This window comes from Carcharhinus amblyrhynchos, unplaced genomic scaffold, assembly GCF_965287045.1.
Source record: "Carcharhinus amblyrhynchos unplaced genomic scaffold, sCarAmb.v2.hapA scaffold_39, whole genome shotgun sequence".
NCBI classification, from domain to species: Eukaryota; Metazoa; Chordata; class Chondrichthyes; order Carcharhiniformes; family Carcharhinidae; genus Carcharhinus; species Carcharhinus amblyrhynchos.
Window position 1 is genome coordinate 4,747,079 of NW_027649780.1, and position 63,691 is coordinate 4,810,769.

The following is a 63,691-nucleotide window of genomic DNA, read 5'->3' on the forward strand; positions in this document are numbered from 1 at the left end:
GCGTATCTATACTCCGAATAATTCTACCTTTTATCGTATAACTCCCCTCCACATTATTCCGGCCAAAGTGCATCACCTCGCATTTCTCCGGATTAAATTCCATTTGCCATCTATCTGCCCAATCTACCAGCCTGTCTATGTCCTGTTGCATTGCCAGGCACTGCTCCTCAGTACCCGCCAATCCAACCATCTTAGTGTCATCAGCAAATTTGCTGATCACACCACCTACCCCCTCTTCCAAGTCATTAATATATACCACAAACAGAAGAGGTCCAAGTACCGAGCCCTGCGGCACACCACTGGTGACAGACCTCCAATTGGAAAAGGAGCCTTCCACTACTACCCGCTGTCTCCTCCTCGCAAGCCAGTTCTCCACCCATCTACATACCTGGCCTTGTATCCCATGAGCCTTCACCTTTTCTATCAGCCTACCATGAGGGACCTTGTCAAACGCCTTACTGAAATCCATATAGACGACATGTCTTCCCCAGTATGAAGTGAAGAGAGACTGATTGATGGTTCACATATGAAGAGAGATTCAGTCTTTTAATATTCGCTTAACTTCAGAAAAATGGGGGAGGGGAGCTCAGTCTTGGTAACATCCTGCTGAATCTCCTCTGCATGTCTTCAAGTGAAATCATTTCACTCTTATCGTGTTGTGTTGTCAGACACTATTCTAGCTCTGGTCTATTGGGATGATCTTAATCATGAATTCTGAGCGGCACAGACAAGTTTGGCCTATTTCCACGCTGTAGATCTTGATGAATCTATAACTTACTGATGATATTCCCACATTCACACCTCGATCATCGCACAGTAAATGGTAACGAATCCAACACTGATCCCTGTGAACGCCAGCGGACAGAGGCTACCAGTCACAAAACCAGACTCTGACCATCAGCCAGTGCCTCCTGCCATGAAGGCAATTTACCAAATTGTCCATTGTTAGTATTGTCCAGAGGAACGGTGAAACCTGTACTGCTTAATACCAGCTGGATTGTACGGGTTGTCAGAAATCTGTCTGACAGATGATACCTTGACACCTACAGGACTCCACTCCTGGCTTTCTGTTAGCGTTTACTCACTCAGGCTTCTTATCTCCTAAGAGCCCATGAGGAAGTGGAGATATTTACCAGTAACTGAGGATCAACATTGAGAACTCCCAGGAATACCAACTGTATCCCATTGCGCCGTCACCCCTTCTGGGTCTGTCCTGACTGTGGTAAAGGATGTACCCAGCAATAGTGATGGTGTCCTCTGCGACATTGCCTGTAAGGTAAGATCCCGTGGGTATGACTATTTCAGGCTGTTGCTTGACAGGAGTGTGATGCAGCTCTCCCAATTTCAACACAAGCTTACCAATGCTGCTAAGGAGGTCTTGACAGGGTGGCACGGTAGCACAGTGGGTTAGCACTGCTGCTCCACAGCTCTAGGGTCCTGGGTTCGATTCCTGGCTCGGGTCACTGTCAGTGTGGAGTTTGCACATTCTCCTCGTGTCTGCGTGGGTTTCCTCCAGGTACTCCGGTTTCCTCCCACAGTCTAAAGATGTGCAGGTTAGGTTGATTGGCCATGCTAAGAAATTGCCCCTTAGTGTCCCGGGATGCGTAGGTTAGAGGGATTGAGTGGGTATAATATGTAGAGGTATGGGACTAGGGCCTGTGTAGGATTGTGTTCAATGCAGAGTCGATGAGCCGAAGGACCTCTTTCTGCACTGTAGGGTCCTATGATTCTATGAGGGTCGATGCGTCCGAATCCACATAATAGCTATCCTTGATTGAATCCAGAAACTCTGAATCTACAAAGAAGTTATCTCCTATTGGATCTAGACAGGCTGAATCTACACAGCAGCCATGCACTATTGACTCCAAACATGCTGGATCCACACAGCAACTATACCCCTTGAATCCAGACATGCTGAACGCACACAACAGCTATCCCATATTGGCACCAGGCACACTAAAAGCATAAGGCACTATCCCCTGTTGACTCCAGATACTCTGAATCCACATTGCAGCATTCCAGATCCACATAGCAGCTATCTCATATTGAATTCACACAACAGCTAAGAACAACGAAGAATTTTTATAAGTACAGCACAGGAAACGGCCCTTTGGCTCAACAACTTTGAGCTGACATAGAACATAAGATCATAAGAAATAGGAGCAGGAGTAGGCCATCTAGCCCTTCAAGCCTGCCCCTCCATTCAATAAGATCATGGCTGATCTGTCTTGGCTCAGTTCCACATTCCCGCCCTCTCCCCATAACCCTTAATCCCCTCTCTTATCAAAAACCCATCAACCCGCGTCTTAAAAATATTTAGCGAGGCAGCCTCCACCACTTCAACGGGCAGAGAATTCCAGAGATTCACCACCCTTTGAGTGAAGAAGTTCCTCCTCAACTCCATTCTAAACCGCCCCCCCTTTATCTTGAGGCTGTGCCCCCTAGTCCTACTATCCTTTCTGAGCGGGAAGAGTCTCTCCACCTCTATCCTATCCATCCCATTCATCATCTTATACGTCTCAATGAGATCTCCCCTCATTCTTCTAAACTCTAACGAGTACAAGCCCAATTTATTCAGCCTCTCCTCATAGCTCAACCCCCTCAACTCCGGTATCAGCCTAGTAAACCTCCTCTGCACTCCCTCCAGGGCCAAAATATCCTTGCGTAAGTACGGCGCCCAAAACTGCACACAGTACTCCAGCTGCGGCCTCACCAATGCCCTATACAGCCGCAGCAAGACCTCCCTACTTTTATATTCAATCCCCCTCGCTATGAAGGCCAGCATCCCATTCGCCTTCGATTTGGCTTGATTTGATATGATTTATTATTCTCGCACGTCTTAGCACAGAGTGAAAAGTATTGTTTCTTGCACGCTATGCAGACAAAGCATGCCGTTCACAGAGAAGGAAAGGACAAAGTGCAGAACGTAGTGTTACAGTCATAGCTTGGATGTAGAGAAAGATCAACTTAGTGTGAGGTAGGTCCAGTCAAGAGTCCGATAGCAGCAGGCTATTCGCTGTTCTTGAGTAGGTTGGTACGTGACCTCAGACTTTTGTATCTTTATCCTGATGGAAGAAGGCGGAAGCGAATATATCTAGGGTGCGTGGTTTCCTTAATTAGATTGCCTGCTTTTCTGAGGCAATGGGTAGTGTAGACAGAATCAATGGATGGGAGGCTGGTTTGCGTGATGGATTGGTCATCATTAATGACCCTTTGTCGTTTATTGTGTTCTTCCGCAGAGCAGGAGACATACCAAGCTCTGATACAACCATAAAAAATGCCTTCTGTGGTGCACTTGTAAAGGCTGGTGAGAATTGTAGCTGACATCCTAAATTTCCTTCTACTTCTGAGAAAGGAGAGGGGTTGGTGGGCGTACTTAAGTATAGTGACGGCATGGGGAGACCTGGACAGGTTGTTGGTGATCTGGATACCTAAAAACCTGAAGCTCTCGACCATTTCTACTTCGTCCCCATTGACGTAAACACGGGTATTTTCTCCACTACGATTCCTGAAGTCGATGATTATCTTCTTCGTTTTGTTGACATTGAGGGAGAGATTTTGTCATCGCACCAGTTCGCCAGATTCTCTATCTCCTTCCTGTATCTGTCTCAACATTGTTCGAGATCCAACACACTATGGTGGTGTCATCCCCAATCTTGAACATTGAGTTGGAGGGGAATTTGACCACACAGTCATCGGTGTAGAAGGTGTATATCAGAAATTTCAATCATAATTTTTAAATTGGTGAGTTAGATCTCCATTCCATGGAGCTATCATTGTCTTTTATCTGTGGAATAGCTTGAAAACCAGAAGAGCTTGTCTTTGATTTAATGGTGTTTGTTGGTCAGTGTGTGATGTGAAATTTTTCGAAAGCTTGGTTTTGTATTGAAAAGAAAAAGGCATCAACTAGTTCCTGATATTTAAAGATCCCAGCAACAACTGTGCTGTATCCTTTGTGTATTTTTTAAAAATTGTGATTACTCCACATTTCTATTAATCTCGGAATGCTCTCCAATGATTTTTTTTATCTGAACTGTTATGATTCTTTTTGAATAGTGTTGCTGCTTCAAACAATTTGTGAATCTGATCATCTGAATCCCTGAACTCCTTGAAATCATTCAGACACTATTTCTATAAAGTGGTTGGAAAGCATACCATTCTGATTAAAATTCAGAATCTGACTTTGATCTGTTGTGTAATTAATTTCCAATCTTTGCAAGTTCATAACTTATTGTTAATGTGTCATTGCATTTAGTTGTATTCTTCCACTATGGTCATTCTCATCCTCAGTTTGGATTTGTTTGCAATTTTTAAAAATTATCATTCTGCTTCCCGATTCCATATTGTTGATGTAAGTTGTGAAGAACAGCAATCTCAGCGCTGATCCTTGTAGGAAAACCTCTTCCCAATTTCCACCAACCAGAGTAAATCCCATTAACTCACACTACCTGTGTTCTGTCTTTGTAGCCAGCTTGTACTCCATTCTGCCTCTTGTCCTCTAACTCCACTTGTTCTGAGATTACTCATGATTCTGTTGAGTCTTAACTTACTGTTGATATTTAGAAACACAAGTGTCTGATTTCGATCATATTAATCTCATCTGCTATTCCTGATAATTACTAAATATTTCAATGAAATCTCTCAAGGATTATCTTAGTTATAATAGACTCTCTATTATAGTCTGTGTTCCTTGATTCTGTTTACTGTTATAGAGTTAGTTCATTTAATTTCATACTGTTCAGAATGTGACTGGATGATTGTTCTTTGGATTTTTTTTCTGTTTTAAAGAATAACATAAACCGTTCACTGTTTCCCAATCCTTTGGTTATCTTCTGATGATCAGATTGTTAAGAAGCAGATATAATAGTTGACTTTTTTAGCCAAGTTATTGAAGATTGGAGAAGGGAGGTTATGATGGAGCCATATCAAACGCTCACTTGGCCTCAGCTGGAGAACTCTGAGGAATTATATTGGCCTTGCTCGAAGGAGGATGTGATTGCCCTGGAAAGGACGCAAAGGAGATTCACCAGGATGTCGCCTGGGACAAAATCTTTCTGCAATGAAGGGAGGCTGATTAGACCAGAGTTGATTTCCTTAGAACAGCGAACACTGAGTGTGGCCATCATTGGGGTGTACAAAATTATGAGGGACATAGATGGGATAGTTGAGAAGAAACTTGTTCCCTTGAGCAGAGGGCTCAATATCCAGAGTGCACAGATTTAAGGTAGGGAACGGGAGATTTTGAGGGGTTTTGAGGGAAAAGAAATCCTGCATCATGTCAGAAATGTTGCTGGTAATCCAATACAGCAAAATCCGACACACACACACACACACACACACACACACACACACACACACACACACACACACACACACACACACACACACACACACACAGTGGTAGCAGCCAAATTTAAAACAAAAGCGTAGTTGCGAATAAATGTACAGGTAAAAAACACAGCATCACAGAATTCACACTCAGTAACACAATCCCTGTTTACAAAACTTTTGGGAGGATATGAGTGAGGGTCATTCCCCAGATGCAGCAAAGGTGGACCAATGGATTGATTAAGAAGAAAAATAGAGTATGAATATAAGCTGGGAGTGAAAGAAAACCTCTTTAACCTGAGCTTAACCCTCTCTCCACTCGCATTGTCTTCACCTGTAAAGAAGCGATTAACTGTCAATCCAACTAGTTTAATTCCAACCATTATCTTGTAATTGAGTCTGTGTCTATATATGCCCTGTTTGTGAACCCAACTCTCCACTCACCTGATGAAGGGGTAGCGCTCCAAAAGTTCGTGCTACCAAACAAACCTGTTGGACTTTAACCTGGTGTTCTGAGACTCCTTACAGAATGAGGGAGAGAGGGATTGGAATATTGAGTTAAACAGGGGATAGCGAAACATTGTGGAGTTAGGGTGGAAGGAAAATGAAGCAGGATTTGGGAGAATGGGTCTCCTGTGAGCGGTCACAGCTCATGTCTCATCTCACATCTTTTTAGAAAACATGATGTTAAAAATCTCCAATCCTGAGACATTCTGTTTCAACATGTCTCTTTAGGGAATGAACAGCTTCTTCACGGTTGATGTTTTAGTCACTTGTTTACTGGGTGGGCTAACAATAGTGCCCATGGGATTCTGCTGTGTATTAATGAGCAGAAGCTTTTCCAGAACTGCAAATGGTTACCTCACAACTTAAAAAGCAACCCAGTGCAGTTTCGTTAAAGCACATGGGAGGGAGGAGATCATATACAAATGAAACTCTGGCTTTGGTAAATGTTTGTTCGCAATCCCTGTGTTCTGATGCGGTTTTAGTCAACGTTATGCGATTTAGAACAGAGTTGAGGAGGAACTTCTTCTCTCAGAGGGTAGTGAATCTTTGGAATTCTCTGCCCATTGAAGCAGTGGAGGCTATCTCATTAAATGTGTTTAAGTCACAGGTAGGTAGATTTCTGATAGACAAGGGAATTAAGGGTTATGGGGAGCAGGCGGGTAAGTGGAACTGAGCCACGACAGATCAGCCATGATCTTATTGAATGGCGGGGCAGGCTCGAGGGGCTAGATGGCCTACTCCTGCTCCTATTTCTTATGTTCTTAGAACATTGGCTTACTGCAGCTGTCTTTCATCACACTGGAAGCCAGTGTGAAAATATGAACAAATTCAAACCATAACACCACGCACAAATCTGGAAGGAGAGTGTGATTGTGGATAAAAGGCACCAAGAAAATTCCTCAAATCAGTATCTGGGAGAATCAGGAAAATTAGAGCCTACTGGTCTCGGGGTCAGGATTCAACACTTTCATCAGACCAGCTTCGGTATACTAAGATTTAATGTTTCTGTTGATTCGTTAAACTAATGTGAATTATTTCCTGATCTGTGAGGATCAGTGGAGTGAGATTTGCAGTTTTGCTTCTGAATTGGAAGTGTCACATTTGCAACAGGCCAAGAACAGACAGATAGTGAAGGGCAGTGACAGGCTGCAGAACGCTGAAGATAGAGATGCTGATACCAGGTAAATCTGGGTGGTAATTGTTAGATTTTACTGTTTACACTAACAGAAATATCACACATACTGCATAAAAATCTCAAGGTAAATGACAAGAAAACTTCTTGCTGAATTAAACGCTAAACTCTTTGACATCCACTGATGGGAATCACTTTTCATTCAGAGGACAGTAACTGAGTTTTTTTTTAATTGATACATGTGACACGAGCCTCGCTGCCTGGCCAACATTTATCGCCGATCCCTCGATGCCCAAGGGCGGTTGAGAGTCTAACCACATTGCTGTGCCTCTGGAGTCACCAGGCAAGACTGTTCCCTTCCTGTTGGCGAACACTTCAGTGGTCACGGGCATTCAGCCTCTGACCTTCGGGTAAGCATTCTCCAAGGCGGCCTTCACGACACACGACAGTGCAGAGTCGCTGAACAGAGACTGATAGCCAAGTTCCGCACACATGAGGACGGTCTCAACAGGGATCTCGGGTTCATGTTGCACTATCTGTAACCCCCGTGACTTGCCTGGGTTTGCAAAACCTCACTTACTGTACTGTCTGGAGACAATACACATCTCTTTAACCTGTGATCAGTGCTCCTTCCACTCACATTATCAGCCACTTCAGGTCTTGAACAGCAGGTTAGGTGTAAGGATTCGCATTTTAATCAGTAATCTCTAAACTGTCTGTGCTTTATATGCTCTGTCTGAGGCCAGAACTCTCCATTCACCTGACGAAGAGGCAGTCCCCTTGAAAGCTTGTGAGGATATTATCAAATAAATAGGTTGGACTAAAACCTGGTGTTGTCAGACTATTTACTGTGTCACATGGAGGCCAGACCACATAAGGACAGCAGATTTCCCCTTCCCTGAAGGACGTTAGTGGACCAGATGGGATTTTCCAACATTCGGTAATGGTTTCATGGTCATCAGCAGATTTTTAATTCCGGATATTTTTTATTGAATTCAAATGCCACCAGTGGCGGGATTGGAGTCCAGGTCCCCAGATCGAGAAAGCGGGATGGGAAAAAACTCATTTTGAGCGATGCCGGAGAAATGGAGAGCTGGAGTTCACCCAGAAAAACGGCAAAGTTTAAAAAATAATGGCACCCAAAATGTGGCTTCAACCCATGTGTGCTAGATATTGAACCTCAAAGAAAACAAGATACATTAGACCATGTTTCCAATCTATCAGGAATATTGGGTTCACAGTAACTGATAGAAATTGATGCTGTGATTGCAGATGTAGAACCCACCGAGTGAATCCACTGTCTGTTTAAATGTTGATCAGTGAAAATTTCAATCAAGCTGTGTTCTAGAACATACACCCACTGAGTCAATAAGCAATATCCAGTCAAAAAAGCTTGAATGAGTCAACCTTTCCCACAACTTTCAAACATGTTATTATTTTCTGTACCATTTGCCATTAAGGTATATGAATAAGTGAACGCAGTTTGTGATGATAAAAGTCATAGAACCCTACAGTGCAGAAAGAGGCCCTTCGGCCTATCGAGTCTGCACCGAATCCCACCCAGCCCCGATCCCCATATATTATTCCCATTAATCCCTCTAACTTACACATCCCTGGACACCAAGGGGCAATTTCTTAGCACGGCCAATCAACCTAACCCGTACATCTTTGGACTGTGGGAGGAAACCCACGCAGACACGGGGAGAATGTGCAAACTCCACACAGACAGTGACCCGAGCTGGGAATCGAACCCAGGTCCCTGGAGCTGTGAAGCAACAGTGCTAACCCACTGTGCTACCGTGCCGCCCAACTGTGCTCACCCCCTCTGGGAACGGAATCTCATTGACACACACACAGTAACACATACAGACACCGAGAGTTGTTTAAGAGTAACTTAGACAGGCACATGAGTGGGTTGGAGATGGGAGGATATAGGAGATTGTTTTAAATAAGGTTCATTAGCATTGGGACATCCCTGGTAATGTAAAAGCATGTGGTATGATAATAATGTTTTTCTCTTTTAATTCACAGGTTTTAAGTCGGTCCGCCTTGTGTCCAACGAGGGGCATACACGCGATGGGTCGTACTTGGGCTGCTCTTGGTTGTTCGAGATCGGCCTAGTGCTTCATGTCGTTAGTGCGTGCTTAAACTGGACCAGACGCTGGGCAACACGACAGCTCAGTGACTATCACTGTTTGCTGTGCAGACACATGGATTTGGGCCGGTGTCTGTGGGAGTTTGCACATTCTCCCCGTGCTTGCGTGGGTTTTCTCCGGGTGCTCCGGTTTCCTCCCACACCCCAAAGATGTGCTGTTAGGCTGATTGGAAGTAATAAATTGTCCCTAAATTAGTTTCCCTCAATGTGGATTGCCATAAAACAATAGATAAGGGTCATGGGTGGAGAAGGGGACTGGTAATGTTAAAATGGCGGCGCGGGCTCGTTGGGCCGAAGGGCCTGTTTCCCGGGCTGTTTTTGTTCTTTTGTTTTTGAGTGGCAGAGGCCTGAGGGGACACAACACCCATAACTCAAGGATGTCACCAACTGGGTCCAGTTTTGTTCCATGTGTTGCCTGGACTGGGAGGCATGCCTTATGAAGTTAGGTTGAGGGAGCTGGGACTCTTTTCCCTGGAGAGACGAAGGTTGAGAGGCGACCTGATAGAGGTTTATAAGATGTTGAGAGGTATAGATAGGGTGGATTCTCAGAGGCTATTTCCCCGGGTTGAAATGGTCGCTACGAGAGGACACAGATTTAAGGTGCGGGGAGGAAAGTACAGAAGTGATGTTAGGGGTAAGTTTTTCACTCAGAGGGTGGTGAGTGAATGGAATCGGCTGCCGTCGGTGGTGGTGGAGGCGAACTCGCTGGGGTCTTTTAAAAGACTTCTGGATGAGTATATGGGGTTTAATGGGATTGGGGGTTATAGATAGGTCTATGGATTGGTAGGTGTTGATGTGATCGGCGCAACTCGTGGGCCGAAGGGCCTGTTTGTGCTGTAGTGTTCTATATTCTATGTTCTATGTCTGGTTGGAGTCTTGGTGAATTCTCGCTGATGAACAGAAATGAAGGAATGCGGAAGCAAAGCAGAAAAAACACAGACAGGAATATTTGGAAGGTTTTGATTCCATTGGATGAATAATTAATTCTGGTCCCATCTAAAGTGTTCATTGTTGAGTAACGCAGTGGGTGAGGTTCAAATCTTCATGAGAAAACAGCAATACATTTCAAATCCAGAGTCAATTCGCTGCTTGATGCAGACACTGTTATTGAACCCAACTTTTACCTAGATAACAGGATGTAGTCAAAAGGTATTGAAAAGATATGGAGTTTGCAGATGATGGGGTGAAGAAACATCAGGATCTCATCATCCAGTTCCCTAGATATAGATAACTCGGCATCTGTATGTGTGTGTCAATAAGATTCATGGGGGGTGAGCACATTTTTATCATCACAAACGGCATTCACTTATTCATATACCTTAATGGTAAATAGAACATAGAACACTACAGCACAAACAGGCCCTTCGGCCCACTGGTTGCACCGATCATATCTATACCTACCAATCCATAGACTTATCTAACTTCCAATGCCATTAGATGCCATATACTCATCCAGAAGTCTTTTAAAAAACCCTAGCGAGTTCGCCTCTACCACCACCGACGGCAGCCGATTCCACTCACTCACCACCCTCTGAGTGAAAAACTTACCCCTGACATCTCCTCTGTACTTGCTTCCCTGCACCTTAAACCTGTGTCCTCTCGTAGCGACCATTTCAGCCCTGGGAAATAGCCTCCGAGAATCCACCCTATCTATACCTCTCAACATTTTATAAACCTCTATAAACCTCGTCTCTCTAGGGAGAAGAGACCGAGCTCCCTCAACCTATCCTCATAAGGCATGCCTCCCAATCCAGGCAACATCCTTATATAGTACAGAAGATAACAACATGTTTGAAAGTTGCAGGAAAGATTGACTCATTCAGGCTGTTTTTTGACTGGATATTGCTTATTGACTCAGTGGGCATATGTCCTAGAACAGAGGATGATTGAAATTTTCACTGATCAACATTTAAACAGACAGTGGATTCACTCGGTGGGTTCCAGTTCTATATCCAGATACCTATTACGGGAATGTGCAAAGTGACAATTATCCACAGTCACACAGTACCTCCAGTCTTGTTCAGTTTGGTCTTTAAATTATTGCTGCAGTTGTTTGTGGATTTGCTGGGACAACATTTGGAATATTGGGTGCAGTTTGGCTCTCCATATTTAAGACAGGATATCGTAGCATTGGATACGGTACAGCGAAGGTTCACTGGATTCTTCTCTGGGAGAAGGGGATTGTCGTCTAATCAGAGGCTGGGAAAATTGGGGCGGAAATTCTCTGGTGTTCTGCAGAATGAGAGGCAATGTCATTTCAACCTTCACAACACTGAGTGGGTTCGATAGGATGGATGCCGAGGGATTGTTTCTCCTGGTTGGGATTGCACTTTGGAACCCTATTGCATCTGCTTCTGAAGTGCAATGATTAATGTATTCACCGAACGTGTGATAGATTCCCTGTTTCAAATGGGGGCGGTTTAGAACGGAGTTGAGGAAGAATTTCTTCACTCAAAGGGTGGTGAATCTCTGGAATTCTCTGCCCGTTGAAGTGGTGGAGGCTGCCTCGCTAAATATTCTTAAGACGCAGGTTGATGGGTTTTTGATAAGAGAGGGGATTAAGGGTTATGGGGAGAGGGCGGGAAAGTGGAACTGAGCCACGACAGATCAGCCATGATCTTATTGAATGGCGGGGCAGGCTCGAAGGGCTAGATGGCCTACTCCTGCTCCTATTTCTTATGTTCTTATGTTCAAACTCAGTCACCTCTCAGTGTGAGGACATTTTTCCTTGTTCCCGTTGGTTGGTAAATTTAAAAGGATTACATTATCTCACAGCCAAGTGACATCTACGCTCCTTAAGGTTTGAATGATATTCCGTAATGTGCAAAATTATGTCAGAGAGACAAAAATGGGACGAACATCATTTTATGTTATAGCAATTTCTCAGTTGCATAACTAAGTTTTTCAGCCGATCCGTACTTCCACCAAGCAGGTTCTGAGTTTGAATAGAGTGCATGGTTTGCTACTCCTGGCCTGCTGCTTTGATCATGAGCAAAGTTTTTGTAGTGAAGGGCTAATCACATTCAGTTTCTATTTGAGCAGATCCCGGTTCAAAGCAGGGTAGAAACATTATCAAAACTCACTGTTCTAAAGTTTGTTGTTGAGTAAAGACTGGAAATGGTATCGAACAAAATATTGAAAAGCAGTTCCTTAAAGTTACTCAATGTCCCAACAGTCACTGCACTCTGGGCTAGTGAATTCCTCAGATTTGACAAAAGTAGTTTCTCCTCATCTCTGTTTTAAATCTGCTGCCCCTTAATCCTAAAACTACGCAACTTTGCTCAGGACAAGAGGAAATATCATAAGAACATAAGAAATAGGAGCAGGAGTAGGCCATCTAACCCTTCGAGCCTGCCCCGCCATTCAATAAGATCATGGCTGATCTGTCGTGGCTCAGTTCCACTTTCCCGCCCTCTCCCCATAACCCTTAATCCCCTCGCCTATCAAAAACCCATCAACCCGCTTCTTAAAAATATTTAGCAAGGCAGCCTCCACCACTTCAACGGGCAGAGAATTCCAGAGATTCACCACCCTTTGAGTGAAGAAGTTCCTCCTCAACTCCGTTCTAAACCGCCTCCCCTTTATCTTGAGGCTGTGCCCCCTAGTCCTACTGTCTTTTTTGAGCGGGAAGAGTCTCTCCACCTCTATCCTATCCATCCCATTCATCATCTTATACGTCTCAATGAGATCTCCCCTCATTCTTCTAAACTCTAACGAGTACAAGCCTAGTTTATTCAGCCTCTCCTCATAGCTCAATCCCCTCAACTCTGGTATCAGCCTAGTAAACCTCCTCTGCACTCCCTCCAGGGCCAAAATATCCTTGCGCAGGTGCAAGGTTGTCCAGGGATGTCCCACTGTAATGAACTTTACTTAAAACAATCTCCTACATCCTCCCATCTCCAACCCACTCATGTGCCTGTCTAAGTTACTCTTAAACAACTCCAGCGTGCCTGCCTCCACCACCTTACTTGGCAGAGCATTCCATACCCCCACTACCCCCCCCCCCAAAAAAATGTGTGTGTTAGGTTGATTGGCCATGATTAAATTGTCCCTTAGTGTCAGAGAGATTAGGATGGTAAATACGGGGATAGGACCTGGGAGGGATTGTTGCTGTGCAGACTTGATGGGCCAAATGGCCTCCGTCTGCATTGTAGATTCCATATTCAATATTTTCTGAGCAAGACTGTTTCAGCCATCAGGAAAGACCGGATAGGCTGGGATTGTTTTCCTTGGAGCAGAGAAGGGAGGACCTGATTTAAGAGTACAAATTTATGAGTGGCATAATTAGTATGGAGAGGGAGAACTGTTCCTCTTAGCATTATCCAGCGGGCATAGATTGAAGTTAATCGACAGGAGTGTTAGACGAGATGTGAGGATTTCACGCATATGTTTACAGCAATGTTTAAGACGAGTAATCCAGAGACCCAGGGTAAGAAAGGTTGGAATCGTACCAATGGCAAATGGTGGTGGGAATCTGAAGCTGACTGCCTGAGAGGATGTAGAAGCGGGGATCCTTACAACATTAATTAAATGTTTAGATGTGCACTTGAAATGCCACGATGTGCAAGGCTACAAACCAAATGCTAGAAAATGGGATCAGAATAGATAGATGCTTGATGTCCAGCACGAGCACAATGGGCTGAAGGGCCTCTTTCCATGCTGTAAACCTCAATGAGATGAGAGCAGAGTTGCAGACCACCAGTCAGACACGGCTGAGTGCTCTGCTTACGACACGGTGAGAAAATCTCGATTGACGAAAAATACAGACATTTCCAAAGCGCTCTTTTCGACGGTGGCATCTTCAGCACAGATTTGACGGAGAAACTGGGAGAACGGGATGGATACTTTACAGGAAGGGAGATTTGAGGAGCTGTAGTCCAGTTAGCTATGGGAGTCAGCAGGTTTGTAATGAATATCGGTGGCCAGCCGATCACGGGAAATGAAGGCAGAGTGATGAAGGAATAATGTTGGACCTGTTGGATTTGAACAATCCTATTGTGCGGCACGGTACCAGGTAGCACAGTGGGTTAGCACTGCTGCTTCACAGCTCCAGGGACCTGGGTCCAATTCCTGGCTCGGGTCACTGCCTGTGTGGAGGTTGCACATTCTCCCCATGTCTGCGTGGGTTTCCTCCCACAGTCCAAAGATGTGCGGGTTAGGTTGATTGGCCGTGCTAAGAAATCACCCCTTAGTGTCCAGGGATGCGTAGGTTGCTGGGGATTAGTGGGTATAATATGTGGGGGTAGGGCCTGGGTGGGTTGTGTTCGGTGCAGACTCGATGGGCCGAAGGGCCTCTTTCTGCACTGTAGGGTTCTATGGGGAGATCTGATATACGGTCCCTCCAGACAAGACATAATTTCCTTTCACAAAGTTTCACAGTAAGATTAGCATATTCCCATTAGCATAATCCTCACCTTCTCATTTCTACACTGTAAAATTTCCCGATGAAAACGCAGTAATTAATTTCACATTGATAAAATTAATCCCAGGTGAGAATGCGCACTGTACAAAAGTCAAATCATTTTTCTCAACAGCAGTGCGAAGAGTTTAGGTTTGATCAACCAGCATTTGTCAGGGGAACTGTCACGAGCCTTGTGCAATAGCAGTGTTGTGCCTGATGAAGGTTAGCTTAAGCGCGATTATTGCTTCTTGGAAACTTTCCCCAATAGCACGCTACGGCGAATTGTGATAAAGTCAACACCAGGCAATTGTTGATAGCCTTTTCGGAGACTGTTTATATGTGACAAAGAGAAGATCCGGTGAATGTTCAGGAGGCAAGCTAACTGTTTGCCACAAACAAAACATTTAATGCTTAATGGAAGTGTTAATACAACACTGTTATTATGGGAACTACTAAATACTTTTTAAAAATCATTTTACTGGATGTGGGCATTGTTAGCTGGGCTAAAGTTATTGTCCATGTCTAACTGCCCTCTATTTCCAAGGGCATTTGAGAGCCAACCACATGGATGTTCCCACACCCCAAAAATGTGCTTTCAGGCTGATCGGTGTTAACAAATTGTCCCTAAATTAGACCTCCCTTAATCTGGCGCACATATAATTCTCTAAACGTGCACTCCTTTATTGTGGAGTCCAAGAGGCATAGACAAAGTTCATAGGCAGAAGAAGGATTGGAATGAGGCGCTGACTGAATGTTAAAATGGCGGCGCGGGCTTAGAACAAAGAACGAACAAAGAACAACCCAGCACGGGAAACAGGCCCTTCGGCCCAACGAGCCCGCGCCGCCATCTTAACAAAGCATTTTCCTACACCTACCTTGCCCCGTGTGTATGCGAATGGTACCCCTACTGTAACAATGGGTTTCAGGATGCCCTCGCCGTAGCCGGAGAGGTTCTCACACAGGGTCCCATTGCCCGATACGATGGGACAGCCGGGTGTGTTTACCTTGTGTATCAAGCTCTGACGTATCAAGCTCTATGTGGTAGGGGAGGAGATTAAGGGTTATGGGGAGAGGGCGGGAAAGTGGAACTGAGCCACTTCAGATCAGCCATGATCTTATTGAATGGCGGGGCAGGCTCGAAGGGCTAGATGGCCTACTCCTGCTCCTATTTCTTATGTTCTTATGTGCCACCGTGAAAAACCGCACCAACCTCCTCAGAAGACAAACACGGGACACGGTGGACAGAGTACCCTTCGTCGTCCAGTACTTCCCCAGAGTGGAGAAACTATGACATCTTCTCCAGAGTCTTCGACATATCATTGATGAAGACGAACATCTCGCCAGGGCCATCCCCACACCCCCACTTCTTGCCTTCAACCAACTGCACAACCTCAAACAGACCATTGTCCGCAGCAAACTACCCAGCCTTCAGGAGAACAGTGACCACAATACCACACAACCCTGCCACAGCAACCTCTGCAAGACATGCCAGATCATCGACATGGATACTATCATCTCACGAGAGACGACCATCCACCTGGTACACGGTGCATACTCTTGCAACTTGGCCAACATTGTCGCTGCAGGGAAGGATGTGCCAAGGCACAGAACACTGGGGAGATCATGCAGATGCTCGACAATGGATGAATGAACATTGAACATAAGAACACAAGAACATAAGAAATAGGAGCAGGAGTCGGCCATCCAGCCCTTCGAGCCTGCCCCGCCATTCAATAAGATCATGGCTGATCTGTCGTGTCTCAGTTCCACATTCCCACCCTCTCCCCATAACCCTTAATCCCCTCTCTTATCAAAAACCCATCAACCCGCGTCTTAAAAATATTTAGTGAGGCAGCCTCCACCACTTCAACGGGCAGAGAATTCCGGAGATTCACCACCCTTTGAGTGAAGAAATTCCTCCTCAACTCCGTTCTAAACCGCCCCCCTTTATCTTGAGGCTGTGCCCCCTAGTCCTACTGTCCTTTCTGAGCGGGAAGAGCCTCTCCACCTCTATCCTATCCATCCCATTCATCATCTTATACGTCTCAATGAGATCCCCCCTCATTCTTCTAAACTCTAACGAGTACAAGCCTAGTTTATTCAGCCTCTCCTCATAGCTCAACCCCCTCAACTCCGGTATCAGCCTAGTAAACCTCCTCTGCACTCCCTCCAAGGCCAAAATATCCTTGCATAAGTACGGCGCCCAAAACTGCACACAGTACTCCAACTTTCCTTCAAGACTCTGCGGTGTAATCCATCTGGACCGGTGATGTATCCACCGTCAGACTTTTCAGCTTCACTAGCTCGACAATCACCAGGCAAGACTGTTCTCTTCCTGTTGGGGAACACTTCAGTGGTCACGGGCATTCGGTCTCTGATCTTTGGGTAAGCATTCTCCAAGGCGGCCTTCACGACACACAACAGCACAGAGTCGCTGAGCAGAGACTGATAGCCAAGTTCCGCACACACGAGGACGGTCTCAACCGGGATCTTGGGTTCATGTCACGACTTGCGTGGTCTTGCAAAATTTCACTAACTATCCTGTCTGGAGACAATACACATCTCTTTAACCTGTGCTTAACTCTCTCTCCACTCACATTGTCTGTGCCTTTAAGACTTGATTACCTGTAAAGACTCGCATTCCAACCATTATTTTGTAAATTGAGTTTGTATCTTTATATGCCCTGTTTGTCACTCACCTGATGAAGAGGCAGCAAGCGCTCCGAAAGCTAGTGCTTTTTTGCTACCAAATAAACCTGTTGGACTTTAACCTGGTGTTGCGAGGCTTCTTACTGTTTTTACTCCTTCTGTACTGCAGGGATTCTCTGATTTCTATGAGTTTGGTAGGGTGGAGGCTGACAGAATATTTTCTCTGGTCCGGGAATCTAAAACTTAGCACAATCAGAGATACGGCACTGATGATTTAGGACTGAAATGAGGAGAAATTGCTTCACTCAAAAGAGTAGGGAATTTCTGGAATTCACTACACCAGAGGGTTGTAGGTGCTCCATCATTGAACACATTTCAGTCTGAATTAGACAGATTTCTGATCTATCCAGCAATGGATGGGAGCAGGAATATGGAACTGGAAAAAATGCTCAGTCACAAAATTAATGTTTTGATTCTAATTGTTAAGTTTAATGGTATAATGGAAACACATATATATTAGCATATATATATTTATATTATTATATGCAATATGTCTGAAATCAATTTTCATTGAATAATGTTGGTAACATCAGATAACAAACAGCTTGAGAGCTTTTTTTTTTGTTGACGCCCATGGGCTCATTGTCAACCTGCAACTGTTCACCTATGAATGACGATGTGGAGAGAACATTAAAAGCTCCATCCCTGGGTAGCTTCGAACCACCAACCTTTTGGTTAATAGCCAAACGCACTGACCAGTTGCAGCACACAGGCTGAGACGGTAGCTATTAAAGATATTCTAAACCAGGGTGTCAATGACCACAAATCTATTTCTACAAAACCTGTTCCAGAACGACAGCATGACCAATTCTTCAAGAGGCTTCGAAAGGCTAGTCTTCTTCAAAAGGCTAGTCATGGCACAAATCAATTCCAGCCTCCCAGGCTACCTGGGGATCCACTACAGTTTGCCTTTTGCGCAACAGGTCCACAACAGATGCCATCTCCCTGGCCCCTGCACTCAACCCTGGAACGCCTACAGAACAAGGACACTTGTCTCAGTCTCCTACTTAATGACTACAGCTCAGCCTTCAACACTCTTACTCCCATGAAACTCATCTCCAAACTCCATGGCCTGGGCTCCGGCACCTCCTTCTGTGATTGCATCCTGTTCTTCCTAACTCACAGACCACGATCAGTAAGGATAGGCAACAGCACCTCCTCCACGATCATCCTCAACACCGGTGCCCCACAAGGCTGTGTTCTCAGCCCCCTATACTCTTACGAGTTTGCTAGGGTGGACGCTGAGATAATATTTTCTCTGGTCCGGGAATCTAAAACTTAGCACAATCAGAGGATACGGCACTGATGATTTAGGACTGAAATGAGGAGAAATTGCTTCACTCAAAGAGTAGCGAATTTTTGGAATTCACTACACCAGAGGGTTGTAGATGTTCCATCATTGAACACATTTCAACACTTATACTCTTTATACATCTGTTGCTACACCTGCCACACAGTCTGTTTAACCCTTATACAAATTGCGAACAGACTTCTTGTTAGTACAATACTATTCATTTAACACATTAAATAATCACCCACCCAATCAACAATCAGTTATCTTATAGAATATCCAAGTTCAAGTCCAATACTAGACCTTGACTTAACTTTTGCATGACTGGCGAGTACCCAGGCAGATATTGGCACTGGGTGTGCTGGTCTCTGCGTAATCTGGTCCTTTGGTCTGGTCTGATACTCTGGCTCTGGTCTTCCTTCCTTCTTGGGTGGGGTGGCTCTCTTCACGCTGGTCGTTGCTGATGGTGGTCACCGTTGTTGCCACTCATTGGAGAACAGCAAGAGAGAGCTTCTTCCATTGTGCAGCACCCTTTATATCTCATCGGTTTCCGCACACTTTTGGCCATTGCCAACCCATCAATCAGGACTTGATCGACGGGGTCCAATCCTGATCCAACCCTGATCTCTGGGTGTGTGCCATGTCTGTAGGCGTTGGAGCCATGTAGGTCAAATATCTCCCACCCAAATAAGGGATTAAGGTGCCCTTACGTCTGGTAAACAACCCAGTTTGACCAGAAAATGTCCTTTGTCGCGGAGATGGACGATATCCAGTGAATTACAACTGCAGCCTGTTTCTCTCTGACCAATTTCTTTTGTGGCTGCAGCCATCTGTTTCAATGTTTGCCCAACTATCCCAGCATGCTCTTCCAAACCACCATCTTGGGTGGCCCATTTGGCCACGGTCCCTTCTGCTGATCCTGAACACGAAGCACGATGGATCCCAGATTCAGGACTAATATTGGTCAGGAATTCCCCAGTCACTGAAGAGTCAAGTCAGGGCCAGGCGTTGGCAATGCAAAGTGATAACACATCCCCGCAATATATTTGCATTCCACAAGCGACACACAGCAAACATCCTACAGATACAACCAACCACATATTCTAAAACACCATCGTTGCCAGAAGCCGATTACAAACGAAACACTCAACAAACATTACAATAAAGTATTCACGAATCCAGAGCACATTTCGATATTGGGGTTTCCAACTGTCCATTAGTGCAAAGGGACCATTAGTGCAGAGGGACCTCGGGGTCCTTGTGCATGAGTCGCAAAAACCCAGCTTGCAGGTGCAGCAGGTGGTCAGGAAGGCGAATGGGATGCTGGCCTTCATAGCGAGGGGGATTGAATATAAAAGTAGGGAGGTCTTGCTGCAGCTGTATAGGGCATTGGTGAGGCCGCAGCTGGAGTACTGTGTGCAGTTTTGGGCGCCGCACCTGCGCAAGGATATTTTGGCCCTGGAGGGAGTGCAGAGGAGGTTTACTAGGCTGATACCGGAGTTGAGGGGGTTGAGCTATGAGGAGAGGCTGAATAAACTAGGCTTGTACTCGTTAGAGTTTAGAAGAATGAGGGGAGATCTCATTGAGACGTATAAGATGATGAATGGGATGGATAGGATAGAGGTGGAGAGACTCTTCCCGCTCAAAAAAGACAGTAGGACTAGGGGGCACAGCCTCAAGATAAATGGGAGGCGGTTTAGAACGGAGTTGAGGAGGAACTTCTTCACTCAAAGGGTGGTGAATCTCTGGAATTCTCTGCCCGTTGAAGTGGTGGAGGCTGCCTCGCTAAATATTTTTAAGAAGCGGGTTGATGGGTTCTTGATAAGCGAGGGGATTAAGGGTTATGGGGAGAGGGCGGGAAAGTGGAACTGAGCCACAACAGATCAGCCATGATCTTATTGAATGGCGGGGCAGGCTCGAAGGGCTAGATGGCCTACTCCTGCTCCTATTTCTCATGTTCTTATGTTCAAATCGCCAACCAGCAGGTTTCCCGTTAACATTTGGGCCGGCACGGTAGCACAGTGGTTAGCGCTGCTGCTTCACAGCTCTAGAGACTTGAGTTCGATTCCCGGCCTCGGGTCACCTTCTGTGCGGAGTTCGCACATTCTCCTCGTGTCTGCCTGGGTTTCCTCCGGGTGCTCCGGTTTCCTCCCACAGTCCAAAGATGTGCGGGTTGGGTTGATTTGTTGCAGTGGAGAATTTCTTGTTTCCCGAGCTGTGGTAGTAAAACTTAACAAAGTTTGCTTTTTTTTAAAAATCAACCACAAGACTGCACGCTGTATGTGGCCAAACCTTGGAAACGGAGAGCAGTCCGCACTAACTGCTGATTCTATCCCACCTGGTGAAATGTGTCCCTTGGTCGGACTCTGTGCTGCGGGGAAGACCCCATCGTGTAAACAGCTGCTGGGCTAATATTTTTGCAATGGCCTTAGATATGTTGGATCTAGTGGGGAGAATGCCACCACCCATTTGTCTATCATTACCAGGACATACTTCTGCATGGTGGTAGTGGGCCGATACAATCAATTTGGAGGCTTGTCCGGGGCCTTCTACGGGGAGTGTGTGCCTTAGCTCTGCTTCCCTGGCATATTCTGGGAGTTGTTTTGGGCGCAAACTAAGCAATTAATAAGAACATAAGAAATAGGAGCAGGAGTAGGCCATCTAGCCCCTCGAGCCTACCCCGCCATTCAATAAGATCATGGCTGATCTGTCGCGGCTCAGTTCCACATTCCCGCCCTCTCCCCATAACCCTTAATCCCCTCTCTTATCAAAAACCCATCAACCCGCGTCTTAAAAATATTTAGCGAGGCAGCCTCCACCACTTCAACGGGCAGAGAATTCCAGAGATTCACCACCCTTTGAGTGAAGAAGTTCCTCCTCAACTCCGTTCTAAACCGCCTCCCCTTTATCTTGAGGCTGTGCCCCCTAGTCCTACTGTCCTTTCTGAGCGGGAAGAGTCTCTCCACCTCTATCCTATCCATCCCATTCATCATCTTATACGTCTCAATGAGATCTCCCCTCATTCTTCTAAACTCTAACGAGTACAAGCCTAGTTTATTCAGCCTCTCCTCATAGCTCAACCCCCTCAACTCCGGCATCAGCCTAGTAAACCTCCTCTGCACTCCCTCCAAGGCCAATAGTGCTACTGCCCACTTGGCTTCACCTTTGGGCGAGCCAGTGCGTGCCGGGTGTCTTGTTAAACCCTCTCATACTGGGTTTGAAAATTGCCCAGATGTAATAAATTTGCCTGCTTTGTTCTTTTCAATTCGCCTGCCTCTCTGTCCATTTTGGCTTTTATTTGTTCTATCCTCTCCGGCTGCTGTTTCCTTAGTTTCTTAATCTCTTCCTCCTTTTTCCTCTCCCAATTTCCTAATCTGTCCCTCCTTCTCCTCCTGTTTCGATTCCTCCAATTCCCTTACGAACTGTGTTTAATTCCTTGTCCGTTCCCAGCAGCTCACCGCGGCAGTCGCTTTCTCACTTTTGACTGTCCGTTTTCCGTGAACTATCTTCAGATCGTCCCTATATTTGTGTCCTGGGGATCCCAGTCCCGTCTCAGCATTGGCACAGAATTTTGCCCAGAGGGGCCACCCTTTCTTCTTAATATATTCCCTGATTTTTATTTCCTATATAAGAACATAAGAAATAGGAGCAGGAGTCGGCCATCCGGCCCTTCGAGCCTGCCCCGCCATTCAATAAGATCATGGCTGATCTGTCGTGGCTCAGTTCCACATTCCCGCCCTCTCCCCATAACCCTTAATCCCCTCTCCTATCAAAAACCCATCAACCCGCGTCTTAAAAATATTTAGCGAGGCAGCCTCCACCACTTCAACGGGCAGAGAATTCCAGAGATTCACCACCCTTTGAGTGAAGAAGTTCCTCCTCAACTCCGTTCTAAACCGCCCCCCTTTTATCTTGAGGCTGTGCCCCCTAGTCCTACTTTTTTGAGCGGGAAGAGTCTCTCCACCTCTATCCTATCCATCCCATTCATCATCTTATACGTCTCAATGAGATCTCCCCTCATTCTTCTAAGCTCTAACGAGTACAAGCCTAGTTTATTCAGCCTCTCCTCATAACTCAACCCCCTCAACTCCGGCATCAGCCTAGTAAACCTCCTCTGCACTCCCTCCAAGGCCAAAATATCCTTGCGTAAGTACGGCGACCAAAATATGGGACACTCCTCCGTCTCTGTAATGTTTTCTGCCATTCTACATTCAACGACAAGGGCTAGGGAGTTGATCAGACTGCAGGTACACCTTTTGGCTCTGTTCCAGTCCTAATCCCTCCAGACTCTAACAAAAACTTACAGAGTTTACCCTATCCTCCTTGTCAGTAACAACACATGAACAGTAAACAATTTCCCGAAAGCAGTAATTTGTCCAATAAGGAGTTTACCCCTGTTGGCTTTGAGCTTGAAATAATCGTTCAATATAGACCTTTCACTCCTTTCGATTTACTTGAAATCCTGGCCATCACGTAGGGCATTTGTCGCCTTAATTCAGGCTCAGGCTAAATCTCCAGGAATATTAGGTCCTGCGGGATTCGATATTGGAGCAACAAAGTTAGTCCTCGTCCCACCAGGGTTGCCAATTATGTTGCTGCGCCGGCCACACAGTCTGTTTTAACCCTTATACGGTGGACAAAGAATTGCGAATAGACTTCTTGTACAATAATATTTATTTACACACAATTAATTATTACCCACCCGATCGACAATCGGTTATCTTATACAATATCAAAGTTCAAGTCCAATATTAGAGCTTGACTTAGCTTTTGCGTGATTGGCGAGTACCCAGGCAGATATCTGGTCTTTATCTGTGCGTCGGTCTCCATTGTCCTCTGCGTAGTCGGGTCCTTTAGTCTAGTCTGATACTCTGGCTCTGGTCTTCCTTCCTTCTTGGGTGGGTGGCTCTCCTCATGCTGGTCGTTGCTGGTGGTGGTCACCGTTCTTATCGTTTGTTCAGGAAGAGAGAGAGAGAGACAGATTCTTCCATTGCGTAGCACCCTTCATACCTCATTGGTTTTCACGTCCTTTTGGCTATTGCCAATCAATCGATCAGGACTTGACCACCCTGAGTCCACTCAGGTGCTGCCACCCCAATCTCTTGGTGTGTCCTCAACGGCCATGCCTGTAGGTGCTGGAGGCACGTAAGTCACATGTTTCCCTCTCAAATAAGGGATTAAAGCGCCCTTACGTCTGGTAAACAGCCCAATTTGAGCAGAAAGTGTCCTTTGTCCTGGAGATCGCCATATCCTGTGTATTTTAGGTCCAGCCTATTTCTCTCTGGCCAATTTCTTTTGAGGTGGCAACATGTCTCTTTCAGCGCTTGTCCAAATATCCCAGCATGCTCTTGCAAACCACCATCTTAGGTGGCCCATTTGACCCCAGAAAGCAGCCAGATTAGTTAAATAGACAGCCTTAATCGTGAGACAATTAAGGAGTAAATGATTCATAGGTTAGAAAGGCTGGACAAGTAAATTTGAACAAAAATGTTTATAACTTTTAGAATTATAATCACATTAAAAATGGTTAAAATGCTATGCTAATTATAAGATGTTCTCTTCTAAGGCCAACGGAATAGAAGAAAAAGATAACGAGACTTGTTAGGGCGGCATGTTAGTGGTTAGCACTGCTGCCTCACAGCACCAGGTACCTAGTTTTGATTCCTGGCTTGGGTCACTGTCTGCACGTTCTCCCCACAACTACGCAGGTTTCCCCGGGGTGTTCCAGTTTCCCCCCACACTCTGAAAGGCGTGCTGGTTAAGTGCCTTGGCTGTGCTAAATCCTCCCTCAGTGTGCCCAAACAGAGCTGGACTGTGGCCACTAGGGGATTTTCCAAGTAACTTCACTGCAGTGTTAATGTAAGCCTACTTGTGACACTAATAAATAAACTTTAAAAGGTTGTCCACCTTGAGTGGAGGGAATGAATTGGCTCCTGTTCAAGATGTCGCAACATTGAATGACTGATGTGAACTCATTATTGGTCAACGCTCAGGCTACCCCAAGCTAAGAGATATCATTGAGAGAAAGAATTGTCTTAAAATGAAGACAACGTACAAAATTAGCTAAAAATCAAGCCAATTTCTTTATCGACAAGCTATAGAATAGGGCTAATTTCCAATAATTGGCTGAGGTGGGCTTTCTACATTTTTAAAGTATTGAGAAGGGGATTCAAGAAACCAATTTGGTAGAAGTTGTTACAAGATCAAGTTTTTTTTTAAAACTCATTTATCTGTGTCACACACAGGCTTACATTAACACTGCATTGAAGTTACTGTGAAAATCCCTAAGTCGCCACATTCCAGCGCCTGTTCGGGTGAACTGAGGGAAAATTTAGCAAGGCTAGTCTTCCAGACTGTGGAAGAAAACCCACACAGACATGGGGCGAATGTGCAGACTCTGCACAGACAGTGACCCAAGCCAGAACTTGAACAGGGGTCCCTGGCGCTGTGATGCAGCAGTGCTGTCCACTGTGCTGTCGTGCTGTCCCATTTTATAAATACCATGAAGCAGTTGGGAGGAGGTTTACTACGTTGATTCCCAATGCAGTAGCGTGAAATGTTAATTCTGTTTCTCTCTCCACAGATGCTGCCAGACCTTGCTGTGTTTTTCCCAGTACTTTCTGCATTTATTTCAGATCCACTTGTAGTGGTAGGAAAAACATTATTGACTTTCCAGGGTAAAATAAATGTCCTTCATCAGCTTTTGTGGGTCATTTCAGTGGAAATGTGCTCTCCCAGGGCTCAAAGAGCATCAGTCCACTGGAAGCAAAGTTGTGAGACCAGCCAGTCCAGCAGAGAGAAACCCTCTGACCCTCCCATTTCACCCACTGTCAGAATGAACATGGTTCAGTCCCGGATGTGATTAACAGCAGCAGAATCCAACACCAGTTATCACTTGTGAACTCGCTGGTGTCTCCACAGGCTGGATGACTGCGTGAATCTCTTCCTACACACATAACAGGTGAACGGTCTCTCCCCAGTGTGAACTCGCTGGTGTTCCCGCAGGTTGGACGATGTTCTAAACCTCTTGGTGCAGAGAGAGCAGCTGAATGGTCTCTCCTCGGTGTGAGTGCGCTGGTGGATAATCAGATCCCGGGAACTTTTGAAGCCACTCCCACAGTCGGAGCATTTAAAGGGTCTCTCCTGGGTGTGAGTGAGGTTGTGACTCCGCAGGCTGGATGACTCAGTGAATCCTTTCCCACACACAGAGCAGGTGAACGGTCTCTCCCCGGTGTGAATTCGCTGGTGCTCCCGCAGGTGGGATGATGTTCTAAATGTCTTTGCGCAGTGAGAGCAGCTGAACGGTCTCTCCCCGGTGTGAATGCGCTGATGAATCATCAGTTCCCGAGAGCTTTTGAAACCACTCCCACAGTCGGAGCATTTAAAGGGTCTCTCATTGGTGTGAGTGATTTGGTGCTTCAACAGGTTGGATAACTGCGTAAATCCCTTCCCACACACCGAACAGATGAATGGTCTCTCTCCAGTGTGAACGCGCTGGTGTCTCTGCAGCTCAGGTAAGTGGACGAATCCCTTCCCACACTCAAAGCAGATGAACGCTCTTTCTCCAGTGTGAACCAGCTGATGTCGCTGCAGGTGATGTAACCGAGCAAATCCCTGGCCACACACACAGCATACGTACGGCTTCTCTCCTGTGTGAATACGTCGATGAGTTTGCAGCTCAGAAGGGGTTTTGCACCCCTTCCCACAGTCCTCACATTTCCATGGTTTCTCCATGGTGCAGGTGTTCTTGTGTTGCTCCAGGTTTGACGATCAGTAAAAGTCTCAGATGGAACAAAATTATGGTGTCCCTGCTGTTTTTTGGCAGTGGAACTCGGAAGCTCTCTCTCAGCTAATTTTGTGTGTGTGTGTGTGTGTGTGTGTGTGTGTGTCAGTCCCGTTCCAATCACACTGATGTTCAAAATCTCCTGAAGCAGACACAACAGAGAAACATTTCTCCTTCTGGATTCAAAGGCCGACAGCATTCAGGTCCCAATGAATTGAGTGACTCTGTCAGATGCTGACATGATGTTTGATTTGAGATTTCTGTCTGTGAATCCTCTCTTTCTAATATCCTGTAAAAGGAGTTTTCAAAATTCATCAGTGTCCGTGCCGGATAGAAATTCAGAACAGATCATTCTAGTCTCGATGGAACATTTTTTTTCCTCTCTCCCCAAAAGCTGTGAATCTCCATCCCACACACTCTCCCTCCATTCTCACTCTGCTGTATCTAATATTCACCCTCCCAATTCTCCTGAAGGTGCTGATTGATAGATCCATGCTCACTGCTTCCTGTCCTGGACACAGAGAGTTGGAAATTTTCAAGCTGACAGCCACGTTAAAGTTTTACATTTGGATATAAATGGGCAGCCTGATGATGTGTGTAATACACTATTACCTGATGTGTGTAATACACTATTACCTGATGTGTGTAATGCACTATTATCTGATGTGTGTAATACACTATTACCTGATGTGTGTAATACACTATTACCTGATGTGTGTAATACACTATTACCTGATGTGTGTAATACACTATTATCTGATGTGTGTAATACACTATTATCTGATGTGTGTAATACACTATTACCTGATGTGTGTAATACACTATTACCTGATGTGTGTAATACACTATTACCTGATGTGTGTAATACACTATTATCTGATGTGTGTAATACACTATTATCTGATGTGTGTAATACACTATTACCTGATGTGTGTAATACACTATTATCTGATGTGTGTAATACACTATTACCTGATGTGTGTAATACACTATTACCTGATGTGTGTAATACACTATTATCTGATGTGTGTAATACACTATTATCTGATGTGTGTAATACACTATTATCTGATGTGTGTAATACACTATTATCTGATGTGTGTAATACACTATTATCTGATGTGTGTAATACACTATTACCTGATGTGTGTAATACACTATTACCTGATGTGTGTAATACACTATTATCTGATGTGTGTAATACACTATTACCTGATGTGTGTAATACACTATTACCTGATGTGTGTAATACACTATTACCTGATGTGTGTAATACACTATTACCTGATGTGTGTAATACACTATTATCTGATGTGTGTAATACACTATTACCTGATGTGTGTAATACACTATTACCTGATGTGTGTAATACACTATTACCTGATGTGTGTAATACACTATTACCTGATGTGTGTAATACACTATTACCTGATGTGTGTAATACACTATTATCTGATGTGTGTAATACACTATTACCTGATGTGTGTAATACACTATTACCTGATGTGTGTAATACACTATTATCTGATGTGTGTAATACACTATTACCTGATGTGTGTAATACACTATTACCTGATGTGTGTAATACACTATTACCTGATGTGTGTAATACACTATTACCTGATGTGTGTAATACACTATTATCTGATGTGTGTAATACACTATTACCTGATGTGTGTAATACACTATTACCTGATGTGTGTAATACACTATTACCTGATGTGTGTAATACACTATTACCTGATGTGTGTAATACACTGTATTATCTGGTTACCGCTACATGAAGAATGTGAGGAGGATCTTTATTTAGGCAATGAGTGGTGACCTGGAAATTAAAAATCCAACTCCAGAATGAGAAAAGAAATGGAAAGGAGAGAAAAGAAAGTGTTTTACTCACAGATGTTTGAGACAAGTGGAAGTTTCAGTCTATCTGAAGCTCAATCTTCATTCACACAAAGCCCGCGCTCTGATTGGCTGGAGGACCAGGGTCCTTCCGGTCCTCCAACCCTTCCCATTGGTCAGATCGATGAGAGGCTGAGTCGACTGTGCGCATGTGCTACTCTAGAGGTAATGCGCATGTGCGGGTCGGGGCCCGGGACAAAGCCGGCGCCACTGACCATTGTTTGTCCAGGCCTTTCCCATTGGACAGCAGCTCAGCGCGGCTGGAGGGCAAAGTCCCGCCCACCAGGTGTGGGTCCGCCCCTCATTGTCTGTCTGCGGGAGAATTGACCAATGGGAACTCTGGAGGACCGGAAGGAGAGTGGTCCTCCAGCCAGTCAGAGCTCTCCGCTGTCTGAATGCGGAAGTGGACAATCAGCTTGTTGACCTGCTCATTCCTGCCCAGCAAAGCTGCTGCTGCTGCTCTCTCTCTGAATGAAGATTGAGCTTCAGACAGACTCAAACTTCCTCCTGTCTCCATCATCTGTGAGTAAAACACTTTCTTTTCTTCCCCCTTTTCATTTCTTTCCTCATTCGGGTCTTCAATTTTTAACTTCCAGGTCGTCACTCGCAGCCTAAGTCAGGATCCTCCTCACATTTTATCTCTGACCAGCTAATACAATGTATTACACACATCATTGCGGTGGCACAGTGATTAGCACTGCTGCCTCACTGATCCAGGGACCCTGGTTCCAATCCCCGGGCTCGGGTCACTGACTGTGTGGAGTCTGCAAATTCTCCCTCTGTTTTCATAGAATTCCTCTGGGCGCTTCAGTTTTCTCCCGTTGTCCAAAGATGCGCAAGTTCGACTGGCCGTACTAAATTGCTCATTGCCCAAAAATGTGTAGGTTAGAGGGAATGGTGGGTTTAATGGGTAGGATTACATGCATGGGGTTTGGGTGGGATGCTCTGTCAGAGAGTCATTACAGACTCAATGGGCCAAATAGCTTCCTTCTATGATTCTGTGATTAGTCTGCTCATTTACAGCCAAATGTGGAACTTTAACTTGGCTGTCAGTTTGGAGATTTTCAGCTCTCTGTCTAGGACAGGAAACATGGACAGATCCATGCTCAATCAGCCTTCAGGAGAATTGGCTGAATATTAGATACAGCAGAGTGAGAATGAAGGGAGAGTGTGTGGCATGGAGATTTAACAGCTTTTGGGGAACGAGAGAGGAAAGAATGTTCCATAGAAATTTGTTCTGAATTTTTATCCTATAGTGAGACTAACTTTTGTAAATTCCTTTTACAGGATAACAGAAGGTAACAATTTACAGACAGAAATCTAAAACAAACATCATATCCAGATCCAGCCATTTGATTCATCAGGATCTTAATATCATCGACTTTTGAATCGAGCAGAAAAAATGTTTCGCTGTCCCTGTCTGCTTCAGGAGGCTTTAAACTTAAACGGGACTGGGAAAGCACTGAGACATACACACACCCGAGTGAGAGTGTTCCAGTGCACTGTCTGTGGAAAGACCTTGAACTAGTTACACAGCCTGAAAAGAGGAACAGCATTCAGTACAGGGAGAGACTGTACCCGTTTTGTGTGTGGATAAGGCTGCAACTGAGTCAAACCTGGAGATTTACATGGAGAAACCGTGGAAATGTGAGGACTGTGGGAAGGGATTCAGGCACCCCTGCCGACTGGAAATTCACCAACGCATTCACACCGGGGAAAGGCCATTCCCCTGCTCGGTGTGTGGGAAGGGATTCACTCAGTTATCCAACTTGTTGAAACACAAAGTCACTCACACCAGTGAGAGACCCTTTAAATGCTCTGACTGTGGGAGTGGCTTCAAAAGCTCTTGGGAACTGGTGTCCCACCGGCGCATGCACACTGAGGAGAGACCGTTCAGCTGCTCTCACTGCACAAAGACATTTAGAAGGTTATCCAACCTGCGGGTACACCAGCAAGTTCACACTGGGGAGAGACCGTTCATCTGTTCCGTGTGTGGAAAGGGATTCACTCAATTATCTGGCCTGCAGAAACACAAAGTCATTCACACCAACGAGAGACCCTTTAAATGCTCTGACTGTGGGAGAGGCTTCAAAAGTACCGCAGATCTGATGTCCCACCAGAGCGTTCACACCGAGGAGAGACCGTTCAGCTGCTCTCACTGCACAAAGAGGTTTAGAAGGTCATCCAACCTGCGGGTACACCAGCGCATTCACACCGGGGAGAGACCGTTCACCTGCTCCGTGTGTGGAAAAGGATTCACTCGGTCATCCCACCTGGTAACGCACCAGCGAGTTCACAAGCGATGACAGGGGTTGGATTCTGCTGTTATTGCTGCTGTTGCTCAAGTCCAGGACTGAACCCTGTTCAGTCTGACAGTTGGTGAAGTGGGAGGGTCGGAGGGTTTCACTCTGCTGGACTGGCCGGTCTCTCAACTTTGCTTCCAGTGGGCTGATGCTCGTTGAGCCTGGGAGAGCACATTTCCACTGAAATGATCCACAGAAGCTGATGAAGGACATTTATTTTATCCTGGATAGTAAATAGCGTTTTTCCCACCACTACAGGTGGATCTAAAATAAATCCACAAAGAACTGAAAAAAATACAGCAAGTTTGGCAGCATCTGTGGAGAGAGAAACAGAATTAATGTTTCACAATGTAACTCTACTTCAGAACTCGAGAGGGAGAAATGGTTTGATACTGGGGAATATCAGGTGGAACAAAAGCTGGTTATGGACGCAGCAATAGAAGTTTAGGATTGGGGGCGAGCCGATTTTAGTAAAAAAAAGAGGCAGGATCTGGCTAAAGTAGACAGAAGCAGCTGTTTGTGTGGAAATCAACAGAAGAGCAGTGAGGAATGGGTGGGGGTTCAAAAAGCAGATGGGGAGGGTACAGACCCAACATACTCCTTCCTATTACCCTAGAGAGAATAACAAGCCCAGACAACCATGGTTGACCAGAGAGACAGTAAAAAGTCTGACAACACCAGGTTTTAGTCCAACCGATTTATTTGATAATAGACTCACAAGCTTTCGGGGTTAGCCCCTTCGTCAGGTGAATGGAGAGTTCTGGCCTCAGACAGAGCATATAAAGCACAGACAGTTTAGAGATTACTGATTAGAATGCGAATCCTTACACCTAACCTGCTGTTCAAGACCTGAAGTGGCTGACAATGTGAGTGGAATGAGCACTGATCACAGGTTAAAGAGATGTGTATTGTCTCCAGACAGTACAGTAAGTGATGTTTTGCAAACCCAGGCAAGTCACGGGGGTTACAGATAGTGCGACATGAACCCAAGATCCCTGCTGAGACCGTCCTCATGTGTGCGGAACTTGGCTATCAGTCTCTGTTCAGCGACTCTGCACTGTCGTGTGTCGTGAAGGCCGCCTTGGAGAATGCTTACCCGAAGGTCAGAGGCTGAATGCCCGTGACCACTGAAGTGTTCGCCAACAGGAAGGGAACAGTCTTGCCTGGTGATTGTCGAGCGATGTTCATTCATCCGTTGTCGTAGCGTCTGCATGGTCTCCCCAATGTACCATGCAGGTAGACAATCTACCTGATACGTTGCAAGAAAGGATATCCCGAAGCATGGTACATTGTCGCACTATCTGTAAGGATTCGCATTCTAATCAGTAATCTCTAAACTGTCTGTGCTTTATATGCTCTGTCTGAGGCCAGAACTCTCCATTCACCTGACGAAGGGGCTAACCCCAAAAGCTTGTGAGTATATTATCAAATAAATAGGTTGGACTAAAACCTGGTGTTGTCAGACTTTTTACTGTGTTTACGCCAGTCCAACGCCAGCACATCCACATCATGACCAGAGAGATTCAGGATATGTTGAGAAGGAAAAGAGAGGTTATTAGCAGTTACAGGGGGAGAAAATCAGCGGAGGCATTAGTGAAGTACAGAAGGTGCAGGATGGAGCTTAATAAAGCATTTAGGAGAGCAAAGGGGGGGGATATGAGAAAGCTTTGGCTGGTAAAAGTAGCGAAAATCCCAAGATATTGTGCAAGTATATTAACAGGAAGAGGACAACTAGGGAAAGAATACAGTGCATTGGGGACCAATGGATGCAATCTATAGGTGGAGCCAGAGGACATTGATAGAGTGTTGAACAAATACTTCACATCGGTCTTCACCCAAGAGGTGGTCCACTTTGGTAGGAAGAATGGTAGGAAGGACTATTACTTACGGGGCGAAAAACTGCAGCAGGTGACGGTGCAGAGGGACCTCGGGGTCCTTGTGCATGAGTCGCAAAAACCCAGCTTGCAGGTGCAGCAGGTGGTCAGGAAGGCGAATGGGATGCTGGCCTTCATAGCGAGGGGGATTGAATATAAAAGTAGGGAGGTCTTGCTGCAGCTGTATAGGGCATTGGTGAGGCCGCAGCTGGAGTACTGTGTGCAGTTTTGGGCGCCGCACCTGCGCAAAGATATTTTGGCCCTGGAGGGAGTGCAGAGGAGGTTTACTAGGCTGATGCTGGAGTTGAGGGGATTGAGCTATGAGGAGAGGCTGAATAAACTAGGCTTGTACTCATTAGAGTTTAGAAGAATGAGGGGAGATCTCATTGAGACGTATAAGATGATGAATGGGATGGATAGGATGGAGGTGGAGAGACTCTTCCCGCTCAAAAAAGACAGTAGGACTAGGGGGCACAGTCTCAAGATAAAGGGGAGGCGGTTTAGAACAGAGTTGAGGAGGAACTTCTTCACTCAAAGGGTGGTGAATCTCTGGAATTCTCTGCCTGTTGAAGTGGTGGAGGCTGCCTCACTAAATATTTTTAAGAAGCGGGTTGATGGGTTTTTGATAAGAGAGGGGATTAAGGGTTATGGGGAGAGGGCGGGAAAGTGGAACTGAGCCACGACAGATCAGCCATGATCTTGTTGAATGGCGGGGCAGGCTCGAAGGGCTAGATGGCCTACTCCTGCTCCTATTTCTTATGTTCTTATGTTCTTAAAATGCGGATGAAGGTATGGAATTCAGGGAATGAGACTGTGAGGTTTATCATTGACATAGCAAGTGACAAGGTGTTGCAAGTGTTGACAGACTTAAAAATGGACCAGATCCAGGTTATTTGTATCCCAGGCTGCTATGATTTTTTTTATTATTTGATTTATTATTGTCACGTATTAATATACAGTGAAAAGTATTGTTTCTTGTGTGCGCTACAGACAAAACATACCATTCATAGAGCAGGGAATGAGGGTGCGGAATGTAGTGTTACAATCACAGCTAGGATGCAGAGAAAGATCAACTTAATGCGAGGTAAATCCATTCAAAAGTCTGATGGCAGCAGGGAAGAAGCTGTTCTTGAGTCGGTTGGTGCGTGACCTCAGACTCTTGTATCTTTTTCCCGAAGGAAGAAGGTGGAAGAGAGAACGTGTGGGGTCCTTAATTATGCTGGCTGCTTTGTCGAGGCAGCGGGAAGTTTAGAGAGAGTCAATAGATGGGATGCTGATTTGCATGATGGATTGGGCTACTTTCACGACCTTTTGTAGTTCCTTGTGGTCTTGGGCAGAGCAGGAGCCATATCAAGCTGTGATACAACCAGAAAGAATGATTTCTTTGGTGCATCTATAGAAGTTGGTGAGAGTCATAGCTGACATGCCAAATTTCCTTAGTCTTCTGAGAAAGTAGAGGTGTTGGTGGGCATAGGGGGGAAAACCAGGTTGTTGGTGATCTGGACACCTAAAAACTTGAAGCTCTCGACCCTTTCGCCTTCATCCCCGTTGATGTAGACAGGGACATGTTCTCCTTTATGCTTCCTGAAGTTGATGACAATCTCCTTCGTTTTGTTGACATTGAGGGAGAGATTATTGTTGCTGTACCAGTTCACCAGACTCTATGTCTTGTTATTCTTTAAGATCTGACCCACTATGGTGGTGTCATCAGCAAACTTGAAAATCGAATTGGAGGGGAATTTGGCCGCACAGTTGTAGGAGTATAGTAGGGGGCTGAGAACACAGCCTTGTGGGGCACCAGTGTTGAGGGTGATCGTAGAGGAGGTGTTGTTGCCTCTCCTTACTGATTGTTGGCTGTGAGTTCGGAAGTTTAGGATCCAGTCGCAGAGGGAGAGAGGTGCGAGGCCAGGCATCGGAGTTTGGAGATGAGTTTTGTGGGACTAATAGTGTTGAAGGCTGAGCTGTAGTCAATGCATAGGAGTCTGACATAGGTCTCCTTGTTATCTAGCTGTTCCAGGGTTGAGTGCAGGGCCAGGGAAATGGTGATTGCTGTGGACCTGTTGCGGTGGTAGGCAAACTGTAGTGGATCCAGGTAGTCCAGGAGGCTGGAATTGATTCGTATCATGACTAACCTTTTAGAAGCACTTATTGGATGCAAGGGAGGAAATTGCAGGGGACGTTTTTAATTCCTCTGGACATGGGGGAGGTGGCAGAGGACTGGAGAACAGTTAATGTGGTTCCACTATTTAAGAAGGCTTGTGGAGATAAGCGAGAGAGAACAATAGATCTGTGAGTCTCATGTCAGTGGGAGGAAACAATTGGAGAAGATTCTGAAGGAGAGCATCTATCTCCACTTGGAGAGGCAAGACCTGATCACGGAAAGTCAACGTGGCTTCGTCAGAGGCCTAACAAATTTGGTAGCACTTTTTGAAGCGGTGACCAGGAGGGTAGATGAGAGTATTGTTGTTGATGTAGTTTATATTGGATTTCAGCCAAGCCTTTGACAAGATCCCGTATGGGAGACTTGAAGGGAAATGCACGTGGGATACAGACTAATTTGATGAGGTGGATTCAAAATAGGCTCAGTTGTCGGAGACATGACAGAAGGCTGCTTCAGTGACTGGAAGCCAGTGTCTAATCACGTACCACAGGGATCTGTGCTGGTTCTCCTGTTGTTTGTCATTTATATATTGTAAATAGATGACTATATGGATTAGTAAGTTTGTGGATGACACGAAGATTGGCCAGGTGGTTAACAGTGAGACTGAGTGTCTTGGGCTACAGGACGATATAGACAGGATGGTTCAATGGGCAGATTAAATTTAATCCTGAGAAATGTAGTTTGAGAAGGATGTATTCAATGAATGGCATGACACTCGGAAGCTCTGAGCAGCAAAGTGACCTTGGCGTGTTTGTCCGCAGGTCTCTGCAGACAGAAGGTGGGGTGCTGAAAAGGGTATTGTGGCACGCTTGCCCAAAGAGCTTTGGTGAGGCCATAGCTGGAGTGCTGTGTGCAGTTCTGTGGGCGGCACGGTAGCACAGTGGTCAGCACTGCTGCTTCACAGCTCCAGGGACCTGGGTTCGATTCCCGGCCTCGGGTCGCTGTCTGTGTGGAGTTTGCACATTCTCCTCGTGTCTGCGTGGGTTTGCTCCGGTTTCCTCCCACAGTCTAAAGATGTACGGGTTAGGTTGATTGGCCGTGCTAAGAAATTGCCCCTTGGTGTCCAGGGATGCGTAGGTTAGAGGGATTAGTGGGTAAAGTATGTAGGGATATGGGGGTAGGGCCTGGGTGGGATTGTGTTCGGTGCAGACTCAATGGGCCTCTTTCTGCACCGTAGGGTTCTATGATTCTGGTCATCACGTTACAGGAAAGATGTGAAGGCAGTGGAGGGGCTGCAGAGGAGATCCACCAGGATGCTGCCTGGGATGGAACACTTCAGTTATGAAGAGAGGTTGGATAGGCTTGGGTTGCTTTCGCTGGAGCAGAGAAGACTGTGGGGTGACCTGATCGAGGTGTACGAGATTGAGGGACGTGGACAGAGTGGATAGAGAGCAATGGTTCCCCTCAGTTGAAGGGTCAGTCACGAGGGGACATAGGTTCAAGGTGAGGGGGTATATGAGGAAAGACTTTTTCTTACACAGAGGGTGGTGATGGTCTGGAATGCGCTGCCTGAGAGAGGGGTGGAGGCAAATTGCCTCACATGCTTTAAAAAGTATCCAGAGGAGCACTTGGCACATCATAACATTCAAGGCTTAAGTGCTGGTAAGTGGGATGAGGTCGGTGAGGTAGGGTTTCACTTGGGTCAGTGCCTACTCGATGGGCCGAAGAGCCTCATCTGCCCTGTGTGATTCTGAGCCTTTTAATCAATGAGTAAAAGCTCACGCTAAATTGCAGAGCGACAAAATCTTTAGTTTGTTTATGACTATCATAAAGTTTGACTGTCATGGGGCACTGCTGCCTCATGACGCCGTGGACCCAGGTTCAATTCCCAGCTCGGGTCACTGTCTGTACAGAGACTGCACATTCTCCCCGTGTCTGCATGGGTTACCCCTGGGTGTCCCAGTTTCTTCCCACGGTCCAAAGTTGTTCGGGTTAGGTCCATGCTAAATTGCCCCTTAGTGTCAGAGAGATTAGCAGGGTAAATATATGGGGTTATGGGGATAGGAGCTGGGTAGGATTGTTGTCGGTGCAGGCTTGATGGGCTGAATGGCCTCTTTCTGCACTGTGGGGATTCTATGATAATTTTTAAAAATTCAACATTAAAACCTCCACACACAAACAATGTCATCTTTTCCTCAATCTTGGTTAACATTCTTTCCAGACTATCTTTAAATGTCTTGATGTTGGTTCCTGGTCTCCTGGATACACAACTATCGGCAACATCATTACCTTTTTCCAATAATAATTTCCACAGTTATGTTTCCCATCACAACATCGATATTAACTGTCCGAGTGACTTCTAATTAAAAATTCTATCCACGCACAAAGCCAAAACCCCTTTTTTAATTTGTCCGATTAATGTAGCTCACAGGTTTTAAGTCGGTCCGCCTTGTTGTCCAACGAGGGGCATACACGCGATGGGTCGTACTAGGGCTGCTCTTGGATGTTTGCGAATAGCCTAGTGCTTCACGTCGTAACTGGACCAGATGCTGGGCAACGCAACAGCTCAGTGACTATCACTGTTTGCTGTGCAGACACATGGATTTGGGCCGGTGTCTGTGGGAGTTTGCGCATTCTCCCCGTGCTTGCGTGGGTCTTCTCCGGGTGCTCCGGTTCCCTCCCACACCCCAAAGATGTGCTATTAGGCTGATTGGAGATAATAAATTGTCCCTAAATTGGTTTCCCTCAATGTGGATGGCCATAAGCATAGATAAGGGTCATGGGTGGAGGGGGGGATGGGTAATGTTAAAATGGTGGCGTGGGCTCGTTGGGCTGAAGGGCCTGTTTCCCGGGCTGTTTTTGTCCTTTGTTCTTCTTATCTCACAGCCTTCAAATTCAAACTCATCACCCCTTCCCAGATCAAGCCAAGTCTCTGACACAATGACCAAATTCAACTGGGTTTTAAACTGATTCAAGTACTCTGATCTTCTGAAAGTTTGTGTTTCAACTTGTATCGTTAAGATGAATAAATGATACAACACCTTCCAAACTCTGACTCACATTACATTGTTCATCAGTTGAACAGTTATACGTAAGCACGTTAGGCCCATTCCAGAACCAGGAGTCATATTCCGAGGATAAGGGGTAAACCTTTTAGGACTGAGGTGCGGATGAAGTTCTTCACCCAGAGAGTGGTGAATGTGTGGAATTCACTACCACAGAAAGGTAGTTGAGGCTAAAAACATAGTGTGATTTCAAGAAGAAATTAGAAATAGCTGTTGGGGCTAAAGGCATATGTGGGGGGGGGAAGGTGGGACATTGATATTGAATTTGATGATTAGCCATGATCATAATGAATGGCAGAGTAGGCTTGAAGGGCCAAATGGCCTATTCCTGCTTTTTATGTTTCAAAGTTTACAGGACTCAACACCGGGTTTAACAACTTCAGACTGTGATCTTTCTCCTCTGTCTTAAAGCTCTAAAAAAAATCCCATATGTGTTGCTTCAATGCAATCCCACATTCCCCTCCCACACCAGGCCATCTTGTTCTCAAGGTTGCTACGTTTCTAATGTTTGTACAGAGAACAAAAAAAAAGCAGGTGAATGGCCTCTCCCTGGCGTGTATTCACTGGTGTCTACAAAGGTTGGGTGAATGAGTGAATCCCTTCCCGCACACAGAGCAGGTGAACGGTCTCTCCCCAGTGTGAACTCACTGGCGTCTCTCGAGGCTGGAGATATCCACAAACTCTTCCCCCACACAGTGTAGGTGAACAGCCTCTCCCCAGATTGAACACGTTAGTGTGTCAGCAGATTGGTTAAGCGAGTAAAGCCCTTCCTGCACGTGGAGCAGGAGAGTGGCCTCTCTTCTCTGTGTTTAACTTGCTTGTGCTTCTGCATGCTGGATGAATCAGTGAATCCCTTTCCAAAGACAGAGCAGATGAATGGCCTCCCCCCGGTGTGAACTTGCTAGTGCTTCTCCAGGGCTGATGAACCACTGAATCCCTTCCCATTCCCAGAGCAGTTGAATAGCTTCTCCCTAGCATGTGTTCACTGGTGTGTCTACAGATTGGATGAAAGACTGAATCCCTTTCCACACACACAGCAGCGGAACAACTTTTTCCCAGTGTAAAATCACTCCTATCTCGCAAAGCTGGGATGCATCCCCAAAACACTTACATAAGAACATAAGAAATAGGAGCAGGAGTAGGCCATCTAGCCCTTCGAGCCTGCCCCGCCATTCAATAAGATCATGGCTGATCTGTCGTGGCTCAGTTCCACATTCCCGCCCTCTCCCCATAACCCTTAATCCCCTCTCTTATCAAGAACCCATCAACCCGCGTCTTAAAAATACTTAGCGAGGCAGCCTCCACCACTCCCAAGATCAGTACAGTTGAACAGCCTCTTCCTGTCGTGAACTCGCTGCTGAAGACAGGACGACCTTGTAAATCCCTTCCCACACACAGAGCAGAGGAACGGCCTCTCTACAGGATGAGCCGTGCACGGTGTCACTGCAGGGTTGGGACCTGAGTGAATCCCTTCCCGCAAATGGAGACGAACAATCTCTCCCCAGCATGGACTTGTGGACCAGCAGGTTGGATGACAGAGTGAATCCCTCCCCACACACAGGGCAGCTGAACAGTCTCTCCCAGTGTGTGTGTGTGTGTGTCGATGACTTTCCAGCTCTGAGGGGACCCTGAATCCCTTCCCACACATAAGAACATAAGAAATAGGAGCAGGAGTAGGCCATCTAGCCCTTCGAGCCTGCCCCGCCATTCAATAAGATCATGGCTGATCTGTTGTGGCTCAGTTCCACTTTCCCGCCCTCTCCCCATAGCCCTTAATCCCCTCTCTTATCAAGAACCCATCAACCCGCGTCTTAAAAATATTTAGCGAGGCAGCCTCCACCACTTCAACGGGCAGAGAATTCCAGAGATTCACCACCCTTTGAGTGAAGAAGTTCCTCCTCAACTCCGTTCTAAACCGCCTCCCCTTTATCTTGAGGCTGTGCCCCCTAGTCCTACTGTCTTTTTTGAGCGGGAAGAGTCTTTCCACCTCTATCCTATCCATCCCATTCATCATCTTATACGTCTCAATGAGATCTCCCCTCATTCTTCTAAACTCTAACGAGTACAAGCCCAGTTTATTCAGCCTCTCCTCATAGCTCAACCCCCTCAACTCCGGTATCAGCCTAGTAAACCTCCTCTGCACTCCCTCCAGGGCCAATTTCCACAGCCCACATTTCCACGGTTTCTCCATGGTGTGGGTGTCCCTGTGACTCTGCAGGTTAAACAATCAGTTAAATCTCACACAGAACACGGGTACAGCAGTCTCTCCCCGCTGTGAATGCTGCCATGTATTTCCAGGCTGTGTAACTGGTTCAAGCTCTTCCCACACTCAGTGCACTGGAACACTCACTCAGCCGCGCGCTTCCGCACAAAGCCCGCGCTCTGATTGGCTGGAGGACCGGACTCCTTCCGGTCCTCCAACTCTTCCCATTGGTCAACACCGCCGCGCGGACCCGGGAGCCCCGCCCCCACCCCATTGTTCCCCCTCCTCGAGCCGAGGTTTCCAGACCAACGGTTGGCGGCTCCGGCCAGAGCGAGAAGCCGCTCGGTGGCCTCCGCCCCCGGGCCCCGGGACTGCGCATGTGCAGAGGAGAGTCCATCACCTGACCTTCAAGCTGAGGTGTTGGCCAATGGGAAGAGCTGGAGGACCGGAAGGACGCTGGTCCTCCAGCCAGTCAGGGCGCAGGCTTTGTGCGAACACAGATTGAGCTTCAGACACGTTAGAACTTCTTCCTGTCGACGAAGAGGCCAACATCTGTGAGTAAAACACTTTCTTTTCTGCCCCTTTCCATTTCATTCCTCATTCTGGGGGAAATTGGGGACTTGCAGCAACTGAAGGGAAAGGAAGTGAATCCAGGGAGGCTGCAGACTCTGCAAAGGTTGGCCCAGGTCTCTCTCTCTCTCTCTCTCTTAAAGGCATTGGCATCCTTTGCTCCCTCAGCTTAACACATTTATTTGTCTGGCTAAATGTTCACAGTTAAAGGGCTGCTTTCCCAAGAGATGGCTGACATTTAAGGGGACAGTAAATTCATACAGGACAGAAACATGTGTAATGTTATATGATCCAGATTAGAGATATTATTTATGGTTCTGTAATAAAGTACGTTTATTATTATTTCTAGTCTTGTAATGTAATGCTGTAGCCATGTTATACATTTCCAGCCCTAGAGTCGTTACAGCACAGAAGGAATCCATTTGTAATTCGCGTCCATGCCAACTCTCTGTAGAACAATCCTGTACCCTTCTGTATCCATGATGTGGGTATGCCGGCATTGGACTGGCGTAAACACAGTAAAATGTCTGACAACACCAGGTTTTAGTCCAACCTATTTATTTGATAATATACTCACAAGCTTTCGAGGGACACCCTCTTCGTCAGGTGAATGGAGAGTTCTGGCCTCAGACAGAGCATATAAAGCTCTGTCTGTGTATATGAGCATATAAAGCTCATATAATGTCTGTGCTTTATATGCTCTGTCTGAGGCCAGAACTCTCCATTCACCTGACGAAGAGGGTGTCCCTCGAAAGCTTGTGAGTATATTATCAAATAAATAGGTTGGACTAAAACCTGGTGTTGTCAGACTTTTTACTGTCCTTCTGTATCCCCATTCCCCTGAAAGTTTAGTTACTACCATCCAGTTTCATTTTGAAATGGAATCCATGGACTTGTAATATGGTACTGTAGCTACGTTACAACCCTCAGAGGGTTGTTAATCTTTTTGATTTCTCTTCCCCGGGGACCAGTGGAGGCTGACAATCATTGAATATATTTAAGGATGAGTTAGCCAGATTTCTGACTGACGAAAGTGTCAAGGGTTTTGGAGAACAGACAGGAAGACGGAGAGAAAGCTAAGATGAGAAGGGATTTCCTCACTTAAGGATGTGGTGAAGCCCTGGAATTCTGAACTCCTGAGGATTGTGGAGCCTCAGTGATCAAGTATTTTCAGAGGAGAGATTGATTGGTTTCCAGGTGTTGAAGATATCAAGGGATATGGGTTTTGTGTGGGGAGAATGATGCAGAGGTAGATGAACCAATGATCTCATTGAATGGTTTAAAACACTCGATGGGCCAAATCGCTGTAGCTACAATTTGCTTTGGTCTCTGTGTTAAGTTTTTAAGCTTTAAAGTTTGTTGATTAGTGTCACATGTGTGCTTACATTAACCCTGCAATGAAATTACTATGAAAATCCCCCAAAGGCCACGCTCCGGTGCTCATTCAGGTACACTGAGGAACAATTTATCATGGCCAGTGCACCTAACTAGCGTATCTTTTCGGACTGTGGGAGGAAACCAGCGCACCCGGAGGAATCCCATACTGGGATTGAGGGGGGGAGGTGGAGAATGTACAAACTCCACACAGAAAGTGACCCGAGCAGGGAATCAAACCTGGGTTACATAAGAACATAAGAAATAGGAGCAGGAGTAGGCCATCTAGCCCTTCGAGCCTGCCCCGCCATTCAATAAGATCATGGCTGATCTGTCGCGGCTCAGTTCCACTTTCCCGCCCTCTCCCCATAACCCTTAATCCCCTCTCTTATCAAAAACCCATCAACCCGCGTCTTAAAAATACTTAGCGAGGCAGCCTCCACCACTTCAACGGGCAGAGAATTCCAGAGATTCACCACCCTTTGAGTGAAGAAGTTCCTCCTCAACTCTGTTCTAAACCGCCCCCCCTTTATCTTGAGGCTGTGCCCCCTAGTCCTACTGTCTTTTTTGAGCGGGAAGACTCTCTCCACCTCTATCCTATCCATCCCATTCATCATCTTATACGTCTCAATGAGATCTCCCCTCATTCTTCTAAACTCTAACGAGTACAAGCCTAATTTATTCAGCCTCTCCTCATAGCTCAACCCCTTCAACTCCGGTATCAGCCTAGTAAACCTCCTCTGCACTCCCTCCGAGGCCAAAATATCTTTGCGCAGGTGCGGCGCCCAAAACTGCACACAGTACTCCAGCTGCGGCCTCACCAATGCCCTATACAGCTGCAGCAAGACCTCCCTACTTTTATATTCAATCCCCCTCGCTATGAAGGCCAGCATCCCATTCGCCTTCCTGACCACCTGCTGCACCTGCAAGCTGGGTTTTTGCGACTCATGCACAAGGACCCCGAGGTCCCTCTGCACCGTCGCCTGCTGCAGTTTTTCGCCCCGTAAGTAATAGTCCTTCCTACCATTATTCCTACCAAAGTGGACCACCTCACACTTGCCAACATTAAATTCCATTTGCCATTTCCTGGCCCATTCGCCCAGCCTATCTAGATCCTTCTGTAGACTCTCCACACCCTCCGCACAATTTGCCGTTCCCCCAATCTTGGTGTCATCAGCAAATTTCGACACCCTACACTCGGTTCCCTCCTCCAGATCATCTATATAAATGGTAAAAAGCTGAGGCCCCAGCACCGACCCCTGGGGCACTCCACTAGTCACCATCCGCCAATCCGAATAGCACCCGTTGACCCCCACTCTCTGCCTCCTATTCGACAACCAATCCTCTATCCACGCTAACACCCTACCCCCAACTCCATGTCCCTCGACCTTCTGCAATAACCTCTTGTGAGGTACTTTGTCAAACGCCTTCTGAAAATCTAGAAAGACCACATCCACCGGCTCTCCTCTATCCACTGCCCTAGACACATCCTCATAGAACTCCAGTAAATTTGTCAGACACGACTTCCCTTTAATGAAACCGTGCTGCGTCTGCTCTATCAAGCAGTTCCCTTCAAGATGCCTTGCAATTTCCTCCTTAATGACAGATTCTAACATTTTACCTACCACAGACGTTAAACTAACCGGCCTATAATTCCCCACCTTTTGCCTGGCACCCTTCTTAAACAACGGCGTAACATTAGCCGTTTTCCAATCATCCAGCACTTCCCCGGAATCCAGCGACGTCTGGAAAATAACCGCCAAGGCATCCACTATCACCTCCGCCATTTCTTTCAGAACCCTCGGATGCATTCCATCCGGTCCTGGGGACTTGTCCACAATCAGCCCCCTCCAGTCTGTCGAGCAGACTGTTGTTGCTATGAGGGAGTAGGGCTAACCAGAATCATAGAACCCTACAGTGCTGAAAGAGGCCCTTCGGCCCATCGAGTCTGCACCGACCACAATCCCACCCAGGCCCTACCCCCACATCCCTACATATTTTACCTGCTAATCCCTCAAACCTAAGCATCCTAGTACACTAAGGGGCAATTTTTAGCATAGCCAATCAACCTAACCCGCACATCTTTGGACTGTGGGAGGAAACCAGAGCACTCGGAGGAAACCCACGCAGACATGAGGAGAATGTGCAAACTCCATACAGACAGTGACCCGAGCATCGGATCCAGGTCCCTGGAGCTGTGAAGCAGCAGTGCTAACCACTGTGCCACCCTAAACAGTGAGCATGGATCTGTCGATCAGTCCGAATCAGCACCTTCAGGAGAATTGGGAGGGTGAAAATTAGATACAGCAGAGTGAGAATGGAGGGAGAGTGTGTGGGATGGAGCTTTATTATTTTTTTGGGAAATGAAAGAGGAAGGAATGTTCCATAGAAACTAGAATTGTCTGTTCTGAATTTCTATCCTGTACTGACAGTGATGACTTTTGCAAACTTGTTTTATAGGGTAGTGAACGAGGAACTACAGGCTGAAATCTCAAATGCCACATCTCGATCTGACAGAGTCACATTCCTTGGGACCTGAATATCATTGGCTTTAAATCTAGAAGGAGAAATGATTGTCCGATCTGTCGATTTTAAAATATTTGAAACTTCAGTGTGAACAGAAAAGCACCAACACACTGCCACGCACGAGTGAATGTTCCAGTACGCTGACTGGGGAAAAAGTTCAACCAGCCTGAAAAATATTGCAGCATTAACAGCGGGACGATTCATGTTCTGCATGTGGTCGAGGCCTCAACTGATTGTCTGACCTGCAGAGATACAAGGACGCCTGCACCATGGAGAAAGCATGGGTGTGTGGGGACTGTGGGAAGAGGCACAGAGCCCCATCTCTGCTGGAAGCTCATCGGCGCAGCCACACCGGGGAGAGGCCGTTCGTCTGCTCTCAGTGTGGGAAGGGATTCACTCAGTTATCAGGCTTGCAGGCACACCAGCGAGTTCACACTGGGGAGCGGCCGTTCACCTGCTCTCAGTGTGGGAAGGGATTCAGTCAGCTATCAGGCCTGCAGACCCACCAGCGAGTTCACACTGGAGAGAGACCGTTCACCTGCTCTGACTGTAGGGTGGGATTCACGACACTATCCAATTTGCGGAGACACCAGCGAGTTCACACTGGGGAGAAACCATTCACCTGCCCTCAGTGTGGGATGGGGTTCAATGATTCATCCAGCTTGCAGTCACACGAGCGGGTTCACACTGGGGAGAGGCCGTTCGTCTGCTCTCTGTGTGGGAGGGGATTCACTCATTTATCTAATCTGCGGAGGCACCAGCAAGTTCACACCGGGGAGACACTGTTCACCTGCCCAGTGTGTGGGAAGGGATTCAATCAGTCTTCCACCCTGAGGGCACACCAGCAAGTTCACACCGGGGAGAGACTGTTCACCTGCTCTCAGTGCGGGAAAGCATTTTGTGTTTCATCCAACTTGCTGAGACACCAGCGAGTTCACGAGTGATTCCAGGATTCTGCTGTTGTTGTTTCTGCTCTCTGTTATATCCAGGACTGCATTTTGTTCATTCTCACAGTTGGGCAATGGGGAGAGTCGGAGGGTTTCTTTCTGCTGGACTGACCAGTTTCACAACTTTGCCTCCAGTGGGCTGATGCTCTTTGAGTCTTGTTGCAAATACCTGGTTTCAAATTTCACAAGGATCACAGAGTGACAGGGTGTTAGGAAGGTCAGAGATATTTAGTCAGCATTTCTGTTTGAAACCCCCCCAGATGCCCATCTAATTTTCTTTGTAATTGTTTATTGTCTCCACTTCCTCCACCCTCATAGTCAGCGAGTTCCAGATCATTACCATTCGCTGCAGCAAAATATTCTTCCTCACATCCTTCTCTACATCTCTGTCCCAAAACTTTAAATCTGCATCTCCCTCGTCCTTGTCCCATCAGTGAATGGGAACAGCTTTTCTTTGTCCACCTTATCTAAATCTGTCAGAATCTTATCCACCTCTATCAAATCTCCCCTCAACCTCCTTTGCTCCAAGGGGAACAACCCCAGCCTGACACTGACAATAAAGAACAAACTAACAAACTATGTTACTGCCTGAAATCGAATGGGAATGTTTAACTTCTGTTTTAAAGGTATTGTGAATATATTATCCTGGAAATTAAAGAATTGGCACAACTCAACTTGGGTGTGGTTGAATGGATTATATCAATGTGGAATCCACTTTCATTCTAGTGAAAGTCTGGAATGTGTGGATGGGATGAACAAGTTGACCTTTTTCTCTTGGAGATATTTACATTCTTGTCCATTGTTGGAAGGGGGTTCAGGATAACCTGGACTAAAACTATCCTAATAGATCAGGATAGCTTAATTTAGAGTGAATATAGGTATAGAATAATCACAAAGTACCTGGAGTTACAAAAGTACTGTTTGCATAGAATTACATATAACCACGTTTAGAGAATTTAAACATCTATTTTTGAAAACATTATATTCTGTATTAAAAGCTTAGCCTTGGCTAATGACACTATAAGGCATGATAGTACATAGCTATGTAAGAAGAACCACATTCTTTGAAAACAATACATCCACTGGTCATCGGTGTGGATTCCAGGCAGTACAAGCTTCCCAGACAATTGAATGAAAGAGAACATGCAGTTTCCTGTTCAAGAGTTGCTAGGACAGTTTTTCAATAAGGAGTGGCTAACGAATAATGATAGGCTCAGATCTGACTGGGTGAGCAAAGTGGACAGGCAAATGGTTTTTGAAAGTTGTATAATTATAATATCAGAAGCAATGCAATTTAGAATAGTTTGGGCTGCCCCAAGTTATCCTCCTAAGCCCCTGGACCAGGCCTAGGCATTAAAGTATTTTTCCAACCAGAATTACTGTCTCCATGAGTTCTGTATCAGCTGAGTTGTAAATCAGTGAAAGCCAGCATCATACTTGGTCTCTGAAACACTCCTACATCAATGAGCTTTGTTTTAAAGAATCCACATTTGAAAGCCACTACATGAAATATCAGCAGCAAAACAAGAGGAGATAAGAAAGACAGACACTCACTTTGATCTTTTCGTCAGCACGTCTGAGAGTTAAGAATGTGAGACATGATTTTGGGATAACAGAGTGAGTGTGCAGATGTGATTTGTTACAAGTGAAAAATAGCCAGCCTAAATTCACAGTGAGATGGAGTGAAGAGCGGGTCTCAAACACACACAGCTACTTGAGACACAGCAGGAGATGAAATGGTTAATGACGCTACGACAACGGATGAATGAACATCGCTCGACAATCACCAGGCAAGACTGTTCCCTTCCTGTTGGCGAACACTTCAGTGGTCACGGGCATTCGGCCTCTGACCTTCGGGTAAGCGTTCTCCAAGGCGGCCTTCACGACACACGACAGCGCAGAGTCGCTGAGCAGAGACTGATAGCCAAGTTCCGCACACATGAGGACGGTCTCAACAGGGATCTTGGGTTCATGTCGCACTATCTGTAACCCCCACGACTTGCCTGGGTTTGCAAAACCTCACTTACTGTACTGTCTGGAGACAATACACATCTCTGTAACCTGTGATCAGTGCTCCTTCCACACACGTTGTCAGCCACTTTAAGACTTGAACAGCAGGTTAGGTGTAAAGATTCACATTCTAATCAGTAATCTGTAAACTGTCTGTGCTTTATATGCTCTGTCTGAGGCCAGAACTCTCCATTCACCTGACGAAAGGGCTAACCCGAAAGCTAGTGAATTTACTATCAAATAAATCGGTTGGACTGAAACCTGGTGTTGTCAGACTTTTTACCATGGTTAATGTGGCCAGGGGATTGAGACAACATTGTAACACCGTCAAGGCATTGACACACACTCCAGAGAGAAACTGAATCCAAAACAATCAGGATCCAATTAAACACACAGCAAATGGACACAAAGTGATGAAAATTAAAGCAAAATGGATAATAGTATAGATTGGGACAATTAAGAGCTTGGGAAAAATAACACTGAGGAAGAACTGTCCACAAGTTGGGTAGGGGTAAAGACAGCTTCGTTTTCATCCATGCTTAATCTGTTACTTGACACATCTGCTGTTTCGCATCAGTTATACCAGTAACCTAGAACTCACAGTGCTGCTTCAGGAGAAGAAAAGATCGAGTACAAAGAACAAAGAACAACACAGCACGGGAAACAGGCCCTTCGGCCCAACGAGCCTGCGCCGCCGTCCCATTGTCTCAGTGACCTATTCATGATTTTAGTCTACGCCTAATGTGCGAGGATCAGGGAGGTCCAATATAGGGACAATTTGTTACCCAATCAATCAGCCTAAAAGCGCATCTTTGGGATGTGGGAGGAAACCGGAGCACCCGGAGGAAACCCACGCAACCACGGGGAGAACGTGCAAACTCCCACAGACACAGGCCCAAATCCATGTGTCCGCACAGCAACAGAGATAGTCTCTGAGCTGTCATGTTGCCCTCGAGATGGTCCAGTTTAAGAGTAGAGGTTACGCCAGGAAGAGAACTGGAAAATAACAGAGTGGAATTGAAATTGCCTATCTGATGGACTAACATAAGAACATAACATAAGAACATAAGAAATAGGAGCAGGAGTAGGCCATCTAGCCCTTCGAGCCTGCCCCACCATTCAATAAGATCATGGCTGATCTGTCGTGGCTCAGTTCCACTTTCCCGCCCTCTCCCCATAACCCTTAATCCCCTCGCTTATCAAAAACCCATCAACCCACGTCGTAAAAATATTTAACGAGGCAGCCTCCACCACTTCAACGGGCAGAGAATTCCAGAGATTCACCACCCTTTGAGTGAAGAAGTTCCTCCTCAACTCCGTTCTAAACCGCCCCCCCTTTATCTTGAGGCTGTGCCCCCTAGTCCTACTGTCCTTTCTGAGTGGGAAGAGTCTCTCCACCTCCATCCTATCCATCCCATTCATCATCTTATACGTCTCAATGAGATCTCCCCTCATTCTTCTAAACTCCAACGAGTACAAGCCTAGTTTATTCAGCCTCTCCTCATAGCTCAACCCCCTCAACTCCGGTATCAGCCTAGTAAACCTCCTCTGTACTCCCTCCAAGGCCAAAATATCCTTGCATAAGTGCGGCGCCCAAAACTGCACACAGTACTCCAGCTGCGGCCTCACCAATGCCCTATACAGCTGCAGCAAGACCTCCCTACTTTTATATTCAATCCCCCTCGCTATGGAGTGGAATGTACAGACTGGGGGAGCAATGGGTGGGGGCGGGGCTCCCGCAACCGCGCGCCTGAACCCGGAGAGGTCACCGCGGAGCAGAGTGATTGCTATTGGCTGATGCAGCCCGGGCTCCATTGTGCCGTCACAATGACTCAAAAGGGGCGTTCCCAGCACACAGTGTCCCATTGGCAGCAATAGCACTGGTTACAGAAGCAAGACACTGCAGATTGGACACAGTAAGGAGTCTCACAGCACCAGGTTAAAGTCCAACAGGTTTATTTGGTAGCAAATGCCACTAGCTTTCGGCGCTCTGCCCCTTTATCAAGTGAGTGGGGAGTTCTGATCACAAACAGGGCATGTAACGGCACACACTCAGTTTACAGAATACTGATTAGAATGTGAGTCTTTGCAGCTAATCAAGTCTTCAAGGTGCAGACAATGTGAGTGGAGATACCATTAAGCATAGGTGAAAGAGATGTGTATTGTCTCCAGACAGGATAGTAAGTGAGGTTTTGCAAGCCCAGGCAAGTCATGGGGGATACAAATCGGGTGACATGAACCCAAGATCCCGGTTGAGGCCGTCCTCATGTGTGCGGAACTTGTCTATCAGTCTCTGCTCAGCGACTCTGCGCTGTCGTGTGTGGTGAAGGCCGCCTTGGAGAACGTTTACCCCAAAATGAGAGGCCAAATGCCCAGGAGAGCTGAAGTGCTGACAGATGAGTGTTGAAATTGGGATTGTTCTCATACAATCCCTAGAGTGCAGAAGGAGGCCATTCAGCCCATCGAGCCTGCACCAACCCCACCCAGCACTATCCCTGTAATGCCACTTTTTTTTATTCATTTGTGGGACATGAGGGTCGCTGGCTGGCCAGCATTTATTGCCCATCCCTACTTGCCCTTGAGAAGGTGGTGGTGAGCTGCATTCTTGAATCACTGCAGGCAATGTGCTTCCACAACGCCGTTACGGAGGGAATTCCAGGATTTTGACCCAGCGTCCACAAAGGAATGCCAACATATTGCCAAATCACAGTGGTGAGTGGCTTGGAAGGGATTGTTCAGGTGGTGGGTGTTCCCCATGTATCTGCTGCCCTTGTCCTTTTAGATGGAGGTGGTCGTGGGTTTGGAAGGTGCTGTCTAAGGATCTTTGGTGAATTTACCCTGCTAATCCCCCTGACAGTGAGGGGCAATTTAACGTGGCTAATCAACATAACCGGCACATGTTTGGTGTGTGGGTAGAAAGTGGAGCACCCGGAGGAAACCCAGGCAAACGCGAGGAGAATGTGAAAACTCCACACAGGCAGTCGCCCAAGGCGATAACTGAACCCAAGACAGCAGTGCTGATCACTATGCCTCCAATTATCAAATAGTTAACATGTATTACTCCAAATTCTAAAAGGTTTGCTGTAATACATTGTGTTACGGGCGGCACGGTAGCACCGTGGTTAGCACTGCTGCTTCACAGCTCCAGGGACCTGGGTTTGATTCCCGGTTTGGGGTCTCTGTCCATGTGGAGTTTGTACATTCACCTCGTGCCTGCGTGGGTTTCCTCCAGTTTCCTCCCACCGTCCAAAAATGTGCATGTTAGGCTAATTGGCCATGCTAAAATTTTCCCTTAGTGTCCTGAGATGCGTAGGTTAGAGGGATTAGCGGGTAAAATATGTAGGGATATGGGGGGGTAGGACCTGGTTGGGATTGTGGTCGGTGCAGACTCGATGGGCCAAATGGCCTCTTTCTGCACTGTAGGCTTTTTATGATTCCAGAACACTGCTTCAAACAGCAGAAAATTCAACAATGCAGGTATGCCAGTTTAGAGAAGGAAACAGGTAAATATTGTATTCACTCATCGCAATGCCGTTCGTTCAGATCTGCAAACACACATGATAGTGGGTGGCAAACCACTTTCTGAGCAGGTATTTCTGTCTCTGATCGAGGATTTCCCAGACTGCAGTTACGGTTATTGTGGAACAAGCTCATTCCTCATTATTCATGTCTGAATCAATAATTCCTTCCCGGTTTAAATCCACTCATCCCAATTCTCCTGCAAGCTAGATGTTCCAAAGGAGGACATTGCTGATGATGAAACAATGAATCTCACTAACGTTTCTGTTAGAGTGGAGTGAATAGGAAGAGTGGAATGGTTAGTTGAAATACCCTTTGAAGAGGAGAGCAATATCATAAGAACATAAGAAATAGGAGCAGGAGTAGGCCATCTAGCCCTTCGAGCCTGCCCCGCCATTCAATAAGATCATGGCTGATCTGTCGTGGCTCAGTTCCACCTTCCCGCCCTCTCCCCATAACCCTTAATCCCCTCTCTTATCAAGAACCCATCAACCCGCTTCTTAAAAATATTTAGCGAGGCAGCCTCCACCACTTCAACGGGCAGAGAATTCCAGAGATTCACCACCCTTTGAGTGAAGAAGTTCCTCCTCAACTCCGTTCTAAACCGTCCCCCCTTTATCTTGAGGCTGTGCCCCCTAGTCCTACTGTCTTTTTTGAGCGGGAAGAGTCTCTCCACCTCTATCCTATCCATCCCATTCATCATCTTATACGTCTCAATGAGATCTCCCCTCATTCTTCTAAACTCTAACGAGTACAAGCCTAGTTTATTCAGCCTCTCCTCATAGCTCAATCCCCTCAACTCCGGTATCAGCCTAGTAAACCTCCTCTGCACTCCCTCCAGGGCCAAAATATCCTTGCGCAGGTGCGGCGCCCAAAACTGCACACAGTACCTCAAACTGAAGCTTCAACTCAAATTGTTCTCATTGTTACGTGTTCCATTAGGGCCAATTTACCATTTATATAGGTGATCTGGAGGAGGGAACCGAGTGTAGGGTGTCGAAATTTGCTGATGACACCAAAATTGGTGGAAAGGCAAATTGTGCGGAGGGTGGGGAGAGTCTGTAGAAGGATCTAGATAGGCTGGGCGAATGGGCCAGGAAATGGCAAATGGAATTTAATGTTGGCAAGTGTGAGGTGGTCCACTTTGGTAGGAATAATGGTAGGAAGGATTATCACTTACGTGGAGAAAAACTGCAGCAGGCGACGGTGCAGAGGGACCTCGGGGTCCTTGTGCATGAGTTGCAAAAACCCAGCTTGCAGGTGCAGCAGGTGGTCAGGAAGGCGAATGGGATGCTGGCCTTCATAGCGAGGGGGATTGAATATAAAAGTAGGGAGGTCTTGCTGCGGCTGTATAGGGCATTGGTGAGGCCGCAGCTGGAGTACTGTGTGCAGTTTTGGGCGCCGTACTTACGCAAGGATATTTTAGCCTTGGAGGGAGAGCAGAGGAGGTTTACTAGGCTGATGCCGGAGTTGAGGGGGTTGAGCTATGAGGAGAGGCTGAATAAACTGGGCTTGTACTCGTTAGAGTTTAGAAGAATGAGGGGAGATCTCATTGAGACATATAAGATGATGAATGGGATGGATAGGATAGAGGTGGAGAGACTCTTCCCGCTCAAAAAGGACAGTAGGACTAGGGGGCATAGCCTCAAGATAAAAGGGGGGCGGTTTAGAACAGAGTTGAGGAGGAACTTCTTCACTCAAAGGGTGGTGAATCTCTGGAATTCTCTGCCCGTTGAAGTGGTGGAGGCTGCCTCGCTAAATATTTTTAAGACGCGGGTTGATGGGTTTTTGATAAGAGAGGGGATTAAGGGTTATGGGGAGAGGGCGGGAATGTGGAACTGAGCCACAACAGATCAGCCATGATCTTATTGAATGGCGGGGCAGGCTCGAAGGGCTGGATGGCCTACTCCTGCTCCTATTTCTTATGTTCTTATGTTCAATGCCCTTGACACCCACCACGCTGCATAGAAACATAGATATAAACACATAGGAAACAGAAGCATGGGTAGTCCATTTGGCCCTTTGAGCCTGCTCTGCCATTCATTTTGATCATGGCCGATCATCAAATTTAATATCCTGATCCCACCTCCCCACCCCACCCCCCTCCATATCCCTTTAGCCCCCAATTTCTTCTTGAAATCACACGTTTTGGCCTCAACTACTTTCCGCAGTAACGGATTCCACACATTCACCATCTCTGGCTGAAGAAATTTCTCCTCACCTGAGTCATAGAGGTTCACAACATGGAAACAGGCCCTTCGGCCCAACTTGTCCAACTGACCTTTTTTTTAACCTGTAAGCTACTCCCAATTGCTCACATTTGGCCCATATCCCTCTATACCCATTTTATCCATGTAACTGTCTAAATGCTTTTTAAAAGACAAAATTGTACCCGCCTCTACTACTACCTCAGGCAGCTTGTTCCAGACACTCACCACCCTCTGTTTGAAAACATTGTCCCTCTGGACACTTTTGTATCTCTCCCCTCTCACCTTAAACCTGTGCCCTCTAGTTTTAGACTCCCCTACATTTGGAAAAATATATTGACTTTCTAGCAGATCTATGCCCCCTCATTATTTTATAGACCTCTATAAGATACCTCTCAGCCTCCTACGCTCCATAGAAAAATGTCCCAGTCTATCCAACCTCTCCTTATAACTCAAACCATCAAATCCCAGTAGCATCCTAGTAGATCTCTTCTGCATTCTTTCTAGTTTAATAATAACCTTTCTATAATACAGTGACCAGAACTGTACACATATTCTAAATGTGGCCTTACCAATGTCTTGTACAACTTCAACAAGACGTCCCAACTCCTGTATTCAATGTTCTGACCGATGAAACCAAGCATGCCGAATGCCTTCTTCACCGCTCTGTCCACCTGTGACACCACTTTCAAGGAGCTATGAACCTGTACCCCTAGATGTCTTCGTTCTGTAACTCTCCCCAGTGCCCTACTATTAACTGAGTAAGTCCTGCCCTGGTTCAATCTACCAAAATGCATCACCCCGCATTTGTCTAAATTAAACTCCATCTGCCATTCGTCAGCCACTGGCCCAATTGTCCAAGATCTCATTGCAATTGGAGATAACCTTCTTCACTACCCACCAATCTTAGTGTCATCTGCAAACTCACCATGCCTCCTATATTTTCATCCAAATCATTAATATAAATGACAAATAACAGTAGAGTTAGCATCGATCCCTGAGGCACACCGCAGTCCTAAAATGTTTAAACCTTATCTTCAAACTGTGACCCCCTAGTTCTGGACTCCCCCACCATCAGGAACGTTCTTTCTGAATCTACCCTGTCGCAGCCTGTTAGAATTTTATAAGGACCAGAAAAATTTCAGTCTGTTCTTACATTTTTTAAAAATATTTATACAGATCAGTCTCTTTGGAGAGAAGAAGGCTCAAGGGAGATTTGAAAGCGATGTTCTAACTCATGAGGTGGCTGGACAGAATAACTAGGGAGAAACTGATCCCCCTCATAAAAGGATGAAAACCGGGAGAGGAACAGAATTAAAGTGATTTGTGAAAGAAGCAAATGTGATGTGAGAAATAACTTTTTCTCACAGCGAGTAGTTCGGGCCTGGGATACACAGCTTGGAAATGTGCTGGAGGCAGATCCAATTGAGGTATTCAAGAGGACATTAGATTATTACTTATCACAGCCTCAAAATAAGGGGGGGTGGCAGTTTAGATCGGAGTTGAGGAGGAACTTCTTCACTTAGAGGGTGGTGAGTCTCTGGAATTCTCTGCCCATTGAAGTGGGTAGATAGGTTTCTGATAGACAAGGGAATTAAGGGTTATGGGGAGAAAGCGGGAAAGTGGAACTGATCCACTTCAGATCAACCATGATCTTACTGAATGGCGGGGCAGGCTCGAAGGGCTAGATGGCCTACTCCTGCTCCTATTTTTTATGTTCTTAGGTACTTAAATTTGCAGGGGTATGGGGAATAGGCAGGGAAATGGCCCTAAGTCATGATGCTGGTTTGGAAAACTGGTGCAGACATGATGGGCCAAATGGTCTCGGTCTAAATCAAAACAATTGTGTGTATTTTTTTATTCATTCATTTATTCAAGGGACATGGCATCGCTGGCTGGCCAGCATTAATTCTCAAAGCTGCTGACTTGAGTCGGAGCTGGAAACCATCATCACCTGTTTAAAAGAACACAGACAATCCATCTGGCCAATGAGTTAATATGTCCAATTACAGGTCACATTAAAAAACAAAGGCTGAGTGGAGATTTATCAAGAAATCAACTGTCTGCTGAAAGAGTTAACTTTTCTGTAGAAGCTAGAGAGGGGGAAAATGGGCAGAGGAAACTCGGCAAGCAATTCTGTCAATTTACATAATTTAAAAGTCTTCTCCCGTATTATATTCTTCAATTTTGGTCAAATTTCATCTCTTTTGTCTATCCTTTTTGTATACACCAAATTCAGTTTCAAAGTTGAAAGTAACACCTTGTGAAATGTGTTGTTAACCGAATCTCAACAGTTTTAACTCAAATATTTTGGATTGCTGCCTTATCTTTATGTTTTGGGAGCAAATTGGCCTTCACAATTCTAACCTTGAGCAACTTAATTTCAAACCCAAATACATTCCTTTCACATTTTAGTACAGTTTGAATTTATTTCAAACCAACGGCGTTCAAATTATGTTACTTTTAATCCCCTTTCAACAGGGCCCAATCCCCCACCCCGACTGTCATCAGTAAGACCACACTTGGCATACCATGTACAGTTCTGGTCACCTTATTATAGAAAGGATATTATTAAACTAGAAAGTGTGCAGAGAAGATTTACTAGAGTGCTATTGGGACTAGATGGTTTGTGGGGCTGGATAGATTGGGACTTTTTTCTCCGGAGCACAGGATGCTTAGGAGTGACCCCATAGAGGTCTATAAAATAATGAGGGGCACAGATCAGCTCGATAGTCAATATCTTTCCCCAAAGGTGGGAGAGTCTAAAACTATTGGGCATAGGTTTAAGGTGAGAGAGGAGAGATACAAAAGGGTCTAGAGGGGCAATTTTTTTCCCATGAAAGGTGGTGCGTGTCTGGAACGAGCTGCCAAAGGTAGTATTAGAGGCGGGTAAAATTTTGTCTTTTTTGTTTTTACTCCAATTCAATCAAATTAAGTCCAATTCAGAGTCTCAACAAGTTGAGACATTCCCCATCCAAGCTAAGACAGGGCTCTCAGATAGTTACATGGGTAAGATGGGTATAGAGGGATATGGGCCAAATGCGGACACTTGGGACTAGCTTAGGGGTGAAAAAGGGGCAGCATGGATAAGTTGGGCCGAAGGGCCTGTTTCCATGCTGTAAACCTCTATGACTCTTTCCAAACTAATTCTTCAAATCTATGATGCTTGTAAACAACATCTTGCTTTAACAATTATGTCTTAAATGTATGGTATTCCCTCAACTGAGCAAACTAACTTGGATGAATGGGTTATGGATCATGGTGCAGCACTCATTGCTGATCTCACACACCACCACCCCCTTCAGGCACGCGGACCCGGGAGCCCCGCCCCCACCCATTGTTCCCCGCCCCCTGCCCTTCCTGGGAGCCCCGCCCCCACCCACAGTTCCCCCTGCCCTTCCCGGGAGCCCCGCCCCCACCCACTGTTCCCCCTGCCCTTCCCGGGAGCCCCGCCCCCACCCATTGTTCCCCGCCCCCTGCCCTTCCCGGGAGCCCCGCCCCCACCCACTGTTCCCCTCCCCCTGCCCTTCCCGGGAGCCCCGCCCCCACCCCCTGCTCCCCTCCCCCTGCCCCTCCCGGGAGCCCCGCCCCCACCCGCTGCTCCACCCTGCCCTTCCCGGGAGCCCCGCCCACTGCTCCCCCTGCCCTTCCCGGGAGCCCCGCCCCCACCCGATGTTCCCCTCCCCCTGGCCCCTCCTCGAGCCAAGGTTTCCAGACAAGCGGCTGGCGGCTCCGGCCAGAGCGAGGAGCCGCTCCCCCTCCCCTCCTAGGTCCGGGACTGCGCATGTCCAAGGGAGAGGGGACGATGCGCATGTGCGGAGAAAAGCCCATCGCCTGAATTTCATGCTGAGGTTCTGACCAATGGGAAGAGTTGGAGGACCGGTGGGTTGCTGGTCCTCCAGCCAATCAGGGCGCAGGCTTTGTGTGAATCCAGATTGAGGAGCAGCTGCACATGTGCAGGGTCGTGCCCACCCCCCCGATTCGTGATTATGATATTGACCAATAGGAAGAGTTGGAGGACCGGAAGGAGTTTGGTCCTCCAGCCAATCAGAGCGCGGGCTTTGTGCGGAAGTGCACAGCTGAGTGAGTGTTCCAGTGCACTGAGTGTGGGAAGAGCTTGAACCAGTTACACAGCCTGGAAATACATGGCAGCATTCACAGCGGGGAGAGACTGCTGTACCCGTGTTCTGTGTGAGATTTAATTGATTGTTTAACCTGCAGAGTCACAGGGACACCCACACCATGGAGAAACCGTGGAAATGTGAGGACTGTGGGAAAGGGTTCAGGGTCCCATGTCGACTGGAAGTTCATCGACGCAGACACACCGGGGAGAGACCTTTCACCTGCTCTGTGTGTGGGAAGGGATATATTCAGTTATCCCACCTGCTGAGTCACAAAGTCACTCACACCAATGAGAGACCCTTTAAATGTTCTGACTGCGGATTTAGCTTCAAAAGCTCTCAGCATCTGGTGTCCCACCAGCGCATTCACACCGAGGAGAGACCGTTCAGCTGCTCTCACTGCACAAAGAGGTTTAGAACATCATCCAACCTGCAGAGACACCAGCGAGTTCACACTGGGGAGAAACCATTCACCTGCTCTGTCTGTGAGAAGGGATTTGCTCAGTTATCTCACCTGCTGAATCACAATCTCATTCACAGCAATGAGAGACCCTTTAAATGCTCTGACTGTGGGAGCGGCTTCAAACGCATTAGAGATCTGATGTCCCACCAGCCCATTCACACCGGGGAGAGACCATTCAGCTGCTCTTACTGCACAAAGAGGTTTGGAAGGTCATCCAACCTGCAGAGACACCAGCGAGTTCACAGTGAGGAGAGGCCGTTCACCTGCTCTGTGTGTGGGAAGGGATTCACTGATTCATACACACTGCAGAGACATAAAGTCACTCACACCCAGGAGAGACCCTTTAAATGCTCTGAACTGTGGGAGCTCTGGAGAACCGATTTCCCACCAGCACCTTCACACTGAAGAGAGACCGTTCAGCTGCTCTCACTGCACCAAGAAATTTAGAATGTCATCCCAACTGCGCGTACACTAGCGAGTTCACACCAACGAGAGACCATTCACCTGCACCATATGTGGGGAGGGATTCACACAGTTATCCAGCCTGCGAGTACACAAGCGTGTTCACGTGGGGGAGAGACACACAGTGTGAGAAGGGATTCACTACATCATCCAACTTACAGACACACCAGCGCGTTCACCAGTGATTACAGAGGTTGGATTCTGCTGTTAACCACATCCTGGACTGAACAATGTTCATTGTGACAGTTAGTTTATTCATTCATGGGACATGGGGATCACTGGCCAGCATTTATTGCCCAGCCTAGTTCCTCAAGGGCAGTTGAGAGTCAACCATGTTGCTGTGGTTCTGGAGTCAAATGTAGATCAAACAGGCAAGGACGGCAGATTTCCTTTCCTAAAGGACTTTAGTGAACCAGATGGGTTTTTCTGACAATCGAACAATGATTTCACGGTCATCACTAGATTCTTAATTCCAGATATTTTTTATGGAATTCAAATTTCACCATGTACCGTGGTGGGATTCGAACCCAGGTCCCCAGAACATTAGCTGAGTTTCTGGACTCATTGTCTAGCGATAATATCACTAGGCCATCACCTCCCCAAATTTGGTAAAGTGAGAGGTTAAAGTAAAGCATTTAGTAAGGCAGGAGAGTCAGAAGGTTTCTTTCTGCTGGACTGGCCAGTCTCACTACTTTGCTTCCAATGAGTTGATGCTCCTTGAGCCTGGGACAGCACATTTCCACTGAAATGATCTACAAAAGCTAATGAAGGACATTTATCCTGGATAGTAAATAGCGTTTTTCCCTCCACTACAGGTGGATCTGAAATAATGCAGAAAGAACTGGAAAAACACAGCAGATCTGGCAACATCTGTGGAGAGATAGACAGAGTTAACATTTCCCATTTAATATAACTCTACTTCAGAACGAAAGAAAGGGAGAAATGTGATGTGTTTGATGCTGGTGAGAAAGCGGGTAGAGTCAGGGGGAACAAAAGGGAAAGTCAGGGATTGATTCGAGGGTGAGTGAGATTGAATGTCAAAAATGTCCTGGAACAAAAGGCAAAGGAATAAGTAATGGCTGTTATAAAGAAACAAAACAATAGAATTGTTCCATACTATCCCTTTATCTGATTCTGTACAACCCCTTATTTACACAGTTTCAAATGTTGAGGCTAATCAGAGACTGAAGATCTCTCTTGCCAGGTACATTTATCTTCATTGCACAATCTTTACATCCACAACAGTTCAACTTTTACATTTCACAGCAAATAAAACTCAGTCTTTCCCAATAACTACTACTATACTGCTTTGATTTAAACATTCCCAGCTTAAGGACGGTAATTCAATTATTGCTTTATTGAACACTACTAGTACCAACTCAAACAAACAGTTGCAACTTATTAACTCTTCACTGCATTTTATCTGAACATCAACTTTTAACAACTTTAACTCTTGAACTGGACTTCAACTGAACATCAATTTTAATTATTTCACTAAAAAATAGATACTCCCGAGTTTAGGAAAACCTTGGCCAAGAAATATCCTCAATGTAGAATCTATCTTCTTGTTCTCTCTGATGCATCCTTCAGGATACAAGTCTTCTTGTGAGGTTGGTCTCTTCAGGTTATTGCTGTCAAACAAAGAACTCACATGTCTTTTATCCACAATTCTCCACTTGTTGAAGGTTCTCTGTTATCCAGCCAATTGTGTAACCGGAAACTGATCACATGGCTCAAACATCCAGTGAAATTACTTTTGAATGATGTTTAGCTCATTTTACATGTCTTATACACAGCAGCCATAAATCGGAGATGCAATATCTGGGTCAATGTAAACAACTTCCTTGATCTGACCAACACAGGAAGCTTCAGATCACCAGAGCCTCTTTACGACCTGCATCTGGTTTTAATCTATAAATTGAACAAAATTCCTAGAATGCATAGGTCTAATCCAGAATAGCTGTTTTAAAGCCACTATTACCATAACTGTTGTTAAATTATTGTTGCAGCCGTGCTTTCTCCGTCCACACTACTAACTCATTATTGATCCTTTAACTACAATTCAATTAAGGCTCACCACTCATTCAATCATCTGTTTCTGACTGGTAGCGAATTAGTACAGTAATCTTTAATTAATACATTTGGATAATGTTGAGGAAATTCCTAGCAGGTTAGAGAAATTTCAAGTAACCAGGGGTTTAAGTTACCAATAAAATACTAACAATAAGTGAAATGAACTTAGATTAGGAACCGTCTATATAAGACACATATAAATACAGTAAGAGATTTAACTGATTTAGACAAATATTTCTGATTTGAACCTGTATTTTGGCTCTTTAAAAGTGTATTTTAGCTGTACATTAAAGAAATCTGTGCACTTTAGCCAAAGGCAGGTTGCTGCAAAGCCTAATGGGGTGAGAGGCATATTGAGCTGAATCGCAATCTTTAGGACAATGAAACTATGGAATGTGTAAATTGTTATTAATAACAGTTACTATCAGTAAGATCTTCTCAACCCCTTTGTGGATAGGGTAGTTCATATTGTGTAAATAAAGCAGGCCTTCTCGGAGTCCTTATGAATAGGGTAGTTCAGATTGTAAAAAGTCTGACAACACCAGGTTTTAGTCCAACCGATTTATTTGATAATAGACTCACAAGCTTTCGGGGTTAGTCCCTTCGTCAGGTGAATGGAGAGTTCTGGCCTCAGACAGAGCATATAAAGCACAGACAGTTTAGAGATTGCTGATTAGAATGCGAATCCTTACACCTAACCTGCTGTTCAAGACCTGAAGTGGCCGACAATGTGAGTGGAAGGAGCACTGATCACAGGTTAAAAAGATGTGTATTGTCTCCAGACAGTACAGTAAGTACTGTAAGGGTGTCCCGAAGCATGGTACATTGGGGAGACCATGCAGACGCTACGACAACGGATGAATGAACATCGCTCGACAATCACCAGGCAAGACTGTTCCCTTCCTGTTGGCGAACACTTCAGTGGTCACAGGCATTCAGCCTCTGACCTTCGGGTAAGCATTCTCCAAGGCGGCCTTCACGACACACGACAGCGCAGAGTCGCTGAACAGAGACTGATAGCCAAGTTCCGCAGACATGAGGACGGTCTCAACAGGGATCTTGGGTTCGTGTCGCACTATCTGTAACCCCCGTGACTTGCCTGGGTTTGCAAAACCTCACTTACTGTACTGTCTGGAGACAATACACATCTCTTTAAACTGTGATCAGTGCTCCTTCCACTCACATTGTCAGCCACTTCAGGTCTTGAACAGCAGGTTAGGTGTAAGGATTCGCATTCTAATCAGTAATCTCTAAACTGTCTGTGCTTTATATGCTCTGTCTGAGGCCAGAACTCTCCATTCACCTGACAAAGGGACTAACCCCGAAAGCTTGTGAATCTATTATCAAATAAATCGGTTGGACTAAAACCTGGTGTTGTCAGACTTTTTACTGTGTTTACGCCAGTCCAACGCCGGCATACCCACATCATGACTAATTCAGATTGTCCAGATAAGGTAGGCCTTTACAGACAGGAGAATGTCTGGCCTGGCATTGACTTAAGCAAGAGTTAGTGGGAACTTTAACTTGGACCTTTGTGGCCAAGAGGGAAGAAGTAATTTACAGCCCAATGACACCCCATGAGGTCAAAGGCTAAATGCAATGGCTAAAGTATGTGATAGTTATTAATTGTGATTGATTTGTATTGAAACTGACTGGTTCATAACTAACAGAAGATGGGAAATGTAAAATCGAGGAAAGGTCTTATTGACTGTCTGATGTATTGTAACCTCAGAGTGGTGTTGGAATGCTCAAAGCCTTCTCTTGTCGTAAGGCATTGGGCTGCCCAGTGCTCACTCTCCCATCGATGTTGGTTAATAAAGATACGTCTTTAACTGAGACACATGAGTCTTTGTATTGGTTGAAGTTTTTGGCGATACCTAGCCTCCAGAGAAACCCGCAACAGTCAATACCAGATACACTGATTTAAAAATACACTTTGTGAAAGACAAGAGGTTTCTTTCTTACTAATCTTGATCAGGTTGAACAACCAGCCTCATTCTTGAGCCAGACTTTAACAGAGTATAACGTCCTCCAGCTTATCAAAATGATGGAAGAATTCCTTAGTTTGGACAACTTCTGCTTGCTCAGCAGTGTCTAGAGGCTTTTAGCTTTATTGTATAAAGATCTCATCACATGTTAGAATTTAACATGGCTTCCTTGACCTTGTTACTTTTAACTGTGAATAGAGATGAAAGTGATCATTTTCATTTCTGAGGCACCCCTACAGTTTCCCACATCAACAGCAGTGACCACACTTCAAAAGAACTTGGCTGTAAAGCACTTTCCAAGATCTTGTGGTCATGCAAGGAGCTGTAGAAATGTAATTTCTTTCTAGAAATAATCCCCAAACTTGGATATATCACACTCACTCCATTCATGGAGATCATTAATAAAGACTGAGTCTTCATTTTCAGTAATAACCATGTCTTTCACTCCATTTCCAAATCTCCTGTGAAAATCCAAACACAATATATCGTGAAATTATTGGTTTTAAAACAGAACGAGTTGTTGTGATTTGGAATTCACTGCCTGAAAATGGTGCAGGAAGAAAATTAAACCGGATCTTTCAAAAGGGAACTGGACAGATTCGAAATGAAATATGGGATTAACGGGAGAACTTGTTCAAAGGAATATCATGGGTACAATGGGTGGAATGGCCTCCTCCCCTGCTCTGAGATTCATTTGCGTTTGACGATAGTGGTAAATACCTGGAACTCACTTCCTGCAAAGGGAGAGAAACAGGATTGAATATAAAAGTAGGGAGGTCTTGCTGCAGCTGTATAGGGCATTGGTGAGGCCGCAGCTGGAGTACTGTGTGCAGTTTTGGGCGCCGCACCTGCGCAAGGATATTTTGGCCCTGGAGGGAGTGCAGAGGAGGTTTACTAGGCTGATACCGGAGTTGAGGGGGTTGAGCTATGAGGAGAGGCTGAATAAACTAGGCTTGTACTCGTTAGAGTTTAGAAGAATGAGGGGAGATCTCATTGAGACGTATAAGATGATGAATGGGATGGATAGGATAGAGGTGGAGAGACTCTTCCCGCTCAAAAAAGACAGTAGGACTAGGGGGCACAGCCTCAAGATAAAGGGGAGGTGGTTTAGAACGGAGTTGAGGAGGAACTTCTTCACTCAAAGGGTGGTGAATCTCTGGAATTCTCTGCCCGTTGAAGTGGTGGAGGCTGCCTCGCTAAATATTTTTAAGAAGCGGGTTGATGGGTTCTTGATAAGAGAGGGGATTAAGGGTTATGGGGAGAGGGCGGGAAAGTGGAACTGAGCCACAACAGATCGGCCATGATCTTATTGAATGGCGGGGCAGGCTCGAAGGGCTAGATGGCCTACTCCTGCTCCTATTTCTTATGTTCTTATGTTCTTATGTTCTTATGTTCTTATATCATGGGTATAATGGGTGGAATGGCCTCCTCCTTTGCTCTGAGATTCATTTGCGTTTGACGATAGTGGTAAATACCTGGAACTCACTTCCTGCAAAGGGAGAGAAACAGAAATGATGGAACCTTTCCAATAGGAAATTGGATGGGCACTTGAGGGAAATAAACCTACATGGATAGAATGGGACTATGGTTGGATTCACGGGGAACTAGCATCAACCTAATGGATCAAATGGCCCCATTCCCGACCCTAACTCCTGACTGATCTAAAGAGAGTGTGAC

At 46.0% G+C, this 63,691-nt stretch overlaps 3 protein-coding genes and 1 non-coding gene across 4 annotated transcripts; 3 read left to right on the plus strand and 1 right to left on the minus strand.

The window, feature by feature from the left end:
• Positions 1-14,710: 14,710 nt before the first annotated feature.
• On the plus strand, positions 14,711-14,852 carry LOC145335661 (U4 spliceosomal RNA). The gene has a single exon (XR_013885294.1). It is a non-coding gene; the product is annotated as a U4 spliceosomal RNA (small nuclear RNA).
• Positions 14,853-25,414: 10,562 nt separating this feature from the next.
• LOC145363542 (uncharacterized) lies at positions 25,415-26,257 on the minus strand. Its single transcript, XM_080218729.1, has one exon. It carries the CDS (start codon positions 26,255-26,257, stop codon positions 25,415-25,417), a length of 843 nt encoding a protein of 280 aa, XP_080074855.1.
• A 2,383-nt stretch (positions 26,258-28,640) lies between these two features.
• On the plus strand, positions 28,641-45,701 carry LOC145363543 (uncharacterized). The gene is made up of 4 exons (XM_080218730.1): positions 28,641-28,730; positions 29,496-30,507; positions 40,051-40,270; positions 44,473-45,701. The coding sequence occupies exons 2-4, from the start codon at positions 29,837-29,839 to the stop codon at positions 45,166-45,168; spliced, it is 1,587 nt and encodes a 528-aa protein (XP_080074856.1). The 5' UTR covers positions 28,641-28,730; positions 29,496-29,836; the 3' UTR covers positions 45,169-45,701.
• Positions 45,702-56,990: 11,289 nt separating this feature from the next.
• LOC145363720 (uncharacterized) lies at positions 56,991-58,230 on the plus strand. Its single transcript, XM_080218959.1, has one exon. The coding sequence runs from the start codon at positions 57,150-57,152 to the stop codon at positions 57,894-57,896; it is 747 nt and encodes a 248-aa protein (XP_080075085.1). The 5' UTR covers positions 56,991-57,149; the 3' UTR covers positions 57,897-58,230.
• Positions 58,231-63,691: the final 5,461 nt, after the last annotated feature.

Bases quoted from the DNA above. Each gene is read 5' to 3' on its own strand.
- LOC145363542 (XM_080218729.1), bottom strand. From the start codon at position 26,257: ATGGAGAAACCATGGAAATGTGAGGACTGTGGGAAGGGGTGCAAAACC.
- LOC145363543 (XM_080218730.1), top strand. From the start codon at position 29,837: ATGGAGAAACCGTGGAAATGTGAGGACTGTGGGAAGGGATTCAGGCAC. The intron at 30,508-40,050 runs GCGATGACAGGG...CCTCGAGCCGAG, and splicing joins ACGCACCAGCGAGTTCACAA to GTTTCCAGACCAACGGTTGG. The intron at 40,271-44,472 runs GTTAGAACTTCT...TCTGACCTGCAG, and splicing joins ACAGATTGAGCTTCAGACAC to AGATACAAGGACGCCTGCAC.
- LOC145363720 (XM_080218959.1), top strand. From the start codon at position 57,150: ATGGAGAAACCGTGGAAATGTGAGGACTGTGGGAAAGGGTTCAGGGTC.